At 39.4% G+C, this 72089-nt stretch overlaps 1 protein-coding gene across 1 annotated transcript; it reads left to right on the plus strand.

Moving 5' to 3' along the window:
- Nucleotides 1-13526: 13526 nt before the first annotated feature.
- On the plus strand, nucleotides 13527-31862 carry LOC149156389 (pentatricopeptide repeat-containing protein At1g15510, chloroplastic-like). The gene is made up of 5 exons (XM_089444750.1): nucleotides 13527-13611; nucleotides 30003-30219; nucleotides 30379-30537; nucleotides 31160-31609; nucleotides 31745-31862. The coding sequence occupies exons 1-5, from the start codon at nucleotides 13527-13529 to the stop codon at nucleotides 31860-31862; spliced, it is 1029 nt and encodes a 342-aa protein (XP_089300876.1).
- The last annotated feature ends 40227 nt before the right edge of the window (nucleotides 31863-72089 follow it).

Below are 72089 nucleotides of genomic sequence, written 5' to 3' on the forward strand. Positions count from 1 at the left end.
ATATGCAAAAGGAAGCTGACTTGGAAACTTGTGGACAGGTGCCCCTCTCCTACAAAAAGCAACTTGGAGCAGCTGCTACATCATCAACAGCACAGCAGCAAACTGTCAAGAAAGCACCACAGACAGCAAGTAAGGATAAAGGGAAGCAGGTGGAACAGCCACCTCCATTGACAGAAGAACAGGTGGATACATTGCTACAGCAGCAAGAAGAGATGGAGCAGCAGGAACTCGGGCAGCAACAAGAAGAGGAACAATTTAGTGAACAGCAGCCCTTGCAGCAAGAAAAAGTGATTAATGCTCCAAGCTCCACTGAGCAACAGGCTCAGACAGTGGTGCCTCCTAGAGCAGAAACTACTGTTGATACCTCGGTCCTCCAAACCCCACAAAAGGAGGACTTAACCAGGAAAAGGGATAGAGAGACTCCCCTGACTTCATCCATCAATCGGGGAGAGAAAAGACAAAGACTAAATGACTCTCAAGAGGATGACATAGCAGTGAGGCAAGCAATGGGCATGGGCCCACCCAGTGGAGAAGTTTCAGCCAGTTCATTTCAGCATGAACATGATAGAGCTATAGGAGGAGAGGTCAGCTCCTCCAGCCAGCACAGAGAAGGACAGTCAAGCATCAAACAGCAATTTATTGACATTAAGAGGAGGAGTGATCCTATTAAAGTACAGCTGTACAATCATTTGCTGAACCTGGCTCCTACCAATCAGCAAAGACTCATGTCTGCCTTTGATGTAAGTGAAGGCAAGATGATCATGAGTCACTTCATGCCCACAACGCTGCATCCTCAATCTACCTCGGATTACCTAAGAACCAACATGGAGGTTCTGGCCAAAGACATACACCCTATGGATAAGATTGAATTACATAAACAAACTGGTGAAATGGTGTATGCCTCCTTGGCAGATGAGACATTGGAGAACTACAAATTGAAGAGCAGCCTTGATAATACAGCCTCTCAGCTGGAATTGGAGAGAGCATCATCACAAGCCAAGGACAATAGGATCAAGTCCTTGGAAGATGTAATTATAGAAATAGGACATGATCCTAAAGATGTTAAAGGTATCCAAGAACTCTTGAAGATAAGGGATGCAGACATGGCGGCCTTAAGAAAGAAAATCAAGCTCCCAGCCACCATCCATCCGCAAACAGACGAGGTTGCCCAGCAAAGGCAGGAAAAGGATGCCACAGATATAATGGTATCCCTGTACAAGGAGCTAGTCCGGACGCAGGACCAACTAGGACAATCAGAAGCTGCAAAGGCAGCACTACAAACAACACTGAAGCGAAGAGAAGAGGGCCAACCCTCCCAGCCTCCTCCTGTGATAATTAATCTTGAGGAAGTCCCTCCAACAACTACTCCTCCTCCTCAGCAAACGGGAACTACAGCACCATCTACAGCAACAACTACACCAACACCAGGACAGACTCCTAGTCTGGATATGCAGAAGCTGCAAGCTGAGATCCAAGTTCTTGAATCTCAAATGAAAGAGCTTGATGAAGTCAAGAAAACTTTGGCTAAGGTAAATGAAAAGTTTGACAAGAGCAAGCAGAATGAGGCAGCAAAGGAGAGAGAGATAAAAGCTCTAAAAAAGAGAATAGCTGAACTAGAAAAAGAGCTTGCATTAGAAAAGGTAACAACAGAACTAAAAGCAGTCCTCTGGGGTAACATTGGGCGGTCCATCACCAATCAATGGCAGTATATTGAGACTATGGATGAGCAAATAGTACTCATTACCAAGGCAAACAGGGAAATACAGAGAGCCAGAGCAAGCCTTGGCCAGATGCCAGATGCTGCCAGCAGAATGATCAATATTTTGAATAACAAAACTAGCTCTCAACTAGCCACCATGGGAATTACTAACAGGACTGAAACAATCTCAGTAGCTAAAAGAGTCCTGACACTAAGAAGTCTAGTTGGAACGCTGGAGAGGAGGACACAGGATATGCAGACCGAGATCAACAAGTTCCTGGACAGATTTGTGGCATTGCAGAACAGAGGCCTCCCCAGCATATTAAGCAGTGTAGGAAGACTGCTCACCCTTGAAAATTACATCAAGAGGGTTGATGCCCATGCAGCAGCACAGATTGCAAAACAGCCCAGTACCTCAGCAGACACAGGGCCAGCATCAGGGCAGAATTTGTATGATAGGGTGGATAACCTGTTTTTTATTATGAATGAAATTGATCACCTGTTTGATACACCACCAAATTTCTTTAAGTACACAGAAGCGAATGAAACTTTGGAGGCAATCATAAGACACCAATTGCCCACACAGGAAGTATGGAGGAATTTGACACAGGTAATTTTATCAGGTCCGAACTTGTAAGGTTAGTTTTTCTCCAGTATATAAGCAGTCATGCACAGGCAGAATTTTGATGAATAAAATCTACAAGGAAGAGACAGATGCTGAGCCAACTCAGCAGACCTATTTACTCACCACAACAGCAGTCACAATCACAGGTGACAAACCCAAAATACAGCATACAAGCCATAAAGTCGGGTTCTCCAGCATTTAATCAAAGTATCTCAACCGACTCAGCAGATCCCAAAGGCCAAAATATCTTCTGACAGAACATTAAAACGCCTTTATTCTGTATTCAATGTTGTAATAAATTTCTGATCATAATATCTCAAAAGTTGGTGAGAATATTAAGTCTGAGATAACTCAGGACTCAGATATTTTGGTAAACAATCGCAAGTATATATTCACCCCTCACAGAAGCTTAAGGGGTTGTTGTTATTTTCCTTTTGGAAGTCTCACTTGCTGTAAGATTCTCAGAGAAGTAATACAAAGGGAGAATGGAATTTCCAAAGCTTGGTGTATTTGATGCGTTGTGATGAATGGTGAATGTTGCAGGATTCCAGAGTGTTTCATAAAACAATAAGTTTTCTTAAATCTCTGTATTACATGTTTTCGAGTCTTTTGTTCTCTTTTGTTGTTTAAATGTTTTACACTTAATAGCAAAGTAGAAGAATGGTTCCAGGATTTAATCTATGATTACCCTGAACTCAAACTAAGCTATTATCCATGTTTTTTTCAGATACAGTAACAGAAGTGTAATTCTTAATTGCTGCACTTTAAAACTATATCTTTTTCAGTGATAGACATTCCCAGGGATTCAAGTTTGCCCCTGAGACATCTATCCATTTCTCGTGACTAGTTGGGAGGGAATACTTAAACACTGAGTGAAAATTCTTAAATGCTTTCACTGCTTGTTTTACCTGTTCACGTTATTAATCAGAAATTTTTTCTATAAAGCATCCAAATGGCCCTATAAGTTTCACCAATTCATCTCAAAGTTTCTAGACACCTACAGCCATAGACTCCATTGCCCAATGATACTTGACTCTCTGAATACTACATCACAAAGATCTGAAAGAAATTCTTCAACCAAAACATAAACAAAACTTGTGCTTAATACCTAGCCTAAACACTATCATTACAGATACAAATCATAAAGAGAGAGCCCTCTCTGATCACTTTTTGGCCAGAAACAGTGATCAAAAGATTGGTTAGTGGTTACCCCGGCCGTATTCCCTTGGGAGTCATAGGGAACAACCTGGGAGTTAACACCCCCTTTGTTAGGGAAAGCATTTTCACATTGTGAATATGGACATGTTTGTTGCGATAGAAAATGTGTGGGAAAACTGGGCTTGAAGGTGGGATCCTATAGCAGTTATTGTTTACATAAGCAACATCTTCATCTGTTTGCATGTTTAATCTCATCCTATTTAGTACATCAATGAACAATGGGTCTTTTTGGCGCATGGTTGTGTGCAGTTGATAACATTTTATTTTCTCTGGCCAGAAGTCATATGGAATTGTGTTTTTGTTGATTTTTGGGTTTTCAAAGATCAGGGAGTCTCTGACTGGGTTTGCCTGGTAAAGATCGCTGGAGAATATCGTGTCAACATTGCCAAAGTATGAAGTTGGTGTGTGTAAGATTTGTCGCAGGCGCTTATCAATTTGATATAGTGTTGTTGCACCAACGAGCGATGCCTCATCTATGAGGAGTACACACAATTGTTGGAAATGCTTTGATAATGTGTCCAATTTTTCATTGTTTAGTGAGGGGCAATCTGCTTTGTTAAAGGGCAAATAGAATGCAGAATGCAATGTCACACCACCAGCATTGAAGGCAGCTTTGCCCATGTATGCAGCGATTATTCCTATTAGTTGTGATGGGTTATAAGGCAATGCCACATTGTGTATGCGTACTAAGGATTGGAAGATTGCCTTGGCTGTGTGTGTCTTGCCTGTTCCTACACCTCCTGTTAATAACAGGTAGATTAGCTCATCTGGTCTGTACAATTTCCTTGTTATAACATCAGTAACTATGCTTGCTTTTTCTGTGTTTAATTGTCGCATTAATTCATAGTACTCTACGTCTTCAAGTATACATGGTTGTTTCACGATTTCATATGGCCTTGTAGATGGTAGAGCAAACTTCTTGCTATCTTGCAAATGTCCCAAGTCATTTTGGAAGTCGTAGTTTTCATATTTGTCATCTATCGATTTGTTAAATGTTATAGTTTCTGTTTCATTTGATTTCAAACTATCTATGTCAAATATTTCTCCAGTTTCTGTTTCTACTATGTGCATTGCGTCATCTATGTCACCCCATGTAGTTGTTGTAGCAAATTTGAACTTCTGTTCATTTTGCTTGACTATTTTTTCGACCGCAACATATGCAGCTTGCCAACTTGTGTGATGTTGCTTAATTGCAGTTTCACTTCCTCGATAAGGATAGTATAACATTAATTGCTCTCTACAGTGATTTTCAATGTCCTTGTATTTGTTATATCTAACAGATCGAATGACACATGGTCTACTTGATTTTCTGCGTTCTTGTCCTTTCTTTGTATAGCTAGATGCAAATTCTGCTAAGCATACATGTTCAATAGCAGTAGGTCGGAGAGCATACTAGTCAGTAATTGATGGGCACATTATGTCTTCTGAGTCATCTGCTTCCTTCTGCAAATCTTTTTGTCTTTTAAGAACAAATGCACGATCATCGACAGGAGATGTGTTAATAAATACACATTTCCGTGAACTGGAGTTTAGTGGGAGCGATAACACAATATGCACTGCTTGTTGTGCAGACATTTGTTGCAAGTTGACCAAAGCTTTCCCTAAAGAACTAATGGTATCTAGGATATCAGATTTTGTTTTCACATGATTGTCGCGTATGTTTTTAAATGTTCTTGTGAGTGTTTTATCTTCTTTTGTCATATAAGAACTTTAATACATTGCAGCTGCATATGAATCAAGTACAAATTGGGAATCAGTGTTTGCAATCCAAATTCCTGGAATATGTTTTGCGAAGTTGTTTGTCCAGGTGTCAACTGGGTTCCTTTGCAATAAGAGTGTTGTTTGATTTAGTGTACATTGGATAGCATGCATGTATTCATTGTGTACTAGTCCAAGGTTGGCTAAAAAGCTATCAAATGTTTCATTCTCACTGTATCTTGTGTTGTTTATTGCTTCGAAGATTAGCTTTGCATGTGCTTTTGTTTTATCACTATCGAATTCAAGAGGCTCAAGTATTTTTGTTACTTTCATTGGTGGTATTGGGAAATTAAATCTGCAATTATAATTTGCACGCTTCCTACAACTTTTTGTGTGACAATGGTGTTGTAGAACTCTAAGTTCACTTGCAAGTAATAGTGAATTAGTTGACAAGTAATTGTCAACGAATTCTTCGACTTCAATATTTGTATTTTGACCATAGATTGGTGCAGATTTTATCCATAGTAAGCCACGTTCATGTTCACTGCCCCGGTTTTGGAATTCAGTTACATAGAAGTGGTCAGTGAGCTCTCCATAATACTTGTGATCATGAGATATCAATTGATGTAATGCATCCCTCCTAGATCTATAGTAACGTACACAAGTAACAGGGTCGTTTCTTATTAATGAGCTAGGTTCATTTTCATCAAGTTCACCTGTGTTTGGTCTTCTAGTGTTTTGTTTTATGTGTCTCAATGCATGCATTAAAGGATCCCAAAGATGCTCCGCACTGCTAAAGGAAACAAAGAAAGTGGGTGGCCCTAGTTGTCGTATCATTGCATAGAGTTTGTTCCGTATTTGCTAGTGGTAGTCAGGTGAGGTACGAATTGTTTTTAGGTCCACGTACCCAATGTCAGAATTTAAAATACGATCTAGGTTTGGTTTTGACTTAACGTCTTTTGAAACTAGTTTTCTACCTTTCAACTGCCCTTTTCTAATTCTAATCCACATTGTATTCAACACCTGATTTATGATAATGTGAATTGCTTTATAGAACAGGTTTGTAGTATGATAAGAAAAATCGTGGCTTTTATGCAGCACTTCCCAGTGGCAAATCTTTTGATATGTAATGTTTTTGGAGATGTCAGCTGGGCATTTGTTGCATAGAAAAGTGATGGGAAACTCATTTCTTCTGAGTACTTATCTTTGAAGATTCCTAATGGCATGTATCCGGCAGCAGGTGCAATGTTAATTTTTTTATTTACAAGGTCATGGATGGTGTGTGCATCAATGAATCCATGGACCAATGTTTTTGTCGTTGGTTCATCGTTGTCTTGCTTATCGTGTTCGCTATCTTCAACGTCACTTGAACTTTCATAAGCCTCTTGGTTTTGTAGGAATTCCTCTTTCCAATTGTCATTTATGGTAGCGTTCTCGAGCTTGTAAAGCATCCTTTTGCATAATTGTTTTAATGCTTTCATCACTTTGTGAACTCGAACTCGACCAAATGCATAAGCACTTTTGAATCTTAAACTCTTTTTGAGAACAACGGCAACCATGTCAGTGTCTTTTATAGTTCGAGGCAATGCAGATTGGATTCTGGAAATGTTAGTGGGGACATTGATGACTCCTCCAGTTAAGCCCAGTTGCGACTTCTTATGTCGATGGCCCATTTCTTTTATTTGCAAGAAGGGCAATCTTAATGCGACTAGTCTTTCCTCTAGTTCAGTGAGGTCTCTCAGTGTTCTAGTGCCATTGTTTCTTCTTATCTGTTCAGGGACTGCATATTTAGCAATTGTTTCATGTTCAATTGCTTTTTTGCAATGTTTACAAATGTAGCAATTTTCAACACGAGATTTAACATTCTCGAAACTAGTTGATAGTTTCCTAATCTTATTTTGTTTTTCTTGACATTCTTGTTTCACAAAGCAGATGTCTCTTTTGAAAAAAGTTGTTTCACATGATGAACAATTGAAAATAGGTGTGTCACTTACTTGTCTTTGATATATTTGATCAAACTCTGATAATTCTGGTAATTTGTTCATTGATCTTGATTGAATCGAGAGGTCGGATTTTCCTGATTTCTTTGATTGTGCTGAACGATCCTTTGATGTTGTTGCAAATCGATTGTAGTCCATGTTTTCTATGACTATTTCTTGTTTCATTGTTGTTGTGTTGAATGCAAGTCTTATTTTCTGCGTTTTCGATTTTGTCCGGATAATGCCTTTAAGCAAATGCAAAGATAAGCTTTTTGTCTCTTTGCCTAATGAACAAGGGATTACAATTCCTATTTGTGCATTGTTTCTAATATGTTTTTTCAAGTTTCTAAGTGATCGAAATCTCAGTGTCTCAAATTTTACTTGGTTCGTTGATCGCGCTGATAGATCCGTTGATCTTCCTGCAGATGGGCTGTAGTCCATGTTTTCTATGACTATTTCTTGTTTCATTATTGTTGTGTTGAAGGCAAGTCTTATTTTCTGTGTTTTCAAATTTTTCCGAATGATGCCTTTAAGCAAACGCAAAGATAGACTTTTTGATTGTTTGTCTAATCGACAAGAAGTTACAATTTCTGTTTGTCTGTTGGTTCTAATATGTTCTTTCAAGTTTCTAAGTGATCGGAACCTCCGTGTGTCACTAACATCTTTTGTGTGCGGTGTGTCACAAATATCTTTTGTGTTGTTTAGAATTACTTGTTGTTCCATTGTACTTCTGTTATATTGAATGCCTATGTTTTGCCTTTTTGGATTTTTTCTGAGCAATGTCCTTAAGCACATGCGTGTTTAAGTGACAAGGTGGTTTTAATTTAGCTTCAATTGGTTGACATTTTTTCTCAAGTTGTGGTTCAATATTGTTCTTTGAGGTATCGGCTTGTTGTTGGAAGGTACAACCAATTGTAGGCTGCCTATGAACCAAAGGCTTGAAGTGCCCATTCAAAGGATCATCGTCATGGAACAGTATGTCACGAGTATTTGTTGTAATACCTGAATTGAAGTGCAAATACAGTCTCATCTTTGTTTTGGACCAAACCCTAATTGGAATTTTCAGCCAGTTTGATAGCCAATGGATGCAGAAAATATCTCCCCATAGACCTCTAGATGCTGGGGGTGTATTGTTTGAGGCAGATTTAGCCATTTTGTCTAAATAGATTTCACGGTTGCTAATGTTATGCATTTCTTTCAGTGAGGCTTCATGCAATTCATGTTCATAAGACCAAATTGCCTCACTATCTTGTTTTTTGAGACAGTTTCTAAAATATTCTATTGTTCCTTTCCTTAGCTCCACTGATGTGTATCGGAAATCTAGAAAAAGTTCTAAACTATCGAATAAACAGTCTCCAATTAGATATGAGAAATTGTCCACATGAAATAAGTGATTCTTTTGCAATACCAAATGCAACTTGTGTTTATCAGACATAGGTGTGTCACAAACATCTTATGTGTTGTCTAGAACTACTTGTTGTTCCATTGTACTTCTGTTATACTGAATGCCTATGTTTTTCCTTTTCCGATTTTTCTGAGCAATGTCCTTAAGCACATGCTTGTTTAAGTGACAAGGTGGGTGTAATTTAGCTTCGATTGATTGACATTTTGTCTCAGGTTGTGGTTCGATATTGTTCTTTGAGGTATCGGCTTGTTGTTGGAAGGTACAACCAATTGTAGGCTGCCTATGAACCAAAGGCTTGAAGTGCCCATTCAAAGGGTCCTCGTCATGGAACAGTATGTCATGAGTATTTGTTGTAATACCTGAATTGAAGTGCAAATACACTCGCATCTTTGTTTTGGACCAAACCCTAATTGGAATTTTCAACCAGTTTGACAGCCAATGGATGCAGAAAATATCTCCCCATAGACCTCTAGATGCTAGGGGTATATTGTTTGAGGCAGATCTAGCCATTTTGTCTAAATAGACTTCACGGTTGCTAATGCTATGCATTTCTTTAAGTGAGGCTTCATGCAGTTCATGTTCATAAGACAAAATTGCCTCACTATCTTGTTTTTTGAGACAGTCTCTAAAATATTCTATTGTTCCTTTCCTTAGCTCCACTGATGTGTATTGGAAATCTAGCAAAAGTTATAAACTATCAAATAGGCAGTCTCCAATTAGATATGAGAAATTGTCCACACGAAATAAGTGATGCTTTTGCAATACTAATTGCAACTTGTGTTTATCAGACATAGAAGACATGATGACGACTAAGTGTTCGATGCAATATTATGTTTACTGATGTAATGCAGTTACAACCAGAGAATCATAATAACAAGTTGAACAATGAAAATGATTATAGAACACGAAGTGATTGTGTGCACCTTTGGGACTGCAAATGTCTGCTAAGCTACGGAGACTCCTTATGTCAGGTAGCATCCACTGCACAGGTTTGATACTGAAGTTCAAAATATGACTGCCAAGATAAAGAAGAACATAAACCCATTGATGCAATGCAATTAAAACCACAAAATCATAATAGCAAGTTGAACAATGAAAATGAGTATAGAACATGAAGTGATTGTGTGCACCTTTGGGATGAAGTTCAAAACATGACTGCCAAGATAAAAAAATAACCTGCAGTCCCTGCTGTACGTTAGGATCAGTCACTGTAAATCCATTGATCAATCTATATCAACCCAATGCCCTTGTTTTTGCTAATTATGCAAGTAAATGCAATGTCACATAACTTGGAAAGGCAAATCAAACAAACTAAACTCAATGTAATGTCAGTAGTACCATCAAATTTGACACTGGTTGGAAGCTTTTGATGCAATGGAGCAAGCCACACCAAATTGTTACAGGTATATTGTTTCTCTTTCTTATGTTGGCATTTAAGACAAAAGAAAATGAATTATTTCGCTAAGCTACTGCATCAGCAAAGTAATCCCTCTGCAAGCACAACTGACAATAATGGCTTTAAATTACAACCCAAGACATTGAAATTTTTTAGCAAAGAACTGGGAGGTGGCCACGATGAAAGTGGCATTCAGGAATATGATAACACACTGCTTGAAGAACTGCCAATGAATGAAACTTTGAATGTTTTGTCTACTGGTAATCAAAGGGGGAGTTGGATAGATTCCTATAACTATTGTTGCCTGCAATCCATTGATCAATCTATATCAACCCAATGCCCTTGTTTTTGCTAATTATGCAAGTAAATGCAATGTCACATAACTTGGAAAGGCAAATCAAACAAACTAAAAGCAATGTAATGTCAGTAGTACCATCAAATTTGACACTGGTTGGAAGCTTTTGATGCAATGGAGCAAGCCACCCTTGTTTTTGCTAATTATGCAAGTAAATGCAATGTCACATAACTTGGAAAGGCAAATCAAACAAACTAAAATCAATGTAATGTCAGTAGTACCATCAAATTTGACACTGGTTGGAAGCTTTTGATGCAATGGAGCAAGCCACACCAAATTGTTACAGGTATATTGTTTCTCTTTCTTATGCTGGCATTTAAGACAAAAGAAAATGACTTATTTCGCTAAGCTACTGCATCAGCAAAGTAATCCCTCTGCAAGCACAACTGACAATAATGGCTTTAAATTACAACCCAAGACATTGAAATTTTTTAGCAAAGAATTGGGAGGTGGCCATGATGAAAGTGGCATTCAGGAATATGATAACACACTGCTTGAAGAACTGCCAATGAATGAAACTTTGAATGTTTTGTCTACTGGTAATCAAAGAGGGAGTTGGACAGATTCCTATAACTATTGTTGCCTGCAATCCATTGATCAATCTATATCAACCCAATGCCCTTGTTTTTGCTAATTATGCAAGTAAATGCAATGTCACATAACTTGGAAAGGCAAATCAAACAAACTAAAAGCAATGTAATGTCAGTAGTACCATCAAATTTGACACTGGTTGGAAGCTTTTGATGCAATGGAGCAAGCCACACCAAATTGTTATAGGTATATTGTTTCTCTTTCTTACGCTGGCATTTAAGACAAAAGAAAATGACTTATTTCGCTAAGCTACTGCATCAACAAAGTAATCCCTCTGCAAGCACAACTGACAATAATGGCTTTAAATTACAACCCAAGACATTGAATTTTTTTAGCAAAGAACTGGGAGGTGGCCATGATGAAAGTGGCATTCAGGAATATGATAACACACTGCTTGAAGAACTACAAATGAATGAAACTTTGAATGTTTTGTCTATTGGATTCCTTATAGGTGATAGGTAGAAACAGGCAACAAGCAGCACATACCTTAATGACACATACATTATGGATTCACTTGATATAGTGGTGTAATAAATCACATAGCTATGAACAAGGAGGTATAACAAGAGATTTTCTAGTTGGAACCATATTCTATATGAATACAGTAACAACACGTATTAGTTACATTGGAGTCCACTCCATTGAATGCCGTGCAAAAATTTTGTTGTGCACCACAAAATCTTAGACGGCATACCAGTTTCAGTCTAGGTGAATATAATACCCGTCAACACTGTATGTGGAACCATAATAGCAATCTAAGCTTACTGATATGACAATGAATAACAGGTGAAGCTTACAAGCTCTTCAAATTATTTCAAATCCTTGTTCCTTTCATCCCAATCCCCAAAACTGTCACTGAAACTGTCAATTCCATATGAAATATCTGCTATATAGTCCCACTTCAACATATAAATACCAAAACTTGTCCTGAGGCTGACAGATGTGGACAGTTCTTGATCTTTCAACAGTGGTCGTGCACTACAAGCCTAAATGAAGACAATGTAGTAGTAATACAATTGAATATTGGATTCCTTATAGGTGATAGGTAGAAACAGGCAGCAAGCAGCACATACCTTAATGACACATACATTATGGATTCACTTGATATAGTAGTGTAATAAATCACATAGCTATGAACAAGGAGGTATAACAAGAGATTTTCTAGTTCGAACCATATTCTATATGAATACAGTAACAACACGTATTAGTTACATCGGAGTCCACTCCATTGAATGCCATTGATTCCATCATACCAGTGTATTCATTATGTCAAATACCACCATTGATTCACTAGTTAGTATGGTTTATGTTACCCTATTACCATTGACCTGTTGCTAGTAGTGATTTACGTATGAGAGTTGTGATCGAATACACGAAAGCCAGTAATATGCAACAACAACAATGGTCTAAGCAATGGGAATAGCACTAATCTAATGCTTATCTGACTAATCAAGTATGGATATCACATATTTCCCAAAGTAGTACCATCAAATTTGACACTGGTTGGAAGCTTTTGATGCAATGGAGCAAGCCACACCAAATTGTTACAGGTATATTGTTTCTCTTTCTTATGCTGGCATTTAAGACAAAAGAAAATGACTTATTTCGCTAAGCTACTGCATCAGCAAAGTAATCACTCTACAAGCACAACTGACAATAATGGCTTTAAATTACAACCCAAGACATTGAATTTTTTTAGCAAAGAACTGGGAGGTGGCCATGATGAAAGTGGCATTCAGGAATATGATAACACACTGCTTGAAGAACTGCCAATGAATGAAACTTTGAATGTTTTGTCTACTGGTAATCAAAGAGGGAGTTGGACAGATTCCTATAACTATTGTTTCCTATTGCAGGACTACATTTATGAGAAAAAGGTTGCAGAGGGAAAGGGATTGCATGCTTGCATGAGCCAAGATTCATTTGAACCAGACGTTTTTCTGAGCACAAAACTTATCATTTTTTATGCGAAGTCTGGCAATCTGGAGGATGCACGCCAAGTGTTTGACAAAATGCCCAAACGAAATTCCATCTCATGGAATGTTCTACTTGTAGAATATTCTCGTCGTGGATGAGCAGGTTATAAGTCTTTTTGGGCAAATGGGAGAGACAAACATGACACCGGATGAGTTTTCTCTTGGAAGTGTTCTCAAGGTGTGTGCTAGCTTAGTAGCACTAGAACTTGGGAAGCAAGTCCATGCCTATACTATCAAAAGTGGGTTTGGGTTTAATGTTGTTCTCATGACTGCTCTTATAAGGAAGCCATGGAACTCTTTTGTATTGTAAGGAAGCCATGGAACTCTTTGTAGAATGCCTTGGTTTGGCATCAAGCCCAACAAGGTCACATTTCGTACTGCCTTAAAGGCATGTGCTGGCATAGGGGACATAGAGCAAGGCAAGCAGATCCATGCCCATATGGTTTTAAATGGGTTTAAGTTGCATTTAGTTTTAGGGAATGTCCTCATTGACATGTATTCTAAGTGTGGAAGCCAGAACAATGCGCTCCTTGTATACAAGATAATGAGCGAAAGGGATGTGGTTTCTCCAACTCTTTGAAGAAATGAAGCAATCACGCTTGAAGCCTGACGATGTCACCTTCTTGGCTGTTCTGACTGCTTGCAACCATTCAGGTCTACTGAATGAAGGTTGGCATTATTTCAATACCATGACTCGAGATCAGTGTATCCCACCAAGAACAAGGCATTACACTTGTATGGTTGATCTCCTTGGCCGTGCTGGTTGTTTGGATGAGGCATATGATTTTATAAAAAAAATGCCATTTAAACCTAATGTTACTATTTGGGGAGCCTTACTTGGTGCCTGCCAAGCCCATGGCAATATGGAGATAGGAAAAGTTGCAGCAGAACACTGCAGTTGGATTGAGGTAAAGAGCAGGGTACACGTTTTCCCTGTAGCAGATAGATCACACCCTGTCACACGGAATCAGTCAAGGGTGCGGACACAGCTGACCTTCCTAGAAGTCTAAGACATTCTAATGACAAACAAAACAAACTGGCGCTATCCTTCTCTAAACATACGTTATGATATGAGAAATCAAGTGTTTCGTTCTTACCTTTGTCCAAACGTTGTTGTAGAAGTCCAATCTTTGTTGATCTGGATGAGCTCCTCCGTTTCTCCAAAACCTGTAATCACCAACAGTCAAACAATTAAATAGCACCTGATTATAACATAAAACAAATCATATTCAACACATAGACCAAGGAGTACATGAAATAACCCATTAACAACAAGTTATTGAGAAGAATGGACCAATTTGCATTAAAGGTAATCAAAAGGAACCATTACAACCTGAGCCTTGGTGTTGTGCAAGCTCCTTCCAGGGTCCACAAGAGTCTTCCTCTACTTTGACAAAGCTCACCCACTTCCAAATAGAACAAGTAAAGATGACAATCTCTCCTCACAAGCTTCTAAATGGGAGTCCTAATTCCTGCAGCATTTACCCTTAGAAATCTATAGCTTTCAACCTTCTTCCTTCTGGCTCAATGCCTCTTTTTATAGTGCTCAAGAGGAAGTTAATCAGGTCCACCATCAATGGGATAGTCCCCTCTTTGGATGGGATCACTCCCTTATTGATGGGATAAGTTCCTCTTTGATAGGAGTGCATGAACCATCTGGAGGCGCTCAATACACATCAAACAACCTTCTAGAATGCTCTAGAAATGACCACAAGTAAGTTTTTGAAGATAAAACTTGCGCATTTTAACCTTTTCAGAGGGACGCACCTGCCCCTTTAGATACAGAGCGTCCTTGGACGCAGACCTTATGAACAAAAGGTGCGTACCCGCAAGCAAGGCTTGAGAGAACCTGCGTACCCAGAGATAAACATATTTTATAAGGACTTTCTCTCTTTCTTGGAGTTTGACATGAATAGTTGAGGCATAAGACTTGCTCAAGAGGGTAGTATGACTATTGATAGAGCCATACCGACTGTAAATAGCCATGGTGACATTTTTTAGTGTAACAGATTGCCCCCTAAAGTGCGAAGCCTGGAATAGATTAGGGTTTTGTATTATCTAGGAAGGGTGAAGCGCTTTATCATTTCGAGGATTATCTCATGGAGAACCCGGTTGGAACCTGCAATTTTCAACACAAAATACATGGATAAGATTATATCATCACTGAGGTAGGCATTCCCATACTCAGATAAAAACTTTAACTAACAAACTAACTACTCTGATACAGAAATGATCTTGTAGTACATCATAATCATAGACTTTTGTAGACACAGTATGGGCGCAGCCATCTGTTTATGATTAGTCTACTTAGATAATGAATACAAAACTCCTCACAGCCTGGACGGTAAAGATTTGATCCAGGGTCTTCATTCCTACTTCTCGAATTCGTACGATTCTAGCCATGCGAATAAATGAGTCGATGTCGAACATGGTAGAAACCACTTGATTACCAGTCGATGATGTGAACTGTTAACAAGCGTGAGAGAAACCACCAGTAATGTCAATGGTTATCAAAGTACCCAGTACAATCCATGAGATGTGAATGAATGAGTTGATGTCGAACATTTCACGGAATCCTTCGATCGAAAGTCAATGATGTAAACTGACGTCAAAGGCGAGAAACCTGCCATTGATGCATGCAGACTTCAAGGCACTGATGATTTCTAAGTCATCTCTCTAGATAATGTGCTGATGTCGATAGAAAGAGACTCGTTGCAGGCAAGCCTACAACACGAAATCATTGTTCAAGTTGAAGAAATATTGTTGTAAGGACTGACTCAGGGATGGTCAAATGGATGACAAGTATTTTGCAGATGAAAGTTTTGTTTGCAGACCTCTTGGACACATAACGACACGACAGATGGTTTGGTGTTAAATAACTCAAAGTTAATCCCCGGAACCCGGTTGAAGACTTTCAAAAGTGGTTTGATTGACTGTGAGGTAAAAGATTTCCCAACCCAGGTGAATGAAAAGTGTCGTGTCCAAGAGTGGCGATAAAGTTTCTTTTGAGACAAATGGTAACAAATAGGCTCGTTCTTCTCTCTTTTCCCCCACCATTTCTGGAAAGTACCTCTTTATTTTTAACAAGCTTGAGGAGGATAACATATGCTTGATTATAAGCTCATCCTTCGGATGAGTCCAACCCAGTTTTGATTCAAACCCTAAGAAGGAGTGGTTCGTTCCTGTTTGTAATTGAACAGGTCCTTTACTGTGAAATGTTTAACGAGCCCAGTATAGGAGAAACTCGGCGTTTTTCAATTTTAGAGAGTCTGAAAAACTTAAGGAAACTCCAAGTTGAACTTTTTCGTAAATTTGTGTCCCTCAAGCCCGAAAAAGTATAAAATAATACCTGGGGGAACCGCTTGATCTTGCGAGCAAGGAGTACTTTCATAATTAGTGTCACTGACCTGAAAAGTAAAAAGCGATCAAGGACACGTCGTTTTATTTCCGTATCGAGTTTGAAACGACAAAAACACGGCTATCTTTTCCTGATTTTACGGTCAGAAAAGAGCTATAAGGGGACCGTCTTTTAATTCCGTTTTAACGAGTGTAAAAGAAACGCTCGGCAATCTTTTCATGTTTTAGGAGTCAGAAAAGGGCTTAAAAGATGACTCTGATATTTTGTTTGTGAAAAATGACAATTTTCCCTCTAAGTCCCTTTGTCCTGCACAAAAGCGACACATTACTCATACCTGTTTAAGATAGGCAAAAATTCATCGAAAAACATCTTTCCATGGTGAAAAATGAACAAATTCATCCAAAAAACCTATAAAAAGACTTTTTACCATGTCATTTTTACCGTTTGACTGTTGAGGTTGAAAAAGGAGCTTTTGACAAGAAACTTCCCGTGGTCGCTGCGGAAAATCCGACCGTTAGAATCGAATGCCGTCTCTTCCAGGTATTTCACAACATCCTCCTTGTCAATTTCATCCATTTAGAATTTTGTTTTAAGTTTCATTTTTGATTTTTAGGGGGTTTTGGGTTTTGGAAACCGCCCTGCGGGGGACGCAGGTTTCCTAAAGGCTAGCCTGCGTCCCCCGACTTTTTCCTACACAGGGAAAAGGTCGGGGGACGCAGGTTACCTTCAGGCCACCTGCGTCCTGGTGCATTGTGCGCCAAATGCGGGGTGCGTCCTCCGCATAACGCGGGTTTTGAAACCCCAAACTCCCAAACCAACCATTGAAATTTCTCAAAACTAATTTTAATGCCTGTTTATTCATGTGTAGGGCACTTATCATGCTGGATTGGAGAGAAAGAGAGCATGAGGAGGTTGATGAAGCTGCAATCAATCATCAACCTTCCCTCGATGCCCTAAGAGGATGCGGATTATACAAATACTGGTCCATTCCCGGTATGAGAGCTCAGGTAAGGTTCTTGGAGTGGCTGGTCGAGAGATGGAACGTTCAAGAACAATGCTTTTATATCGGCGGGCAACAACTCGAGATAGAGCCTGCTGACATTTACTTTCTTACTGGCTTGCCGAACAGAGGTGAGCAACTCAATCTGGCTAGGACTAGGCCGGGTGGCCAATCCCTTGATAGTCTCCGAGCAGATTGGTGCCTACCTGATCGAGAGCACAAGAAAGGCATAGAGATCAAATATGTCTCTCAACGTGAACTCATGGTCTTAGCTTTCACTGTGACCAGGATTTGTGGCTCAGCCACTTTACACATTGCTACTGGGTCTCAATTTCGGATGGCAATTGATTGTCTCCAAGGCACCATTTTCAACTGGTGTGATGCGTTGTTGGCTAACTTGAAAGCCCAACTGACCAAGGCAAAGACCGACAGACTAAAGACCTTTGGATATGGGCCTATAGTCGTGAGCTTTGCCTTAGAGAGGATACCAATGCTGATCCCTCAGCATCTCACTGTTGATATTTCGGGTCCTCAGGAGCCAAAGCTGGTACGATGGGTTGCTGTGATGGCCCGGCATCCGGACGAGGGTGCGGCAGTTGTTCGATTTACTGATAGTTATTTTCACTGGTTAGAGGACCAGGTGTTCGCGATTCAGGACTTTCCGTATGCCGGAATAGATTTTCGAGGTGATCCGGACATGGTTCTTCCACAGGGAGAACAATGGGATGACAGAGGTACTTTATTTTTCACGAGTTTTCAAATTATGTATTTTTTTTTTGTTATATATATATATATATCGTCTCAAAACTGACAGTAAAAATTTTAAAATGCAGATGTTGGTCCACAGCGTCCAGCCAACCTCCGGCCTTTCGAGAGGCGACATCCAGTTGCACCGCTACCGGCCCCACAGGATGCGGCGGCTGCAGAGGTACTGACTGAGTTGGAGCATGATCTACAACGTCTGACGGCAGATATACCAGAGACTTCTATGGATGATATTCCTATCAGACTTCAGCGCTACGTAGTCGCGGTCCCTGGACCGTTGAGGAGATTTTTGCGCAAGGTAGCCCGTGCAGTGGTGTCGTATAGGGAGCACCACCAGTGATTGGCTAGTCACTTTGTAGACACATGTGACATTTTTGTCTTTTTGTACTTATCATTTTGCCGATCATAAGGTGTTTTTCAACCTATGATCGAAGACGATGTATATTTTTTGACACACTTCTATCTATATATATATCACTATTACCGGCTTATCTTGTTTAACATGTATGATGAAATGTTTTTTAAATTTACTTGCATGATTATCGTAAATGTCTGTCCAACACTCGAGAAGCAATTGCATCTGCTAATGTATTCAAGGACCTTGGAATATGCTGATATTCAATGTAATCAAATTCACGTTCCAAGAGACGCACTCTCAAAAACAACCTTAATAACACAGGATTTCTAATGGCATAAACTCTATTAAGCTGTAATACAACAAGTTCAGAATCTAACCTCACTATCAAACGTCGAATTCCAAATGAAATAGATTCGGATAATAATTCAACCACTGCACTGTATTCTGCAATGTTATTCGTTGTTTGACCGAGGCTTACCCCATGCATAGAAACTAACTCGTCAGAGGGTGAATAGATAACCCAAGCTGCGGAAGAGATATTCCGTGTACTACGACAAGCACCATCAGCAAATCCAATGTATGTTTGGAGGGGCGTCGACATCTACAATATCAAGAGCAAAACCAAGATAAGCCAGAATAACGACGAAAAACACACTCACTAAGCTAAGCACACTGACTAACTAACAATCAAACTAGCTAGAAAGAAAACCTAACCTAACTAAAATTTCTCCATACCCACCATTTAAGCATAATACCTCTTTAGGTAAAGTCCATTTCTGGGTTTATCCAAAGAGTCCCCATCAAAATCTACTAGCTCATAAGCCCCTTTTGCTAGCTTTCGCTTTACAATATAGGGTCCATGCCACATAGGAACGAATTTTCCAGCACCTAGCTTATCGTTAGCTTGATCATATAAGAGCACTAGGTCTCCCTCCGAAAAATTTCGAGGGGTCACATTTCTATCATACTGAGCTTTCATTCGCTTCGCGTGAGTCTCGATTGCCAATGTAGCGTCACGTCGAGTCTCATCTAATTTAGCTAAGTACAATAAACGTTTCTCCTCTTCGGAAGTAGCTGGAAGTAATTCGACAGCCATTTGAAGTGATGGGATTTCACATTCAATGGGTAACACTGCTTCTAAGCCATAAACTAGCTGGAAAGGAGTGAACCCTGTTGAGGTTTTCACTGAGGTTCGGTATGCCCATAGCGCCGAAAATAACATGTTGTGCCAATTCGACCGATGAATACCAATGGTTCGTCGGATCATGATAACCAGAACTTTGTTGATAGACTCAACCAAACCGTTGGCTTGCGGATAATAAGGAGTAGAGCTATCATGGCGCAAACCAAGCTGGCTTGTAAGTTCAGTCATCATGGTGTTTCGAAAATGGCTTCCATGGTCAGTAATAATTGCTTGTGGGACACCAAACCTAGTTATTATATGATTGAATATGAAAACTGCAGCTGTTTTGCCGCTTGCGTCGAATGTAGGCATCGCCTCGGCCCATTTAGTGAAATAATCAACCGCGAGGATGATATACGCATGCCCCCCGGCCGAGTGAGGGTTACAAGTAATAAAGTCGATACCCCATTTGGCGAATGGACCAACGGCAATTATAGGGTGGAGAGGAGCAGGTGGTGCGCGCATCTTTCGATCAAACACTTGGCAGTTGTGGCACTTCCGGACTGCAATGATACAATCTTTAAACATAGATGGCCAGAAGTAACCAGCGCGCAACACCTTCTGAGCTGTGGCATACCCAGACATATGACCGCCACATGCTCCAGAGTGACAATCATTCAAAACTCTCTCAGCCTCTTCGTGAGTTAGACAACGTCGAAAAACTAAGTCTGCCCCCCGGCGATAAAGTGTATCTCCAATAATTTTGTATTGCTGGGATTGAAACCTAATTTTTCGTCGTTCCTCTTTGGAAGCTTCAGGCCGAAAGGTTTGGGTTTGGAGATAGATGATTATATCCCCGAACCACGGATCTAAAGTACTGATAAGAAACAAAGATTCGTCCGCAATGGACTCTTCTGCCACAGTCTCTGTGTCAGTACGCGGGAAATCACACATCAATTCCGCAAAAACTAAGGATTTCTTAGACTTGGACTTCTCGAACTCCAAGTCGAACTCTTGCAGGATAACGATCCATTTAGAGTACTTGCCCCCTAGCAATTGTTTTGTCAAAATGTAAATCATAGGGTTGCAATCCGAAATAACTGTAGTTTTACGGAGAAGAATGTAGTGACGAAAACGCTGGACAGCTTGAACGGCTGCCAGGGCCAATTTCTCCACATGCGAATATTTTAACTCAGTGGGATTTAAGGTTTGACTGAGATAATATATCACATGTTCTGCTCCGAATTCATCTTCTTGAACTAACACCATCCCAATGGTGGAATGTGAAGCTGCGAGGTATAAGAAGTAGTCCTGGTTGTAGTTGGGAGGATGCAACAACGGTGCATGGGTCAACGCGTGTTTAAGTGCATCAAAAGATTGTTGGGCAATCTCGTCCCAAAAGAATTGAACGTTCTGTTTCAACAACCGTGTAAAACCTTTAGTGACCTCGGCGTAGTTTGGGATGAATCGACGTAAAAAGTTCGCTTTCCCTTGCAAACTTTGGAGTTGGCGCAAACTCGAAGGAGGAGGCAATTTGATGATCGCTTCGACTTTCGAGGGATCGACGCGAATGCCGGCTTTTGAAACAACAAATCCCAGCAATCGACCTGTTTCTATACAGAAAACACACTTGTGGGGATTCAACCGAATTCGATAATGCCTACACCTCATAAAGATTGCTCGTAAGTGGTCAAGGTGATCAGCTCGATGTAAAGAATGAGCAGGCAAATCATCGAGATACGGTTGCACAATGTGCTTGATGTCGTGAAATGCGTAAGACATCGCCCGTTGAAAAGTGGCCCCGGCATTCTTAAGCCCAAAAGGTAATTTGCAATAAGCAAATGTCCCCCATGGACAAATGAATGCCGTTTTTGGTTGGTCGGCAGGTAGAATATTGATTTGATTATAGCCCGAAAAACCATCCATGAAGGAAAACATTTCACTTCCGGCACAATCATCAATAATTTGATCGATATAAGGCGTAGGATAGTTGTCTTTTGGACAAGCTCGATTGATATCCCTATAGTCGATACAGATTCTTATTGTTCCTTGTTTCTTGTTGACCGGAACAATATTCGATACCCAATCCGTTAACGGGATCGGATAAATGAAACCTGCTTTCAACAGCTTTTCGACTTCTGCTTTAATCGCAGCCGCTTTTCGAGGGTGAATCTGACGCAACCGTTGCCGAATGGGTTTAGCATCCGGGTAGGTTTTGATTTCATGAACAACAATGGCAGGATCGATTCCCGGCATTTCCTCGTAAGACCATGCAAACACATCGCGGAATTCTTGGAATAGGGCCTTGTAAGTTTGGATTTCTTCTTCTGTACATGAGGCACCTATATGAATGTTCTCCTCAATTCCGGGCTTCACTGAAATATCAATGGGAATAGTACGAGAAATATTCCCTAAATTCAACTCTGAATCAGAATGTTTCGTTGGATCCTGAGCGTCTTTGACATATTCAGCGGTAAAGATAGATGAAAAATCATTTTCAAATGCATCATCCTTAGGTAAAAACGAAGATCTGTGATGGAGATCTTCCCATGGTAGATCGTCTACACTTAGGATTTCGCGAAGTTGTTCGTCAGATGACACGACTTCGGGAAACGCTATCCGTTCTAAGGTTGAGGTGAAAAGTGATTCTTCACTGACCACATTCATTTGGTCGACTTCGGTTGAATGAAAGTCGGTAAAAGACATAAGAGCTTCATAAGCAATTTCATATGGACTCAAAGGCATAGCATTACCGAATGAGTCTATCTCAGAGTCAGATGGAACATACCAAGGATCATCATAAATAATGTTTTCTGACGTAATCATATGAATTGTTGCAAACGAAGGTTCTACGCTGAGTGGAGGGAGAGGAAAAGTTCCCAGTAAACCGGAATCCTTAACTAAACCTACACCAACGTCCCTATAAGGGATTGTCGTTTTACCGACATGCTGGATACTCTCTGAAGAGGCTGGGTCGGATGAAAAGTATGTCAGCTGATCAATAGTCACGATCTTACCGTTATGTGGAAACTTAATTACTCTGAAGACCGATGAAACGACCGCTGTCATAGCATATGACCAACTTCGACCCAAAAGAAGGTTGTAGTCTAGAGGGGCATCAACCACTTCCACATCCAGACTAACGGTTTTACCTTCTACCCCTATAGGCAATTCCTGTAGAATACCAAACGGACGGAACCCACGGCCATCAAAGGCCTTAAGGATGGTGGGGGATTGGTTCAACGAAGGAGAACCAAGGGATCTCCAACATTGAATTGACATAATACACGTAGAAGCTCCCTCATCAATCACAGTTCGATGAATAGGCCTGTTTTTGACTATCACTGGAATTTGGAAAGCCATTTGATGGGGGAGTCGTGGTGTACTATTTTCTAGATCGAAGATCATTAGATTCGGATCCTGAACGTCAACAGCTCCTATAGCCGACAAAAGCAATTTTCGTTGTGCTGGACATGATTGCAGCACTTCTAACGCCGACATTGCTGAGGGTGAAACAGCTAAGTCCTCAACAATGTTGTAATTCTGGGCCGCTCTCGCATGTGGATTGAAAGCAGACCTTCGAAGTACACCCTTGGCGGGCGGTTTAATTACTAAGTCTGGGTTAGGTTTCTCGATCTGTAGTGGATCGGAACCAGGAGCTGAGGTTGATGGGTTAGAGTGAGAAGATTCTGCTTCCTTACCATCAACAGGATTCTTACTACCATAATCTTGCGATCGAGTCGCAATCCTCACATGAGACATCATCAAAATGGGTTCTTCACTGGCATTCGAGGAAGAACCTATCATCTTATTCTCCTGCTCCGGAAATGGATTTTTTAACACAGCAGGAGTGGGAGAACCTTTGACTATTTTCACTACCTCGGCCCGATGAGGGCAATCTCTCGTAAAATGATCCTCTTCACAAATAAGACAAGGATATCGAGGTTTGCGCTTTTCGTCATTGGTTTCCGACTTTTCAGTTTTCTCCTTTGGAGCCTTGTCTGCTTTAGCCTTCTTCTTTCCTTTCTTCTTTCCACCGTTTTTTGATTTGGCCGTAGATGACTCTACAGCGTGAATATCGGCGGTAAGTTCAGGAGAAGACTCTCCTGTCGGGGAATCGGGCAAAGTGATAATAGGAGTAGTTGAAGCCTTGGAAGACTTCTTCTTGCTCTTTGTATTCACGATACCAATCATACCATCAGCGGCATGAGATCCCGAAGGAGCAGCAGCGATTTGGTTCGACTTTGGAAGATCCGGAATCTTCTCGTGTAATGTACCCGACTGCGTGTAAACTAAGTCAAGGTATTGTGCCTGAGCAATGACTTGCTCCTCAGTAACTACTCCGGCCTTAGCTACATCTTCAGTAATCCTTGGTAATAATGATTTAACAAACCATTCAGCTAAGATTTGGTCCGGGATAAAAACTTTCACTAGCCTTCTTCGACGTCTCCACTCATGAATGTGATCTGAAATATACGTGGAGGTTGATTGTTTTAGTGAAGTTAATAACTCCGTACCGTTATCGTATCTGACCGGTAACTGAAAGTGAGTTAAGAACGAGGTAGCTAACTGGCTAAAATTGTAAAAAGAGGCCCGTGGTAACTCAATGTACCACTTGGCCGCGAGACCAATGAGTGTACGCTGGAAAAGACGTAAACGGATCGAATCATCCGAGATGGAATTTGAAGCACACCAGAGGTGGTAAGTCATCACGTGATTGGACGGATCCTCTCCAGACTTACCTTCGAACTTGGGTATATCACTGGGCAACTTATTTGGCATTGGCGGCCAGAACGAAAGATATTGAATTGGATCGTTCGTTAGGCGCGTCAAGTCTGGTAAATCCAAAGTTGCGATAAACGGTAACTGCCGGTTAGGATCTCTAAAACTCTGGGTCACAATACCGGCCCCAGGAGGATAACTAGGAACAGGAGTCGCATTTGGGATATTATATCCTCCTGGAAAACCAGGATTAACCGGACCGTACTGGGGTTGCTGAGGTTGTTGATAAGTGTACCCAGGATACGGTTGATACTGGTAAACCGGTTGTTGGACAGCTTGCCCAGGTTGATACTGTCCCTGGTACGGAGGTTGAACAAATTGAGGTTGAGTAGTAACAACCGTACTTATACCAGGTTGGCCTACAGGCATCTGGACTGTGGTTTGAATCGTAGATCCAGACAACGGTACAGATGTCTGAGGAGTGGTTACAGGGACAGTAGAAACCGGAGCTGTCGATACTCCAGAAGTAAGTATGGTAGATGTGGCGGTAGTTGCTGCAGCCGTTTGAGATGGAGTACTAGGTGCAATTGGCGGCTGAGTAACTACCGAAGTTACAGAGGTCTGAACACTTGACTGGACAGGTTGCGGTTGCTGGGGTGGACCAGAAACTACAGGTTGTCCTGCTTGAGGTACCGACTGTATACTTGGCTGCAACATCTGTTGACCCTGTGACGGATCCCACACTAACATTCCAGGGTATTGACCCATAACAGGTTGAGGGTACTGAGATCCATAGCCGGATTGAGGATAGGATTGATAATTGTAAGGTGCAGTCCCATATGATTGCCCTTGAGGTGGTTGATAACCTTGACCTGAGTATTGACCTTGAGGTTGATAACCTTGAGGTAAATACGGGTACTGGGGTTGACCTTGACCTTGAGGTTGGTATCCTTGAGGTTGATACCCTTGGGGTTGATACCCTTGGGGTTGCCATCCTTGAGGTTGCCATCCTTGAGGTTGATATTGATACTGAGGTTGACCTTGGGGTACATATTGAGGCTGGGGTTGACCTTGAGGTATGTATTGCCCCATAGGAGCGTACTGACCTTGAGGTTGCCCCCCAGACACGAATGAAGTACCTTGAGGTTGCCCCCCAGGCATTAACGAAGGCTGCCCCCCAGGCGGTAATTGGCCACCTTGAGGTTGGGTAACGGGAACTGAACCTGACATCATGTAAATGTCTCCTACACTCAATGGTACATTACCACTGTTTCCAACTAATAACCCATGATCAATGGGTTGAGGAGACGCTCCCGCAAAGGTACCAGAAAGAGATTGATACCCAGTAGGAACAGAAGGACCGCCATGTAAAAAAGATTCAGGACTTTGTGTAAACACAGATGACTGACCAGACATATTTACAGGAGTATGAATACCTCCAGGTGGAAAAGGAGTACGAGGTGTAGAAAAACCTAGCCCAAAGTTGTCTAAATAATTGGTTAACGAAAGGTACCAAGTAGTACTTCTAGGAGGACTGTAAAAGATGGATTCACGCTCCCTTAGATCAAGAGTAATTTGATCTTCAGGATCAGAGACGCCTATTTCTTCCTCTGGAACAAGTTCTTCTATAGCAATCAAACCAACAGGAAGATTTTCGGTGATAATTCTTTCTATTCTCGGTGAATCAGGAACACTAGGAGTCGGAGTAACAGGTTCGGATATTTCTGGTTCTTCGCCTGTATTGCTAGCAGACGAAAAACTACCAACAAGCTCAGAAACTGTAACAGCTTCGGGATTATAACCTGTCTCTAAACTTTGGTAATCTGGATGGACTACCAAGGAAGATTCTCCTTCTTCAGGTGAACCTACTCTACTGCCACTAGGAGGAGTTACAAGGACCTTTAAACCTTCTAAATTACTGGGGTCGTCTCGAGGAGGTTCACCCCTAAGTCTACGGGATCTTCTCAAAAATTCGGCCACAGAAACAACTTCAGGAGACTGGCCCCGAAGTCTACGGGACTGTCTCGGTAATTCCGCCACAGCTAAAAACTTTTAACTACTACACACGAAAACAAAATAAAATTTCAAATCAAACCACCTAAAGCCTCTAAAGAACCAAACAAATTTGAATCACATGCCTAAAGAATCTAGGGCGTCAAACCAAACACAAACAGTATCTTCCGGACCAAAAGCGCTAGTTGGTGATTAGGTCCAACCTCGCAGGATTCAGTACAGAAATGGCGGGTGGAACAGTTACGCCGACAACCTGCTTAATGAATAGACTGGACCAAGTTCCTCCACTTTAACCGTCTCGAGTGAAGTGAACCCCCCAGAAAATCCAAGTGAGTATAGACGACGTCTGCTCCAGGTACAGTGGGACCTTCCCTCCACCGTCACCTTGGGTAGAATCCTAGAGATTATGGTCACTAAGGTTACCAACGGCCACAAGTACACCTGGGGGAACAGTCTAAACTCCGACAGCACGCAAGGGCAGAGTAGCAAGCTCAATCCCCTTACTGGCTCCTTGACAGTAATCCAAGTTTTACTGATAAGTGACCCCTGGCTCCTCGACAATGGTTAATCCGAGGTTTACCGTTTGTAATACGTACTGTCTGGCGTCGTTCCCAACAAGGGGGGAATGATCCCCTCACTGGTTCGGACACGAGTTCGTGCTTCTCCTTTAAGAGGAGCTTTCCCAGAGTGTAAATGTAACAATTGGATTTGATTCTATCACATGATCGACTACTTGTTTGGTTTTATTGTCTTGGAGAGTTAAGTACTCACCTACTCCAAGACACTAGCCTAAGCTATGTTGGTGCTTTAGAGCCCTAGAAAATAAAAGTTACTAGTTCAATTTTACTTTAAGCGTTACTTTTAAGGTTGTTCTTTAAAGTCACAAGGTGATGGAAGTGAAACCAATGGTGTGCAGACTCGACTCCAACCACTACAAAGATGCACCTAAGATGATCTATGCTACTTTTGCTTTTTCAATGAAAATCTTTAACTAAGAGAGTTGAGAGAATGCAATTTTTAAAGAAAACAACTTCCTTAGAAAAGACAATCAAAGAAACAATTCTCTTTTTCTTTTCGAGCACACAAACATAACCACTCTTTACTTGCACGAAAAACTCTTTTTCTTTCAAAAACTTTCAAAGCTACTTGAAACAAAACTTTTCAAAGGAGATATTTTTGTATTTTCTTTTTTCAATAAAGCATGTAAACCTACCTTTAACAAAAAACAATCTCAAAAGCTATAAAACTATGAAAATTTGACTCACAAGCAAACCAAAAGAGAGATTACTCTAAGTAAACCTAACAAGGCAAAAGCTCTCAAAGACGATTCTAGGATGTTTTACTTGATCAAAATCAAATCAAGGACTAGCTAATGCAGAATCAAAAGGCTAGTCAAAACAAAACTCAAATCTTTTTGTTCTTTTCGTAAAATGGAATTCAAGACTTAAACAACAAGCACTTCGAAAATGGCCCAAAAGACAACTTGATGGTAAGTTACTTCTACAGGTAGACTTTTAGAACAGGTCTGACTTCTTAGAAAGTTGACAAAACCAGAGAGATCTAAGGCTTGACAATTCCTACCGCTAAAGTCACTACAAGACCTACTCAAAATCAAACCCTAGGGCTTACACTTCGACGAAATCCACTAAAACACTCAATGCTAATGAAACCAGTTTAGGTGAAGATTCTGGACAAGGGACTGATGAATCTGGGCAGAAAAAACTAAGAAAAAACAAAATCCAAGAGCAAAAAAGGCAAAAAGTGGAATTTTCTTAAATTTTGGCAGGGGACGCAGGCAACCCGTTAGCACAGGTGCGGGCCCGCTCTGTGCACACAGCAAAAGTGCGTCCAGGGACGCACTGTGCAGCACTCAGAGGGTACGTCCTACTGAAAAACTCAAGAAAACTTAAAATAAAACTAATCCTAAGCTAACCCACCCAGAGACAAGATCACATAGCCAAAACCAGAAAAATAAACCAATTTTCTCAAAGCAAAGTTCAAACAAAAGAAAAGACTCTTCTCAACAATGGAATCTATCCCCAGCGGAGTCGCCAATTTGTCACACGGAATCAGTCAAGGGTGCGGACACAGCTGACCTTCCTAGAAGTCTAAGACATTCTAATGACAAACAAAACAAACTGGAGCTATCCTTCTCTAAACATACGTTATGATATGAGAAATCAAGTGTTTCGTTCTTACCTTTGTCCAAACGCTGTTGTAGAAGTCCAAGCTTTGTTGATCTGGATGAGCTCCTCCGTTTCTCCAAAACCTGTAATCACCAACAGTCAAACAATTAAATAGCACCTAATTATAACATAAAACAAAGCATATTCAACACATAGACCAAGGAGTACATGAAATAACCCATTAACAACAAGTTATTGAGAAGAATGGACCAATTTGCATTAAAGGTAATCAAAAGGAACCATTACAACCTGAGCCTTGGTGTTGTGCAAGCTCCTTCCAGGGTCCACAAGAGTCTTCCTCTACTTTGACAAAGCTCACCCACTTCCAAATAGAACAAGTAAAGATGACAATCTCTCCTCATAAGCTTCTAAATGGGAGTCCTAATTCCTGCAGCATTTACCCTTAGAAATCTATAGCTTTCAACCTTCTTCCTTCTGGCTCAATGCCTCTTTTTATAGTGCTCAAGAAGAAGTTAATCAGGTCCACCATCAATGGGATAGTCCCCTCTTTGGATGGGATCACTCCCTTATTGATGGGATAAGTTACTCTTTGATAGGAGTGCATGAACCATCTGGAGGCGCTCAATACACATCAAACAACCTTCTAGAATGCTCTAGAAATGACCACAAGTAAGTTTTTGAAGATAAAACTTGCGCATTTTAACCTTTTCAGAGGGACGCACCTGCCCCTTTAGATACAGAGCGTCCTTGGACGCAGACCTTATGAAAAAAAGGTGCGTACCCGCAGGCAAGGCTTGAGAGAACCTGCGTACCCAGAGATAAACATATTTTATAAGGACTTTCTCTCTTTCTTGGAGTTTGACATGAATAGTTGAGGCATAAGACTTGCTCAAGAGGGTAGTATGACTATTGATAGAGCCATACCGACTGTAAATAGCCATGGTGACATTTTTTAGTGTAACACACCCACAAATACAAGAGATCTATGCCATGTTGCAAAAGTTAGCTGAGCAGATGAAAGAAGCTGGGTATTTGCCTCAAACAAACTTTATATTAAATGATATAGAAGAACACTAGAATTACATACAATGTTACACCATTGGTAAGATGCTTGCCATGGGGGATGTGAATATCACCATACAACCTTAGACAATGGTCAAGAGCTGTAATGCTTACAGTGACATAATCAGAAACTGTTATGCAGTTATTTTGGTCATTCCAGTTTTAGACATCATTCACAGGTTGATCTGTGTTCTAGGTTTTGATCCATGCACCGTTTTCTATTAGCATTCCCTCGAGTCATTGATTCTAATAGACAAAATGCTGGCACTTTTGGAGAGTGCATTTAGCAATTGTTTGCTGTCTCCAATTGTCGGGCGAGATATTGGCATTTAATTTGATTTTATCATTTCAATGGTAAGTGCAAATTCTTTTCGAATTCATTTGTGAAATTTGGAACTATATATCATAGTTTATGTTGACTTGGTGGAAGCGATTCAGGAGTTGATATGATTCTATTGCTTCCGCGATGCTGTATTCGGCATTTACAAGCCTCTTGTGACCAATATGGTCAGAACCGGAACTGGAACTGGCTAATGGCCTCACTGACATGTATTCTAAGTGTGGAAGCCTCGACAATGCGCTCCTTGTATACAAGATAATAAGCGAAACGGATGTGGTTGGCTTGAAGCCTCACGATGTAACCTTCTTGCCTGTTTTGACTGCTTGCAGCCATTCAGGTCTAGTGAATGAAGGAGGGCATTGGTGGGCACATGGAAAGACATCAAAGGGGTGAGGCACTTTAATGAATATTGCTCTGTAACATTTTTTTCGTTGCAAAGAAATTTTCATTCATTAAAACCTGGATTATATATCAGAATCTTAGGTCAAACTTTTAATTCAAGGTTTCATTTGGCGGTAAATTTTTGGAATGGGATTAAACTATAACAGGAAAGACTACTTTCAAGAAGGAGATGAAGTGCATGAAAAATTAGATGTGCTCACAGCTTTCAGGCGGGCAATGACAACATGGGGGAAATGCATTGATGAAAATGTGAATCCTGCAAGAACCCGTGTTTTCTATCGTGGCTACTCAGCCGCCCATTTCAGGTGAGTGCTAGATTCCAATCTTTCTTTGTGTTTTCCATTACGTTCCTTATATTGTTGCCTAAATAAATGAATAAACTTCAGAAAAGATATTGTAAGACGACTATCTTAAATACAGGGGGAGGTGAATGGAACTCTGGTCCAGCAAATGCATACTCCTGTTACTATTTTAAATGTTACAAGATTGACAAATTTCCGTAAGGATGGGCACCCTTCTGTTTATGGCAAGCATTTTACAGAATTAGACCAAAAGAAATCACGGAGATATCAGGATTGCAGCCATTGGTGTCTTCCAGGGGTCCCAGATGCATGGAATGAGTTGGTCTTTGCTTCCTTGGTCATGGAAGAGAAGTGGAAGCACAGATAGTGAACTGCTGAGAAAAACGTGCATTTAGAACAAGTTTGTAGATTTTGGTTCCCCAAGTAAGGATCAAGGAGAGAGAGCAAATGAAGGGAAAATGCTGGGCACCACATTGCTGTTTGCAGCTGAAGATGGTGTAGTTTAGTGGTTGGTCACGCTTGTTTCTTAAGTGAAAATCGCATGACACCAATGCTATAAGGAGGGTACGTGTTATGCCTGCTACATTATCAAAAGTCAGCGTTTGACATTTGCAGTAAATGACAGCAATGTCTCAAAAGAGATTACATGTTATGTTTCCCTGAAGCCTGACGATGTCACCTTCTTGGCTGTTCTGACTGCTTGCAGCCATTCAGGTCTAGTGAATGAAGGTTGGCATTATTTCAATACCATGACTCGAGATCAGTGTATCCCACCAAGAACAGGGCATTACGCCTGTATGGTTGATCTCCTTGGCCGTGCCGGTTGTTTGGATGAGGCATATGATTTTATAAAAAAAATGCCATTTAAACCTAATGTTACTGTTTGGGGAGCCTTACTTGGTGCCTGCCAAGCCCATGGCAATATGGAGATAGGAAAAGTTGCAGCAGAACACTGCAGTTGGATTGAGGTAAAGAGCAGGGTACACGTTTTCCCTGTAGGAGATAGATCACACCCACAAATACAAGAGATCTATGCCATGTTGCAAAAGTTAGCTGGGCAGATGAAAGAAGTTGGGTATTTGCCTCAAACAAACTTTATATTAATGACATAATCAGAAACTGTTATGCAATTATTTTGGAAAGCTAAATTATGGATGGCTGATCCTGTTATTTGCTGCGTTGATTTTTGACTGCTCTGCTAATCTTATAGTAGAAGCATGGGAGGTAGCAAACTATGCAAAGGAGTGCTATATTGGTCAGAACCGGAACTGGAACTGGCTAATGCCCAGACTGGGACTGGACCAGAACCAGCTGGAAAACTAGCCTGATAAAAAATACATAGATATGCACATATATATATATCTATATATATATATATATATATATATATATAGATATATATATATATATATATATATATATATATATAATGTACGTCTGTGAGAGAGAGAGAGTGATCTGGACTGATAGGCAAGTTCCATCCCAAACTGGCTGGATCGACCAGTTTGGCCGTCAGTTCTGATTTGGAATTTCCCTTAGAACCAGGGTCATACTGGTGCGCTGTCATCCCTAAGTAACTGAAAATATGCAATAAAATAGCATACTGGTGCGCCGTCATCCCTAAGTAACTGAAAATATGCAATAAAATAGGAGGAAAAAGCCTTTGATGCTATATGCATATTCAAACATTGCAAAGGCCTTTCTCTCCTATTTTATTGCATATTTTCAGTTACTCAGGTAGGAGGGCGCACCAGTATGACCCTGGTTCTGAGGGAAATTCCAAATCAGAATTTGATTTGGCTGTTTTCATTAACACTGGTTGTGACAAGAAGAATTCCCTCTTGCTAACAAAATGTATCATGTCTCTGTGACTATAGACATAAATAAGCTTTAGTATTCGAACCCATGAATTTTCAATATGAGGATGCTGACTAATCTCTAACGAGAAAATGGCTAACCCTGGTAAAGATAGACGAGTTGCTGCTGCTCATGGAGAGCCACAGGCCTTGAAGGATGACTACAGATAGGGAAGTCTGTTCTAGAAGGAGCTGAGTCTGGGAAATGGCTGATCCTGTTATTTGCTCCGTTGATTTTTGACTGCTCTGCTAATTTTATAGTAGAAGCATGGGAGGCAGTAAACTATGTAAAGGAGTGCCCTAGCCTCACATAAAAGCAGCAAAAACATTCCATAATGGATTGTTAAGCAAGCTAATGCTTAAAATTAAATTCAAAGAAGAAAAGCATAAAACCTCAACTAGATAGTATAGAATGACCAGAAGTTCAAGAACTAAATCTTCCTGTGGCATGCTAGCGTATTCTATGATCACTGGATAACAGATCACTACTCTGTATTTTATGCAAATATATGAGTCTAGATATCAGCAACAATCTATTATTATAAAAATGCATACATTACATGAAGGATAATACAAAAGAGGTAATTTGAATACAAATACAATGTAGTAGAGCGAAAACATAAACAGTACCCGAAATAAACCAGTGTAGTGGACCAGAAGCGAAATAACAAGCCGACGCGAAGTAACCACGAAATCATCTATAAGCTTATTATATAACAAGAAAATTACGTTACAAGTAGCGGACACTACATGCATAATGTCAGCTGGAATGAAATGTGTACACAAGACATGTACAAATGGCCTAAATTACCTTAACCCCCATCAAATCAGCTTAGGTGATGGCGCAACAGATGTTGAGGATATCGCCTGAATCACCTTAACCCCCATCAAATCAGCTTAGGTGATGGCCCAACAGATGGTGAGGATATGGCCTGAATTACCTTAACCCCCGTCAAATCAGCTTAGCTGATGGCCCAACAGATGTTGAGGATATCGCCTGAATTACCTTAACCCCCATCAAATCATATCCACTGCTGGGAAGCCCTTGGAGCATCCTTCACCTTCCACAAGAAAAATGAAAATACCTTCCGAATTTCTTATAACGCCAAGCTAGAGCTCCTCCCACGGAAGACGAAGTCAAGCAGATCAATTTGGGCATGGATGATGAACTACGCTCGATATTCATCAATGCCCACCTTGCTCCTGAAGAAGTAATGTAGTATACCCAACTCCTCCAAGAGTTCCAATGAAGCATTGCCATTTTCAGAGGAAAGGCCTTCTATCCATCCGCTCTAAGTCTTCCTTCTCAACCCGGCCTTTAAGGATGAGCGGCCAGCACGCATAATCGAATGCTTTACTCGAAGGGCTACGCCATATAAAGAGGCTTCCTGCCACCTTGTCCACCTTCACGCCTAGGAATTCCATAAGGACCGGCTCACGACCGTCATTCTGCATTTGGTTGTTGGTCTGCCATTGAGGCTAAGCCCTATTTGAGACTAAGACAGGCTTCTTTTGACTGCATTTTTTCCTGCTTGCGCCCTTTCCAACTAGTTATATCTTTCTTTAATGCCTATAAACTGGGACCAAGCCAAGTAAGTCCATAGATTGTCTGTTAATCCTTATTTGAATCCCAGTTGTATTAGTATCCAAATCATAAGCCATCTACTGATCTAGCTTAGTAAACTAAGCGATACTAACAAGCAGGATATAAAGAAGTGGAAACTAAAAGCAGCCACCCAGCTCTCAGTCCCGGCTGCTCCCGCCCCGTCACAGAGCCGTAGTTGCAGGTCAAACAACACATTTCGCAGGTGCTCTACGGGTATAGATCCAGATCTAGTTGCAGTCGAGGATCCTGTGTATAGAGAAGACCCATTCGAATTCAGAGCGAGGGTTTTGACAGGCGAGTTTGAGATTAAATTTGAGTCCCTGTGTTTGGTTTTCCCGTGTAGGGTTGTTAATAGAATGTGCGACGAAGGCCCCAAAATTTTTCTCCATATTTTCACCGTGCAGTCATCCGACCCAGTGAAGATTAACCCGTCCCGCCCGACAGAAATGGCATTTACAACGTCATCATGAGCCTGAATCGTTTCGACGCACTTGAGGTCCGAGACTCACCATACCTTCACAGTCATATCTGAGGAGCCTGAATACAAGAAACCATTGGTGTAAGCAGACAACATATCGCGCCCACATGCTGCGGGGACTTAGGGTTTGTCGACTTAGGGTTTTCAGTACCGCCTGACCAACATCCAAAAACGTCGCGCTTCGGCTTCATCCAGCGATGTATGTAATCCAGCAGCGTGAGTATTGTGGCTATTCGCTTGTGGCCATCCCCAGAACTCGAACCAAAGCGGCCTCACACGCGGATTTCGTGGTCTGCGTAGGCGCTGAAAAGCTTGTCCTCTATAACTACTATTGCTCTCACCATTCCGCAGGGCTGAGGAAACACCACCTAGTACCTCGGAATAACAGTTGTTGAACCATGGTGCATCATGGCATGCACCAGCTGCCAACATACACAACCTTGTAACGGGGAACCAAACCTTTTTCATGGACATGAGGACAATTCGTTACTTCCTGATAGATTGATTACCGTCTTTTACTGTGTATATATTCTTAAGCAAAACATCGGTATGCCCCGGGCCGCCGCCCACCCAGGTTCACGCTGTATGAACAAAATGAGCTCTGTACTTGTTAAATCGGAAAATCTGTATTCATCCATCAAAACAGTGTATGCAGCTTGTGAGTATCAGAAGATGCCTGCCATTGCCTTCCCTGTGGGGGTTTTGCTGCTCCATATGCACATTGGTCAGAGGCGTTGATATTGGGGATCCCTACCAGCCGTAGCCTATCTATACCCCCATGCCACCCACAAGAAGCGGGTGTAGCGTGTTCAGGTCTAAAATAAGATTGATGTCCATTACCCGGAAGACACGCTTCGACCTTTCCCCCCTGACTAAATGCCTTCGATCAAACCTATCTTGCTGCTTGCCTTCTCCCTTCCTGCTTGAGAGGATATATTACCCATAGTCCCCCTGGACGGGGCTTACCCTACAGAACCTTAGTTCCTACTTCGCATTGATGCTATGTTACATACGATGCACCTGTTGATGAGGATCATGCGACAGACACTGAGTTGCAGTCAGCTAGTGCCAGGCACGCACACCTGCACAACACCTGTTAAGATCAAACCGTAGCATACCCTGCAACCTTAGCATATACCTGTTTGCAGATAATACGAATTAACGAATTAATGCTAGCATTAACACGAGACCGTTGACGGTCAGCCATAATGAACTGGGCCTAAATAGCAATTTAACCTATGTTCGGGCCTCTTCCGCCTCGGGAAGAGGCCAAATAAGATGGGAAAGCTTCAGCGGGGAATCAGACTTTGGCTATCTGGGGAGAACACCACACAGCGCATTTCCGAACTTTATACTAAGCGCCGTATAACACACTAAAAAAATTGTAAACTAATGCTAAGTCGAAAACTAACAATTACTATAGTCCCTGCCGATTGCCAGATGGCAGGGACTAAAAAAGGTTACAAGATCTTCTTACTTTTGGAAAAGAATTTCATTTCCCAATAACAATCTATGTTTAATGTTTATAACATAAATCCCTATGCTCAATATAATTATATAGAGTTAAATAACGACACACGTGAATTTTGTGAGTTTAATATATTTTTGAACTATTTTTATATTTTTATCGAGATATTTATTGCGAATATTGAAATAATAGATTTCAAAACCCTTCATATTTGTTAGTTTTCGTAAAGAAATTAATTAATTTAATTATTTTATTGAATAATTTTTAAAAATTATAAAAAATTATTATTTAAAAACAATATTAGTAAATTATTACAAAAGATAAGTTATAATTTATTAAGCTAAATAAAAGTGACAAACCAACCAAAGTTCATTTATATAAAAAAAAATATATTAAATATATAATTTTATAAAAATATATTTAATTTAATTAAAAAAATTATTTTAAAAATTTGAGATTTCATACATATATTTTTTTTAATTAAAAAATTAATAGTTTTCCAACAAACGAGGGAAGTGGAAAATCTCACTTTATCTTTAAATGTTTTAATCAAAACTTCTGAATGTCCATTCTTTCTCATCAAAGGTCTTCATGTAAAATGTAATAGTTAAAGTTATCATACTTTATCAATCACCAAATTAAAGCATAATTACCAAATTTATTAAAATAATGTAAAAATTACCAAAATTGTCCATTCTGTTTCATACTTAATACTTTAATGAAATTCAATTTGGTTTCTCTGAAATTCAATAAGTTATCTACATGGAGTTTTCCATTTGTGGGCATAGAATGTTGAGGCGAGTATTTGGCTAAACACAAGCCTGCAAGCACAAAGGAAAGGGAAGGGAAATAATGGAAAAATACCTTTTTTCCAATTTTATTCTTGTTTTACACTGGAATGCCCATAAACGAGGAAGGTAGAGATAAAGTGTATAATTTCATAGCCAATTTTATTCTTGTTTTACACTGGAATGCCCATAAACGAGGAAGGTAGAGATAAAGTGTATAATTTCATATCCAGTGATTTTTTAAATATTTTCTAATATATTTTAGATAAATAAATTTTGAATGATCCTTTTTTAAATATGATTTTTTTATTAAAAGAAAATTTAGACAAATAAGTTTTGGATGCAAAAATATTACATTTAAATTTTGAAAAGAAGAAAAGTTGAAAAAGAAAGTGAATATATAACTTTTTGGTAAATTATACATAAAGTTGTTATAATATCTAAATTTATTAAAAATTATTTAAAATTTAAAATAAATTAATAAAAAAATGAGCAAAAGAAATTATTATTAGAGGAAAGAGATTTTATATATCCCGCATCTTTATGTGATTGTGGATTCCTTATATTCTCAAAGAATCCACAATCGACTTAAATTCAGAGTTATATAGCTAATTTTTAAATATGTACTCATTATTTTTTGGAATTAAAAATTTTCATTTAATTTTTTTTATTGTATCATATTAAATTTTAATAAAAATTTTAATTTTATTTAAATACTAAATTATTAATATAAATTAAATAATTATAAAACTAATATAGATCTATTTTAAATACGTATTTAACATGAATTGAGAGATACAATTTTTCATGTGTAAATTTTTTTATCTGCTAACATTATTTAAATGTTTTGTCTAGTTATTTAATATTTTTTATTTTTAGATTTTAAAATTTATTTATTTTAACTCATATGAGCAAAATTTCAACTTTGATGATGGACTTACAACATCATACTGGGTTGTAGAATAAGCCTCTCGGCTTAATAAAATAAATCAAAACACATCATACTTGGTTGTAGAATAAACCTCTCGACTTAATAAAATAAATAAAAACTATATAGTAAGAAAAATTTAAAATTCCAAATTTCTCATTTAAATTTTTATAATATTCATTTGCATAATAAATTGTAGAATAAACCTGTCAGCTCAATAAAATAAAAAATAAACCATATAATAATAAAAATTGAAAATAAATTCCTCACATAAATTTTTATAATATTGAGTTGAATTCCATTCAAAATTTTAGTTCAAATTAAATAACTATGAATTAAGGTAATCGAAACCCACTTGCTACAAGATTATAAAGATCTATAATATATTCATCTAAAACGGCATTGTTTAATTTAAAGAAAAATGTGCGTATATTTTACAATTTAATATTTAAATTTAATGTGTTAGTAGACATTATTCCAAGTAATTGTGTCTACTAAATATTTCAAATTTGAAAGCGTGGACATTTGCAATTCATCAAAAATTTATTATTGGATAGTAATTGCCCAGGCTATAGCATTTGATATAGGTATAATAGCAATCCATTAAGAAAAAGTGGGAACCTAAAAATTTCAGTTGACTACGTGGAACAACTAATGATTGCAATTGATCTGATATTCCCATTGTCTGCGGGGCAACGAATGAAAGGGAAGGCTTGCGCATGAAGCGTGCTCAGGTCGTGGCTGATCGTGCAATGAAATGGACTCAAAACGAATATGCGCCGACATCGAACGGCCACATCATTATTGACTTTAAATGTAATAGTAATCTCCTCTTTAGGGTGCGTTGTACGTTTTCATTGGTAAAGATATCAAGCTAATTTTTTCCTTCATTTTAAGTGATTAATTTTATATATTGCTTTTACATAAATGTGACTAATGGTACCAATAGACATATTTACGTTGAATAGCGTTTTTCACTGCGGGTTTAGGGTGGGCAAACCTTGTTTATCATAGCCAATCAAAGATCTTTGTTTTCGTCGTCAGGCCCAATTATAATTTGGCATATGGAATTGCCACATGGGTTGTTGACTTTTGTGCACTCTCAATACCTTGTTGTGAGTTATCATTGACCTCCTTCATCATTACGCCAATGTAGAAGATGGTCAGATGAATGGAAGGTGCATGGTGAGCGCCAGTGAGTTGGGGAAGCTCTATGTTAAGGTTGGACCATTGTGCGTGGCAAAGGGCGAAGGAGTTTATCTTCCAAAATTTTCTGCTTACCCCTTGTCCTTTACATAGTTCGCATCCAAGACTTCGTGGTAGTATGGCTTTCTTACTTGCCTTAAATAGACCGTGGCATCCCATTCTTACGAAGAGATCAAATATTGGAGGCTACCCATTCGAGCGAAGCTGAGGTTCACGATGGACTGCTTCTTTCAGATCCTAGTACTTGCTCCATGCCTATTTATAAGCCCATGTGTAAGACCTTCGAGCCTCGGTTGCGACGGGCGCCGGGTGAGGTCGTGCACGAGGGCGCGCGGGTAGGCACGCGGGCGCGCAAGCGGGCGCACGAACGCACATGCGACGGAGCGACGGTGAAAATGCGACGATAGAAGCGACGATATAAGAAACACTTAATTTGACTAAGTGTTGGAGCGAGCTTTATATGCGATGATAAAAGGATGTAAAGCCGACTTGTTAAGTGAGCTATGGGCGTGCGTGGAGACTTTTGGGGGTCGGCCTAAAGGCTGCACACCCCTTTACAAATCAACGCATGAGATGGTATATATAAGGGAGCTCCAAGTTCATTTGGAGACAAGCAATTCGACTTGCATTCGCTCTTGGCATCTACGCAAGGGAAGTGCGCAGTTTGGGTTGAGACATGCGCATAACTCATGCGCATTAACTTGGAGAAGTGCGCAGGTGAAGTCTTGGTTGATGGTTGGAAGAGTGGGTCGTATGTTGGTCGATGAGTGTGCGGTTTTGTGCAGAACTTAAGGTGGAGTTCTAGGTGTCTCGGGTGAGCACCCTCCTACCGTGTGAGGTTGGCACAAGTATTGTAAAGGCTGTTCTATGCCTTGATTGTAAAATATTCTAAGTATAGACTTGGAGTTTTGCCAAGTATACTTGATGATTGTATTATTGAAGAAATATTGATTATAATATATTGTTGGGCAGACTTGTTTGGGAGTTGCCCCTCCCCTTTATACTTGTTTGCAATTGTTGATGTTCTTGGTTAATTGGATGATGAAAATGAATGAGTATGGGCTTCATTAAGTATAAAGCATAATTGCATTTTACTTGGTTGCGAAAAACAAACTAAGTAAGGACAAGTGAATTAGGCGTAGTCCACGAAGGTGAGTATTGGTGAAAAGAAAGCGTTCGGTGGTGCCGCACGTCGATATAAGCGGTTGAAAGACTACCGCAGGTGTAGGGGTGTGACAGGTGGTATCAGAGCAGCTGATTCAGGGTATTGAAGGTTGAAGCTGCTACACAACTTCACCGAAGTGAAGTTGGTATCAGAGCAAGTTTTGCTCATGTTCAGGTTAAGCTCGGTCTAGAGCTGGTGAGCAGGGTTGCTCGTGACAGTGAAAGGGTACTTGCAGGTGAAGGAAACCGTTTCACACGAAGTGGAACAAGGGTTGGTTCTAATTGCAGGTGACTTGGTGAAGCTGTTGGATGGTCGAAACTAGATTGCAAAGGAGAAAGAAGCTGTTAGAGATGGCAGTCGAATCTCAGGATGGGTCTAGTCACGTTATGAAGGATACTACTATTGGGTTCATTGAAAAGGTGTTGGAAAAGATGGAGAGCATGGAGACTTCTTGGGATAAGAAGATGGACTTGTTTGCTAAAGAACAAGAGGCAAAATTGAAGACAAAGAAAGAGCTCGATGAACTCCGAACACAACATGATGAACTCCGGACACAGTATGAGTACACTGATCTTATGTGTACACAACTTGAAGTAAGGGTCAAGGAGGTTGAAGAAGCAAGGGATCAGGGTCTTGCAGAGATCGTGAACTTGAAGAAAACTCTTGACGAAGCCAAGGATGAGATAGCGGTGTTGAAGAAGGTCGTGAGGCATAACTCAGGTGGAGGAGTGCCTCATGTGAAGGTCAAGGAACCAGAATCTTATGATGGTACAAGGAATGCAAAGACTCTTGGCAACTTTCTATGGGACATGGAGCAATACTTGGAACGATTGGGTCTATTTGATGATGAGACAAAGGTCAAGGTCGCTGCTCAGTTCTTAACAAAGGATGCTAAGATGTGGTGGCGAAGGAGATTAGATCAGATTGCCAATGGTAGTGCTGATGACATTACTTCGTGGGATGACATGAAGAAGGCTTTGCAGACTCATTCCAGTCCTCAAGATGAGACATGGGAAGCAAGGACGAAGATTAAGTACATAAAGCAGACCGGAAGCCTACAAGCATATCAGCGGGAGTTTGCAAGTGCAACTCTAGAACTTCCTGACATGGCGGAAAGAGACAAGGTGTTCAACTTCATTATTGGGTTGAAGCCTTGGGCACGCAATGAAGTGAAGAGGCAGAAGATTAGGACACTTGAAGAAGCTTTTGCTGCTGTTGACAGGTTGGTGGAGCATTATGATGAGACTTCTGATGATAGGAAGAAGAAGTCCGATAAACCGAAAGATAAGAAGAAGGAAGATGCTTCGAAATCGGATGATAGTTCGAAGACGAAGAAAGCCTTGAAGTGTTGGATATGTGCTGGACCACATATGGTGAAGAATTGTCCTTCTAAACCAAAGGTGGCTGCTATTGCACAATCTGATGCGAAGAATGAAGGTGCTTCTGTGGGGATGATGCAGATACTTGGTGCTTCTGCTACTACGGAGGTGGTCTCTAGGAGGGATCCTGAGAGGAACAGATTGGAGTATGTTCAGATGAAGGTTGGAGGTGCTGATATACTCACTATGGTGGATAGTGGGGCTTCTCACAACTTCATGAGCGAAGATACTGCGAGAAGAGTTGGGCTGAAGTTTGTACCGGCAAAGGCACAAATGAAGACAGTGAATTCTCCTCCTATTGAGATTCTTGGTATAGCTGAGAGGGTGGATACTACACTTGGTGAATGGATCGGGAAGGTGGACTTCACTATAGTGCGGATTGATGACTATGAGGTTGTATTGGGGATGGAATTCATGAAACAATTTGAGGCTATGGTTGTTCCACATTTGAGAAAGCTCTACATTTATGATGGAAGGGAAGATGTACCCATTGGTGTTCCAACCATTGGTGTGACAAGACCTGATTGTAAATTGGGAGTGATGCAAATGGAAGATAAGGAAAAGGTGAATAAGCGATTGTCTACTATTGAGGCAAAGCTTACCGAGCAGTCATTGGTCATTAGATCACTTTCAGATAGCATCTTGGATTTTTCAAGAAGGCTAGAGCTGGTGGAGGATGATGATGATGAGGAGGAGGTATATGTGAGGCCGGATGTCCAGAAGGAAGACTGGGTTGCTTATCTACAAAGGATGGAGATTGAGGATCCTGATAGATGGATTGAGTTGATTAGTGAGGGAGAGCCTTCAGGCTCTACTCCCTCTACATCTTCTTAGATGGATGAAGAAGATGGGGCTCATTGTTAGCTGCTCATGGCAGTGAGTCCTTAAACATGTTTGAGCAGGTATGATTGATGGTGCAGGGATGGCTTGGCATCAAGCATCATGACATGTTGCAGATGGATGGAGTTCCATGGACCTGAGCATGGATTATGGTGGTAGATTCTTGATGAGTCAAGGATGTGGTAGATGTTTGAGGAACAATTGATGATGGCATGAGGATGTTCACTCTCATGGATTGAGCATGATGGTTGGATTAGCTACCCAACTAGTTCAGACATGGGGTCGCGAAGTGTGCAGAGATGTGTTGGCATTGTGTTGGAGTATCATGACAGAGGTTCACATGATGACACATGATGGGGTCAACACAAGATGTTGCAGTGGAGATTGTGACAGAGGAGTCGATGATCATGGATCGAGATGATATCTGATGGGGAACATACCGTGAAGGTGCATACCTTGGTATGGGTATTTTGGTGGTAGTTAGTCACTAAGGTGAGACATGATGGAGATGGAGTTCTATATATGTTGTAGGGATGTTTGCCTTATGTGGAGGAGTCGACATCATGGATGATGATGATCTTGGTGGATGGCTACCGAGATGATATGTTGTCGAGGACGACAACGATTTCAGGTGGAGGAGGATGTAAGACCTTCAAGCCTCGGTTGCGACGGGCGCCGGGTGAGGTCGTGCACGAGTGCGCGCGGGTAGGCATGCGGGCGCGCAAGCGGGCGCACGAATGCACATGCGACGGAGCGACAAGGAAAATGCGACGATATAAGAAACACTTAATTTGACTAAGTGTTGGAGCGAGCTTTATATGCGATGATGAAAGGATGTAAAGCTGACTTGTTAAGTGAGCTATGGGCGTGCATGGAGACTTTTGGGGGTCGGCCTAAAGGTTGCACACCCCTTTACAAATCAACGCATGAGATGGTATATATAAGGGAGCTCCAAGTTCATTTGGAGACAAGCAATTCGACTTGCATTCGCTCTTGGCATCTACGCAAGGGAAGTGCGCAGTTTGGGTTGAGACATGCACATAACTCATGCGCATTAACTTGGAGAAGTGCGCAGGTGAAGTCTTGGTTGATGGTTGGAAGAGTGGGTCGTATGTTGGTCGATGAGTGTGCGGTTTTGTGCATAACTTAAGGTGGAGTTCTAGGTGTCTCGGGTGAGCACCCTCCTACCGTGTGAGGTTGGCACAAGTATTGTAAAGGTTGTTCTATGCCTTGATTGTAAAATACTCTAAGTATAGACTTGGAGTTTTTCCAAGTATACTTGATGATTGTATTATTGAAGAAACACTGATTATAATATATTGTTTGGCAGACTTGTTCGGGAGTTGCCCCTCCCCTTTATACTTGTTTGCAATTGTTGATGTTCTTGGTTAATTGCATGATGATAATGAATGAGTATGGGCTTCATTAAGTATTTAGGATAATTTCATTTTACTTGGTTGCGAAAAACAAACTAAGTAAGGACAAGTGAATTAGGCGTAGTCCACGAAGGTGAGTATTGGTGAAAAGAAAGCATTCGGTGGTGCCGCACCTCGCTATAAGCGGTTGAAAGACTACCGCAGGTGTAGGGGCGTGACACCATGTCTCTTGCTCCGATCCTAGTACTTATTCCATGTCCATGTCCATGCCTGAACTAGGTCATCCATTTTTCTTATGGTGGTTCCCTGTATATGAAATGACCACCCATTCCTACGCAATCTCCTACCCATGCTCATCATGCTCATTATCTTAGTTCATTTATTTGCAACCTCCAAGCCTGTCTATTCCTATATTAAATTGCCTTGAACAGGCATGGAAGCATGACCTTTTTTTAGTTTCGTCATTCAATTTTCCATGCAATGTGGTTTGCAGGTGCGAGTATATACTAAATAGGGGTGTGGTGGTGCTGTTTCAAGAAAATCATTAAAGCTGAAGAACATCTAACTTCATCGAACCTCAAAGACCCAAAGAATTTGCTTTCGAAATCAAAACGTGTCTGTGCCTATTTTCGATCCTGTTTTTCTTTGTGCCTCTACCAAAATGTGTTTTCAATCTTATCTTTAGATACATATGTAAAAAATTTCCAAAACATTCCAATTTTATAGTAAAAAATGACCACATATATCTCCTGAGATTAAGTCGACTACTGATTCCCGGAATATTCGAGAATTGGACAGACATGGGCATGGTCAAAAAATTGATCACTCTGATTCTCGAATATTTGGGAAATCAGCGATCGACATAAAAATGACCCATATATCCCACACAGGAGCCCTCACTCCCATAAAAAGTACGTGGAGCTGCAACGCCTTGAATGTAAATCTCCTACCACAAGGCACATTTCCTTTCAACTGAAACACATTTCTTGGGAACCTGGCTCGATTTAACCTCCCATTCCTCTTCGCGATGTCAAGCAATGTAAATGAATGTTATCCCTCTCAATGCCCTACAACTCTCTACCCATGACCCTGCCCCAGGAGGTGTTACAAGTTGTGACCCACCATGCCCAGTTCGACGTGAAATGTTCTTTATACACCATCCCCAATAGTTTATTAGTCCCCAGTTTCCATATCCCCATGCCTAGGTGTTGGTCGCCAATTTGAAGAATTGATTGTTTGCTTTCCTGCATTTTCACCCTGGGAGTAAGGAGCCATCATAGGTACGTCCACGAATTCTTTAATCCGCTGATCGACATAGAGTTGATGCGGTCGATCCAGGTTCGATGCATTCTTCTCGGAATCAAACCATTTGCTTTTTCCTCAACTCTATTTCACCTCCCCTTTTGTCCTTCACTCTTTCTGTTGAGAAACTTCTCTATATCCGCTGCCACGCTAACCAGCTAATGCGTGGTTCTCAACAAAAAAATTCGTTACCCAGCTACTACATGGTGCTCAACAAAGAATCTGTTAACCAATTGTTGTGTGGTCCTCAACAAAGAATCTGTTAACCAACTGTTGCGTGGTGCTCAACAAAGAATCCATTTACACATTGCCATTGTTCACGCTTCTTTTTTACACGAATTCTCTCTTCTTTCGAACTTTGAATATGAAAACACTAGCCGTTTAGCCCATGTTATTACATGTTACTCACCCTTTGTAATGCCAATTGTCAGCAAAAACCTGAATAAATGCCCGTTAAGGAAGTCTCCACGATCATTTAACCTCTGCATGTGGATAACCCGGTTGATGGTCATCTTCCTGAACTCACGATTCCGGTTGAGAAAATATCTGCAAATGTATGCTAATAGGAATCTTTGTTTGAATTTTTATAGAGGTTTCATACCAACTTTTTGCTTGTGGTGGAGATTTTATCAAATTTCAGGAGTCTTAAAAGTTTCACTTATTGAGCTCCAAGGGTTTCCACATCTTCACGTCTTCACATCGTAGGTTGGGTACACGCCACATAAGAGCAACTTCCCAGGACCTCAGCTTGTTTTTGAACTTGCAATTAAAATATGCACGCTCCCTGATACTGATGCTCAGTGCATGGATTCTCCCACATGCAATCTTGTTTTTTATAGGAAAACTTATCGGTTGAAGTAGAAACTAGGTTTTTGAGTGCATTTTTTCTTAATGATCCTTAATTTTAAAGTGGTGTATGGTTGAATCTTTTGCAAAACAACTTTAACCCCTGGTTATGCAAGTTTTGTTGTCATTGTTTTCCGCTTCAATGGAACCACTTTTCACTTTTGTAGTTTTTGTTGTGCAAATTTATTTACCTTCAACGATGCTTCACTTATTTGTGTTGCTGCAAAGACTTAGTGATGCATTTTCCATCATTCTATTACCCTCGACAGTGGATTGTTTGAAGTTCTTTGTTGAGAATAATTGTTTTTTTTGCTTATCTCCATTTCCATCCATTTCATTTTCCTTGTCGTAACATGATAGGAAACTCTTCTCTAGCCACATACACATCTATCTATCCAGCGTCTCAGCCATGCTCGAGTAACAAGTTCTTGACCAGCCTTTGTGTTCAACCGTCTCTCCTCGATTTCCTTCTTTGTCAATCCAGTCTAGTGCGTTATTTCCTCACAAATATTTTCTTATCAAAATGCACGCTTGCCGAAGGTTTTTGGATCGACTGGAACAAACCAACCTGGTTCCTGCCCCCAATCTGGTGCCTTCATATGTGTTCTAATAGGGCCTCAGTTTTAGGATTACATTAAGGGGACCCTATCTTTTTTCTTCTTCTTCTTTGGGAATCCACGTTTAGTTAAATATAGGGAAGAAAGAGGGACCTGTCTTCAGAAAGTTCTGATCAATATGCTAACGAACCTACCGAATCTTTAGGAGGAGATTATTGAACACCACACTTTTATGCGGGGTTTGGATCCTCAAAGTTCTCTATTCGATGTGGCTTTCACGCCCTTAACTCTCACCTTTGGTATTTGCGATCTATATTTGTTTTCCCTCTATTAATTTGTTCAGAAGAAAGTCTTTTCATATGATATATGCTTTCAATTATGCGTTGTGTGCAGGGATGGAATTACTGTGAGAAAGGTTTGGCATGCAATTAACACATGAAAAACCCGAACCAATTGCCACGTAAGGAGGCAGAGCATTTTCGACAGATGCAATTTTGGTTTGTATCAGAAAACGTTTTGGTTGAAGTAGAAACCGTGTTTTTTAGTGCATTAGTTTTTGAATAGTCCTTAACTTCAAAGTGTTCTTCGGGTTAATCTTTTACAAAACAACTTTATCCCCTAATTATACAATTTTAGTTGTCATTGTTTTGTTTTTCGATGGAACCGCCTTTCACTTCCGATGGAACCGCCTTTCACTTTTACAATTTTGGTTGTGAAAATTTCTTTAGCTTCAACGATGTTTCACTTATTTTTGTTGCTGCAAAGGCTCAGAAATTGTGTTCCAATCTCTTTTTTTAGCGAGGTAATATTCAATTTCTGTTTCTATTGAATGTTGAGTTGATATGTCTTGCTACCTCACCCTGCCATCAACATTACAAATTCTCGGAATCACATAAATATAATAACAGATAATCTTTTTGATCACTATCAACCTTTATGGATTGATTAATAATTTATGAGCCATTTAATTAGATGTATGTGCTAGGTAGTCATACCAACAATCGGCCATTGAAATTTTCTGTCTCCTTCCCTTTTGGTCGTAAAGATTTTGTGTATCCTTAATCACCAGTGACCACTTATTGCCTTGGCGGAGGACCTAGCCCTGTCAAATACTTTCCTTTACATATGCAAGGACAAAAATTCTGACTATCTTATACAAAGGAAACTAACCCAAAGGACCTCTTATCTCCCTTGCTTGGAATCATATCCCCCTATCTGTTTAGGTTTTCCTATTTGCAACGAGTCAATGAAGTTGCATCATAATTTACAATTACAACTGTTAACATAGGTCCATGCTCTTTAGCCACATATTTACCTTTGACATTTGTTTTTTTAACACATCATTTGATTAATATCCAATCATCAATAAAAGCAGCTCTACACTGTTGTGGTGTATAAAATCCATCTCATGATTTTCTTAGAAATAGGTTTATGCTCTACAATTGGGTTCCTCTCATGTGGTTTGGAAAATGATTGTGACTTATGGGATTGATGTTTTTCACAGTGATTTAAATTTGGTTGTCAGGGTTTTTTGCTATGGAGTCCCTTCTTAAACAACATGAGATGCAAAACCATTCATTTATCAATGCCTTTATTCACAATGGTAATAAGAGAATTGTAGTGGGAAGATGCAACTTTACATTCTCTCAATTCTTGCATGTTTTCTATTCTTCTCATATTTGTGCCTTTGAAGGGTAATCATGTGGTGTGTTGCCCCTACAATGACTTGGAGCAGATCATTAACCATCAACTCTAATAGATTGGTCATGGCTCCTTTCTCAAAATCGCTCAGCTGATTTCCAAAATGGCAGAGGAAGTACCTTATGGAGAATCAAGCATCAATCAATGTAATTGTTTTTTCTTTTGTATCTCTAGTTCCTCGTTTTATGATCCTTGCAAGTTTTCAATATGTGTGCTTCTAGTGATTAATGATTGAAAATACTTGAAATTAATGTTTAATAGAAAGTTGTTCTTATTGAATATTTTATCATTACATTTACAAATTTCCCATGAGATTGATGTGTCTATCCTTACTCTTGTGGCTAATTAGATACCTCCATCACCCATAAGACAGGTTGTAGACCAACAAATGATTTCATACAACCTCACTCACCAAATTCTCTCTCTTGTAATTAATGTCAGTCTATATGTGAGTGAAAGTGGAATTATTTCTTGAATATATTTGTTGCATCAACTTGATCAAAGCATCACAAGTTTTCTTTCATAAACTATTTTTCTCCCTTGGAATCATATCCCCATATCTATTTATGTTTTCCTATTTGTAGCCAATCGATGAAGTTGCATCATAATTTACAATTACAACTATTAACATAGGTCCATGCTCTTTATCCACCTATTTAATTTTGACACTTTTTTTAACACATCATTTGATTAATAGCCAATCATGAATAAAAGAGGCTATGCACTGTTGTGGTGTATAAAATTCATCTAATGATTTTCTTAGACATAGGCTTATGCTCTATAATTAGGCTCCTCTCATGTGGTTTAAAAAAGATTGTGACTTATGCGATTGATGTTTTTCACAATGATTTAAATTGGGTTGTCTAGGCTACCTGCTTTGTACTCCCTTCTTAAAAAACATGAGTTGTAAAACCATTCATTTATCCATGCCTCTATTCACAATGGTAATAATAAAATTGTAGTGGGAAGATGCAACTTTAAATTCTTTCATTTCTCACATGTCTGGTATTCTTCTCATATTTGTGCCTCTAAAGGGAAATCACATGGTGTGTTTCCCCTACAGTCACTTGTAGAAGATTTTTAACCATGAACTCTAATATACTGGTCATGGCTCAGCAAGTGGTCCAAGCTTGTAGTGCCCATCAACACATCCACCATACAAATATAACCAAAAAATATGGCCATCCTAAAGTCCATGGAGCCAGTCAATGTCACATGAAATCTACCAGCGTCCTATCAGGGACTCAGAAACCTTATCAGGATGACCACCTTTCCCTGGATGTGAAGTCAGATGGAAGGTCCAAGAAGAAATTAATCCTTTTATAGACTTTTTGCTACTTCCCAAACATGAAGAATGACTTACTCTCAACATTAAATAGAGCATATTATTGGTAAATTATCTTTCGATATTTTTATGTTGTCTTCAAATATTTCAACGGAGACATTTTATATACTAATTGTTGCTACATTTCATAGATCTGAAAGAAGATAATATCCTAAGAATGGATAGAAACCTTTAATTGTTCTCAAAAGAATAGAAATAATCCTTCATGTTTCTTGAACAACAATTTTTTTGCCTAAGTAACTGGAGATCATACAAAACCAATTCTGTCAAACAATTGGTAGGAAACCCACCGTGACCATTAACCTGGGGTGTTCGTTTTCCATTCTTAACACAATAACCTTAGCCTTCCCTCTCTAATAGAAACATGATGGGATTTTGGCACTGCCAAAACTAAACCACTATATCTCAAGGGAAACCTATGTAATCCAATAGAAATATGATACTCTTTGAAGTTTTATGTCATTTGCGGCGAAAGATCTGCAAAGCTAGTTCCCAAGTGTCTTTCAAGTCATGGAAGCAACTCTTGCATCACCATTTCTAAATTACATCAATGTTTTAATGAACGTGTACTTCCATATAAAACTTTGTACATTGTCAATCTAGTTAATCCGAAGATTATGGTTCCTCTGTGTAGAGGTTGAGACTAGCTCACTTTTTTCTTTCCTTTCTTCCAAAGGGAAAGACTGGACTTAAAAACAAAATATGTCCGTATGTCTTTTGAATATGTACATATTTTAGCGACATTGAGATTTGATAAAATGTTTTACTCCCTTAATTTTCACAACCTGAAACATAATTTAAATTGCTTGACTTGTTTAATTTCAACCATCCCATTTATTGTTCTGGGAGCTCTTCTAACGGCAACTTGGAACTCCTTTATTTATTTGTTGTCGTTATTGGTGCTCGATTACTACCAACTATTGCTACTAACCTCCTTGTTCTTGGACTTTGGATAGATCATGTACATGTATTATCACAATGGTATCTCCTAATATATTATGGTTTCCACTATTTTACTTTAGAGTTAATTTATCCATGAGCCAAACCATTGTGAAGGCAATACGAGATTTTCTCCAAATTGTAGCTTATTGCATGTGCTTGAAATTTTATTATTTAATCATGCTTCCTATTACAGTTTTCATCGTGCATGGAGGGAGGGATGTTTTGTAGTGACTGATGGAAAAATTGTCTCTCTTATAATGAATGTCAATCTATATGTGAGTAAAAGTGGAATTATTTCTTGAATATATTTGTGGCATCAACTTCATCAAAGTATCAAAAGTTTTCTTTTAGAAACTATTTTATAAGTTTATTCTAATTTAGTTTTGTTTCTTCTCGTCATCATAATAAAATTATTCTCTATCGTGCATGAATTGCTTTTCAAATAGTAAGTTGGGGTGCCTTCCATGAGGAAACCTCGTTTTTAATATTTTGGACACCACTTATTGGGAAATTTGAACACTAAAATTGATAAAGTAGTATCTGATACTAGTCGATCCACTAATCTCTTTGGTCCTATTAATCACTTTTCTCGTTTCAAATAGAAAAAATGATCTCTTCTTTTTCTTACATAGGTTTTAGGGTTGTTATTCATTACATAATCATAAGCTTAGCTAATGCAATTCCTTACTTTGGATTACTCCATAAAAACTTATCATTTTGACATAAGGAGGTTGTCATACTCTGGAATTAAATTGTAACCAATTGTCTATCTTCTATTATATTGATAACAATAAAAATTTCTCTTGTAGAATGATTTTTTATCCAACAATGATTTTTTTAGTCCTTCAACTTTCTGGTTGGATCGAATTCAAAATTGTTTTGGAGACATTTCATAGTTGAATTAAATGTTTGGAGACATTTTCATATCTTCCTTAATGCAAGACTTATAACGCCATCATGTAACATGTTTAATTCATTTCTTTAGCTACTCTATTGTAGCCTTGATTTGAAAATTGTTGGAGCCATGGATAGTTATGGGATAGTTGAAGGGTTTAACGCTATTAATAATTTTCATGCATACTTGAATGGTTTAACCCTATTAATAATTGTCATTGTCTTAGGTCTATCCAGAAACCTATGTTTCATGCTCAGATTACTATCATCATTATTTTTTTTTTATCTATTGAATATGGAGATTCCACTTGTAAAGAGCCATGATTATTAGCAGTGAAACATTAGAAGGCACTAATGGAACTCTAGAAAAGACATGGGCATTCCCTTTTGGAAATAAGAAAACCATTTGAAAAACAAAATACCTATAAAAAAAATGAAAGTCAATGAGAAACTGTAACACCCCCTCCTCCCAAGTCCATCCATGTAGACAACCAGTCGAAAAACATGTGATGAGAGAGGTTACTATAAGGGATTCAATATCCTTGGTGACCTTAAGGAAATTGAATCGATGGAACTCATCAAACAAACCCATCCACATCAGCAATTACACCCCCGGGAGACATGTCAGCCACTTAGACATCTTGTCCTTGGCTCCCACTGGTGAAGCCTCTTAACCCAAATTCTCTCTTATAGGCCTCTATGCCAGCGATTGTGGACTTTTCTCAGCAGCTCTGTGCCAACGACCTCAATATTTGAGCCAATTGTCTAGCCCAGAATACCGACCTCTACCCAAAACTTGCTACAACCTTCATAATCCGTCAATGGCATAATAAAAATGTCGATATATAAAAAGTAAACCTCACCACTAGGCCCGAGCATCCCCAACCGGGACTGATGTTTTTCCAAAGACTTGGCATCAATGCAACCTATAGGTCTAGGATACAAGACAAAGCATACATGACTGAAAGAACTTATGAAACATAACTAGAATATCACCTTCTTATCCATTGAATTATCATATCATCAATTAGGTCTTACATCCATCCAACTAACAATTACAACTAAATACGTTAAATAACAATGACATGAACGAGTCACATAACCATGCTTATAACTAGCATTAAACCATATAAACATCAGCTATATGAAAGCCATTAAATCCACATATAAACAAGTACAAAATTAAGAGAACTTAGCTTTTAATATTCATAGGAAAATTTGACCACGTTAGGGACTTCCAGGTACACCCCGACCATAGACATGGCTAAAAAAAATCTCTCTTTAAGACAATCACCCCCCCTACCATATTCCAAGCACGAATGTAGGATCTCATAGAAAAATCACTCCAAGAACAACTAAGGGAGTCCAGAGGTTAAACCACCTGCACCCTCACCAAACCATGATCACACCAAAACCAGTTTTTCAATCAAAACCAAACTGAACTTGTAATACCATTTGGAATACATCACTATCCTTCAAGAATTTTGCATCTCCTTCTCTCTCAAGCTTTACCACAATCTAATCCCAGATCACTTGGACCTAAACCAAGACTAGAATCTCAGGCTTTACTGCAATCCATAACCAGATCACTAGGCCCTAAAACATGACTTATCCCTCAGGCTTTACCATGTATCCCGCCAAAATTGGTCAATGGATTCATAGGCCTTTGGGAATGAACCTTGAGACCACCTCCACCTCGGATTCTGAAATACATCTAGCAAGCCAAAGCTCAAAACCAAGATAAACATCTGAACATACAATTGCATCCAGAAAAAGGTAAGGCTAGGCTAAAAACCACTATCATAACCTGGAAAAATCATGCCATAGACATCGAGAGAACCATACACCAACATGAAAATCCATGCATCTCCAAAACAAATAGGAAATCACACATGAAAAAGGTTACCTAGAAGTATTCCTGCTGAAGCTAATTGATCCTGCTCTTCTTCCCTAATCCTTGATTTCCTTCCTTTCTCTTTCCTTACTTTTCCTTCCTTGATCCAAAGCTAGAGTGCTCCAAAAACTCTAAGGGACCAAGAGTGAGAGAGAGAAAGAATAAATTTGGGCACATCAACCCCAAACTTATATGTCAAAAAACTAGGGCTCATCAACCCCTAAAAGAGTTGTTTCATACCCTAAAGGAACATAGTCATCTGAATACATCATTCCCCAAAAGTTCCATTTGAGAAACCATCCAGAAATGGCCTAAATTAAACCATACTGACTGCTCCACTGGCAAAGTGTGATACATACTGAGTGGTACAATACCAAGGTGCGATGCATATTGATTAGGACTTCTATAAGGTGTGATGGGCGAGGATGGACAAATGTCCGAGATAGTTTACTAGGTGGTTGCTCATGGAATCTTCTAGAAACTTCTCCTAGGCCACTTGCCTCTTTGAATTTGCCCAAGAATGAATAAGGGATCTAAGAAATCTCCAAATGGAACCAATTGTAACAAGTGGAATGACACTAATCAAACCCCATGGATGACTCCCACCCTTGCACACATCTATAAATGGATCTCCAATTCAAGAGATCTGGAGGCTGGAATGTTGTGAATTGCAAGGAAGTGTTGATAGTTTGTAATTAAGGAGAGAGAATTGTATTATTGGTGTGATCTTGCTATTTCATGAGGTGAAGAAGGATTGAAGCTGGGACGATGATGCCGGATCAGACAACTAGGTTGTAATTCTCCCTTCTATTAATAAAGTTCTTCAAGTTTTCTTCCATATGATTGTGCAATTGTGAATGTTATCATTTGTGAATGCTATCATTTGTTCGTTATATATTTGATTCTGTAATGTTTATGTTGTAATAGATCACGATGCATTGACAGTTCCTTGTTGTTGTACTTGTGTAGGTACTCTCCAAGCGTGTTAAGTACAGGGAGGAGTTGCAAGCTCTGTCAAAGGGGAGAGAGATCAAGCAAGGGATTAAGTGGAAGTTCCAGGTTGGTTCCATTATCTTTCTCTTATTTGTTACACATAGAAGAAATCATTGGATTGCTTTAAACTATTGTTTCTAGGGTAGCTACCAAACTTAGAGGGCTAGCATTCTATAGGAATACTAGTTTTCCTAGAAACAACTTTGCATCCCTTTCTGACACAATATTCTTTGGAACACCATACACTCTCACTATCTCTCTAATGAAAATCTGTGCTACCTCATTGGTTGAATATGTAGCCTTTATTGGAATGAAGTGAGCTACCCTGCTCAACGTGTTAACCACGACCATTATAGATTCATTATGCTTTATCGTCCCCGGAAGAGCTGTGATGAAACCAATGGAAATGACCTCCCATTTCCATTCTAAAATTGCTATATGCTATAGTAAACCACCTGGATGCTTACATTTTTCCTCGACATGCTGACAATCTAAACATGTAGCCACAAACTCTGCCACTTCCTTCCTCATATTCGGCCAATAGTAGAACTTCTTCAACATTGTCAATGTCTTCTGATATACTAGATGACCCGAGTATGGCTTGGCATGAATCTCCCTCAAGATAAGCTTCTTGATCTCATTATAATTAAACACATAGATCCTTCTCTAAATCTTACCAAACCATCTGTCGTGAGACAATAGTTTGCATCCTGATCACCAGTACTTGTACCTATACCTGGACTTGTACCTGTATTTATACATGCACCTATACCTATACATTTACTTGTACATGCACCTATACCTGTGCTCTGCTATAACCTGTGCATAATATCCATGTATTTATAATCCCATTGTCCTGCCTGCATGATCTTATCTTGTAACTATGTCCCATAAGATGTCATAGCTGCTATATGATTTACTTGTACCTTCCTGCTAAGAGCATCTGCAACCCAATTCTCCTTTTCTTTGATGTATTTGATCTTGAAGTTTAACTCACTAAGCGTAGCCAACCATCTAGCCTTCCTGGCATTTAGATTTGGCTAATAAAACAAATACCTCAACCCATTGTTATCACTCATCAATGTAAACCTCCTACCAATAATATAGTGTCTCCACATATTCAATGCATTTATAATTGTTGTTAGCTCAAGATCATGCGTTGGATAGTTTTTCTCATGCTCATTCAATTTCAGGGACTCATAGAAAACTACTTACCCTTCTTGCATGAGAAATACACTAAGTCCTCTCTTTCAAGCATGTGTACGCATAGGTGCATGTGTTAACAATTACTTAAGTTGCTCAAAACTAGCATCACATTATTCTGTCCATTCAAACTTCTTACCTTTCCGCTATAATGATGTGATAGGATATGCAATGCTTGAGAAGTTCCTGATGAACCTCCTATAGTAGCCTACCAATCCCATAAATGATCTACCTTATCTACATTCTTAGGAGATACCCACTCCATAATAGCCCTTATCTTTTCTAGATCCATTGTTATGTCATCCTTGGAGAAAACATACAACAAATAATGTACCTCTGTCTTAAAGAAGCTACACTTGCTAAGTTTAGCATACAATTGATACTGTCTTAGCAACCTCAACATTGTTGCTAAATGTTCCGCATGTTCTTCCTCATTCGTAGAATATACCAGTATGTCATCAATGAATACAATAACAAACTTGTCTAGATAAGGATGCAACACACTATTCATCAAACACATAAATGTGGGGGGAGAATTAGTCAAACTGAATGGAACAACAACAAACTCCTAATGCCCATACCTGGTCCTAAACACGGTCTCGAAGATATCCTCTTCCTTGATGTGTACCTGATGGTATCCCAATCTCAAGTCGATCTTAGAGAACACTACTTCTCCGTACAACTGATCAAACAAACCATCAATCTTCGGCAAAGGGTACCTGTTCTTGATCGTTATTTGGTTCATCTCCTTGTAGTCAATTCACAATCTAAGAGTACCAGCTTTCTTCTTCAATATCAACAATGGTGCACCCCAAGGCAATACACTTGGCCTAATGTACCCCTTGTCCAACATTTCCTTCAGCCAAAACATTAACTCAACCAACTCTGGCATGATCATCCTGTAAGGTGATTTTGATGTTGGGGCTGCCCCTGGCACCAACTCAATAGAAAAGTATAAATCCTTGTGAGGTGGAAACTTTTAATATCTTCAAGAAATACATCCTAAAACTGTTGCAATAATGGGTATCTTCTTAACACATATGCATCCTCAACCTCCTTACCCTTGTCACTAGAAAATTCTACTACAAACATCACACAACCTTTTCTGCAACTACGCTTAGCCTAGATAGTTGTAACCATCCTCACTGATGTAGGCTTCTTCTTCCCCTGCAAAGTCCTATTTTCCCTAGTATCATCCATGGACTTAATGGCCTTGTTGAAGCAATCCACTTTGGTTCTTTGAAGGTATATCCAATCCATACCCAAAAGCATATTATACCAACCCAATGGAAATACATTCAGATGTGTTGTTGTAGGCATACCATTTAACTCAAATGCACAAGCTCTTACCCAATGGTGAAATCTCTTCTTTGTACCTTTATCCAATTGTACCAACAAAGATTCAACCAATAGTGTGCATGTAGTTCTTTTCTCAAACCACACTTATCCACTATTTTGGGATTAATATAACTATAGTTAGATCCAGGATCAATCAAAATAGAAACAACTTGATCACAAAGCTTACAATCCATCTCAATGATCGATGCCTACTGATCTGCCTTTTTGTTGTCCATAGCTTCATAGATCTGAGGAATGCTATGGCCAACATCACCAACTCTATGCGCCTCCTGAGCACTGTATATCTGGGATCTACCACCACTTTGATATTGTAAACAATCCATGTTACAATGATCCTTACCACCTATCCAACACTACAATGGTTCCATACTATCACCTCTATCATGTTTCTCTCCATGTCCTTTCTCAGTTGTATTGAATCTCTTGTAAGGAATTGGACTTTATTTCTCACTTGCATCTTGAGGTCTTCCTCTCTTTGGTGTCCATTTTCTGTTATATTTCTCATTTCTTTTCAAGTCACTATTCGGCTCAAACTTGCACTTCGACTGCTTGTAAGAATGCTTCAAATTTCGAATGGCCTTCTCCAATGATCTAGGTTCATGGAACTCAATTCGGTCTCTATATGCAACTGAAAATCCACTGATGAATCTCTAAATCTTGGCCTTCTCCTCCATGAGGTAATGCACATATCTCAATAGCTCCAAAAATATTCTAGTATACTCATCATCTGTCATAGAACCCATCCACAAATCATTAACTCGTCAGCTCTATAAACTTTTTGACCAAGCCTAACATTGTAGAAAACATTCATGTCGGCAAATCTTGTTCTCCATTGGAACTAGAAAATTATGGTGCTCTTTTTCGCAAGTTTCAACATGTGTTCGCATGGTCTTATGAGGAGATGTCGGGCATCAACTCAAGATGAGATTAAAATGTACCCTAATGTCAAACCAGTATGACAACGGCTTCGACCAGTTCATCCTAAGAAAGCTGTTGCCATTAAAGCAGAGGTTGAAAAACTTTTGCATACTGGCTTCATTTTCCCTATACTTCTTACTGATTGGGTATCTAATATTGTTCCAGTGATGAAAAAACAAGGGAAAATCTGAGTGTGCATCGATTATAGGGATGTAAACCAAGCATGTCTAAAGGACAATTATCCTACACCCTTTATCGACCAGATTATTGACGAATGTGCTGGATGTGAAATCTTTTCATTTATGGATGGATTTTCTGGCTACAATCAAATCAATATCCGCCCACAGGACCAATCAAAAACTACCTTTATTTGTCCGTGGGGCACATTCACTTATCGAAAGTTACCTTTTGGTTTGAAGAATGTAGGGGCTACATTTCAGAGGGTAATGAATTATGCCTTCCATGACATCAAACACATTTTTCAACCCTATCTTGATGATTTTCCTACTCATTCGTGAAAACGGATTGATCATCCGCAACATTTGAGAGCAATATTTTTATGATGTCGACACTACAAGATAAGACTCAATCCGCACAAATGTGTGTTTTGTGTTGGCTCTGGTCGATTGCTCGGATTTTTAGTTTCGAAAGACGAAATTCGACTCGATCCAATAAAGGTTCAGGTAATTCTTGACATGCCTCCACCTTCAAATTTGTTATAGATACAAAGACTTCAAGGGAAGGCAAACTTTCTAAGGAGGTTCATTCCAAACTACGCTGAATTAGCTGAAGGTTATACACGTCTATTCAAGAAAGGGGTGCCCTTCCATTGGGACCAAGTTGCACAAGCTTCTTTTGCTGCTCTCAAATATTCCTTGATTAGAGCATCATTAATGTATGCCCAAAACTATCAAAAAGACTTTTACCTATATCTCGCTGCCGTAGATACAACCATTGGTATGGTTTTAGTTCAAGAAGAAAGTGGAACTGAACATCCTATTTATTATTTGAGTCATAATCTCAATGATACAGAAAGCAAATATTCATATGTTGAAAAGTTAGCCTTGGCAGCCATTCAAGCCGTACAGAGATTTTGTCATTACATCCTCCTTCGCAAAACTACCATTGTATCAGATTGCAACCCTATGACATACATTTTGTCACGTCAATTGTTGGGAGGCAAATATTCTAAATGGATAGTTATCTTGCAGGAGTTTGATTTGGAGTTCATCAAATCTAAATCAAAGAAATCTCTAGTCTTTGCTGAGTTACTTTGCGACCTTCCCTCGTCCTCCAATGATTTCACATCAGAAGCATCAATCTTGGATGAGTCTCTGTTTCTGATTTCGTCAAGTGATCCATGGTATGGAGATATACTGGTCTATCTCCAGACCCAAGCTTTTCGGCCTAATACCTCTCGCTTTGAACAACGATGTACTTGATACCAATCCAAAAATTATATGATCATTGGTGATACACTTTATCGTCATGGTGTCGATACAATCTTACGTAGGTGCCTTACTCATGAGGAGGCCGAAAAAGCTTTGAATGAATGTCATTCAGGTGCTTGTGGGGGGCATTTATCTGGTTACGCAACTGCACAAAAAATTCTACGAGCAGGTTACTTCTGGCCATCCATATTCAAAGATTGCATTCTTACTGTCAGAAGTTGCCATGCTTGCCAAATTTTTGATCATAAAACCAGATTACCACTTACACCACTGCATCCAGTCGTTGCTATTGGCCCATTCGAAAAATGGGGCATTGATTTTATGACATGTAACCCCACCTCAGCTGGGGGGCATGGGTATATTATAGTCGATGTTGACTATTTTACCAAATGGGCTGAGGCGATGCCTACATTGAACAACAGTGGTGAAACGGTTGCTCTCTTTTTTTTAACCATGTGGTTTCTAGGTTCGGTGTACCACAAGCTATAGTTACAGATCATGGATCGCATTTTCGCAATCACATGATGATTGAATTAACTACCAAATTAGGATTGTCACATGATAGTTCTACTCCATACTAGTCGCAAACTAACGGACCAGTTGAAGCTATCAACAAAATCCTTAAGAACATGTTGCAAAGAATGGTTGGAGTCCATAAAAGGAATTGGCATTTAATCCTGTACTCGGCTCTGTGGGCATATCGGACCTCGGTGAGAAATGCGACCGGATTTACGCCTTTTCAGTTGGTGTATGGTTTGGAAGCAATCTTACCAATCCAATGCGAAATTTCATCCCTTAAACTCGCAATTGACCTGCTACCCAATACTTCTAAAGAAGAAGCACATTTCTTGGAATTAATCCATCTAGATGAAACCTGTCGTGATGCCGCATTGGCTAATGAAGCTCATAAGAAACGCATCAAGGCACAATATGATAGAAATATCAAGCCTCGTGTCTTCTCAGAAGGTGACTTGGTCTTGCTTTATGATCAGGATTCTGATAAACTGGGAGTAGGGAAGTTTGAACCATTATGGATGGGCCCTTACATTGTTAAACGTGTGTTGTCAAAAGGGGCCTACGAGTTAATAGATTATGATGGGATTCCATTGGCACAGCCCCAAAATGGGTTGTATCTTAAACGTTACTATGCTTAATTAAGTGTAGTAAAAAACTCTGTATATATGCTTTATTCGCATTAGAGTGTGTGTTTCTCTTTAGAGTTTTAATTTGGTTAGGTAATCCGGTTCACTTTGGTTGCAGATGTCGAACTTTTCGGAACCATTTGTTGGGTATGCCGATGGAGCTAGTCGTAGTACATAGAATTTATCTTCTGCAGCTTGGGCCATTTTCACTCCAAGCGGTGAGTTATTGAGTTTCAAAGGGATATGTATTGGATGATCGACAAACAATATTTCCGAGTATAGCGCATTGATTGAACTCTTCTCTGATGCCATTTCACTTGGCATACACCGAATCATCATTAGGCTAGACTCACAACTTGTCGTACTACAGCTTACTAGCATCTATTCCGTCCAAAACACAACAATTCATTGCATGTTCCTTAGAGTTCGAATTTTGGAAAGAAATTTTGAATTTATTCAATATCAACATATTCCCAGAAATTTAAACACATTAACTGACTCTCTAGCAAACTATGTGTTAAATAGACATGTGCAACATATGTAAAGAAAGCATTTTCAAATCACATCATCATTTGAACAGGATTTCATCACTTAACCACAATAAGACTCTGAAAGTCGAATAGATAGTTGTATATAAGTTTTTACAAATAGTTTGTGTCCAAGACAAAATCGGTCATCTGACCCAAAAAACTCAAAAATGAATGCAGAAAATATCCCAATAGACTAGTGTTGCTGATGATAACAGGTCATAGCCTGTGCTATCATACGCAGGAGTCTCATCCAACGACTTGGCACGCCAATGGTATGGCGCTACAATCTCATGGGTAACTCCTCAATCCGGACATCTGGAATACCAAGGGTTAAACCCTCTATGTGATCCTGCAGCTGAGCCAAGGTCTCCGCTATGTCCAAATCTCTAAGAACTTCCCTCCCAACAACTCTCTGAACTGGTCCACCTGCCTCCCGTTGGTGTACCACAGGTTGAACGGATCCAACATCTGCATACATATACAAGTTTATTTAGTCTTGGTAACAATCAAAAAACACAAAAATGTAAAAACTTCAAAAAGAAAAAAAAACACTGTGGTCGAATCAATTTACCAATAGCGCTCCACTGCGCCCCAACTGGCAATACTAGATCTGGATCACCATGGAAGTCCATCCCAGCGTATGGATATTCCACGAAGGCCATCTCCTAATGGTCAAACCACTCGAAGAAAGCGAAGGAAAATGAGATCAATGACTGGCCAACATGCTTAGCCATAAGATCTACCCACCTTTGCATCTGTGGGTCTCTAGGTCCAGGTACTCCCAGAGAAATGTGTTGTGGCTGCATAAGCAGGATTCTATCCAAGGCAAAAGAAGCCAAGATAGACCCATATCCAAAATTTTTGGTCTTCCCGTTCTTCACCTTGGTCAGCTGGTCTTTCATCAATGAAATAACTGCCTCACACCAGTTAAATACCTTTGGTTCCAGGCATTCTAAGGCATACTGCATATAAGACCTGTTAGCCAAATGTAATAATGCACTGCCAACCAATTTGGCAAGGGTGAAGAGGATTGTTCTCAATGGAAAATCATTAACATCTCGAATCTTGATCTTTCCGTCTCTGTTGGGCTGAGATCCTGCCCGACAGAACTGTCGTACATACTCCCTCACTGATTCACCTCCTTGGGTGAATCCTGATAATGAGATGGGGGCACCCTGCCTTGATAGTCCTGTCAAAAATTAAATATCCTTGGTGGTAAAGGGGATCGTTTTTCCCCTGATGTTGAAAACCTGATCAGTAGGATCCCATGAACGAACAAGATACTGTAACAGTTCAATTTGCTGTCTCATGCTGGATAAACGAAAGTATTTCAGCAGCCCACAATTTCTTAAAGCATCAACTATGCCCTGATTATTTAGGGCAATCATGTCTTGTTCTTCATGTTCTCGTTCTCTCCACTCAATGACCATTTTGATCCGATGAATGTCTGAAACACAACCATTAGACAAATTAGGATCCAACTTTTGCAAAAAACAGTTAAAAATTTGGGAGAAAATAGCTATTTAATTTTGGTTTTTGCGCCCATCGCACCATCCCATTAGAGACAGTGCTATGCATTGCATGCTTCCTTTTAGGTGCATGAAATGCATCGCACCTTTCGACAGAGGAAGGGTGCGATGATCCAGAGAACGCAAAATGAAACCCTGGGGGCCTAAAAAACCAATAATTTTTGCTCAAAATTGAAAATGAATGGAATGAAATGAAAGAGCACTGGGATAGCTCCTACCTGGTCCTAACGACACGAGAAATGATCCACAGAATCCTTCGCAATCAGCTGGTGAAGTTTGGGGTAAAAAACTGCTCCAGAGCTCCAAATCAAACAGTAAAAATGAAATGGTTAAAATGAATTACCAAACTTGTTTTTATATTTACTTTTACATGTAAATCAAGTGAATGTTGGTTTTTATTCATTTTTATCCATGAACATGTATTTTTAATCATCTTTGGTGGAGTTTTGAGTAGGATGAACGACTGGAAGTAGAATCTGATATACTAAATGGTAAATTGAGCATCTTTGACCACAAAGAAAACTTTTTTTTCTTTTTTGAGCTTTGATAAAAATGAAAAGAAACCATAGAGTCCTCTTTAAACTCTTTTCAGACTCTCTAAATAAGAAAATATTGTCGAGCGCTTGTCTATTCCAGCTCGTTAAAGGATTGGAAATGACATCTCTCTTGTATTATTTTATGCTTTTTCGGACTTGAGGGATTATTTTACGAAAAAGAACTTATAGAGTTTTCTTTTCGTCCCTTTTCAAACTCTCTAAACATGAAAAGGACCGAGTTATCTTTGTCGTTAAACTCGTTAAAATATCAAATAGCGACAAACTTGTCCATCTAGACAAGGCCGCGTTTCGCCCGAAGGGTGAATTATAGAACAAGCATATGTTGTCCTGCTCAAGCTTGATAAAAATAAAGAGGTACTAGTCAACAATGACTGGGGAAAATGGAAAAGTCGAGAAAATTTTATGGTAGCAAGTCGCTCTTGAACATGACACTTCCACTTCATCTTCGTGACTAGTTGGGTTGGGTCATTCAATTTGATGGTAATCACACCGTTGGTCTATCACACCATCCATCACTTCTTTTTTGGGTCAACACTACCAATTCATCTTAGTGTCACCGATATGTTCAAGAGAAGTCATCCAGTTAAAACTTCATCCATTGCAATACTGTAAACCTTCATTTTCGTGGTCCTGCCATTCCTGAACCTTGTGTCGTCAGTCAATTCTCATCTCCAAAAAATCATTTACCTCATTTCATGTTGTAGATGTGGGATACATCAAGGCCCTCCTACGATGAGTTGCTTCTTGTCAACATCAGCTCATCATCCAAGAAGTTGGCTTAGAAACACCCTATATGTGCTTTGAAGCTTGCATACATCAATGGCAAGGTTCTCACTTCCGGCGACAGGTTAACATCAATGGCCTATGACCGAAAGATTTTGCATGGTGTTCGACATCAAATCATTTATTCACACCATGCGAAATGTACTGTAGTACCTTGAGGGTCATCATTATTATCGGTGATCCCTCTCGTGACTGTTAATAGCTTACATCATTGGCTGCTAATTAGATGATGTCTCTCCATGTTCGACCTCAGAACATTTATTCACATGGTTAGACTTGTACATTGAGTGAGGATTGAATGAGATTGAAGACCCGGAATCTAGTTTCATCCATCTGGGCTGCGATATATTCAGGAGTACCAAATAAAATGTACAAAGTCCTTACACAGATGGTCATCTTAATCATGGATCGTGAATCTATATCTATAGACGACTGTCTGATTTATGTACATGTAATGAAAGTTTATAAGCTGAGCATGGGAATGCATCCCTCAGCTAGTTCATGAGAAAAATCAAATTATCATGATGTGTTGTATTGTAATTGATGTAGGTCGCCTTCCATTTCGAAACTTCCTATCCTCATGATAAAGCATTTCACCCGACATAGATATTTACGACCTCATGCTTTAGGGGGAAACTGTTACAGATTCATTTGGGCATATCAACCCCAACTTACAGGATGATGTTGTTAGGGCTCATCAACCCCTAATACAGTTGTTACATGCCCTAAAGAAGTTATTCATCAGAATGCGTTACTCCCAAAGAAGTTCCATCATAGAAAACATCTAAAAAGTGCCCCTAAGGATATCAGCGCAGGAATCCTTCTATCAGGCTACAATGCATTGCAGGAGGTACACTGACTGAGTGCTATGCATCGCACTTAGTCCCTCTTTAGCCTACGATGAGTGAACTTGGGAAAATTTCCGTGAGGTTTTGAAGATTCCTTATCCATTGGAAGCCTCTAGAAGTTTCTCAACTGCCACATGCTCCTTTGAGTTTGCCTTTGGATGACAAAGGGAATTAGGAAACATCAATTCCCTATCCCTCCTTCCATGGAACTGATTTCTAAATTTAGAAAGGCATTCATTACCTCCATTGATAGCATAACCTCCTTCACTCACCTATAAATAGATCACTCATCTAAGAGATCTGGGCTAAAAAATATTGAGTTGCAAGGAGATGCTGGTTGTATGAGATTATGATTGAGTGAAAGTATTGTGATATTGTTGGAATGTCTTGCTTTTCATGAGGTGAAGAAGGATTGAATTGGAAGGATGATGCTAGATCGAACTCGCATTGGTTGTAATCTTTCCTCTTATCAATAAAGTTTTCGAGATTTTTCCCTTATGCTTGTGTTTATGTTGAATGCATTCATGTGTATATCATGTTTTCGATTCCGTGCTATTTATGAACAATAGATCATTATGATTTGACGGGTTTTTGTTTCTGTAACTTGTGCAGGTACTTCTCAAGCAATTGAAGTACGGGAAGGAGCAGCAAAATCGGTCAAGGGAGATAAGGAACAAGCAGAAGTTACAAGTAGGTTCTCTGTCTCTTATCTTATCTGTTGCTTATAGGAAAAATTAAGATTGCTTTGACTATTGTTTCTAGATCGGCTACTAGATCTAGAGGGTTAGGCGTTTGTAGAAACACTAATTATTCCTGAAACAATAGGGTTTTCCCGAAATTTGAGTGTTTATTTTATTTGCATAGCTGCTAACCCTCATCTACTCATATGTTTTCTTGAATACAAAATTCATATTAGAACCCTGGTGCTTCGCCATTACAGTACTAAAGGATGAACTGTAGTTTATATATTTCTATTGTGACTTGTAACCCTTCCAAACAGATTTAGCTTGAACCAATGGTTCTTTTACGATTTCCAGGGTGTAGGAATAATGAGTGAGCTTGGGCTTCTTATCGACAGCCATTGAGGTTGTGTTTCAAAAGTTTCTCATGCCAAGGTAAAAAAAAATTAAAGGTTCATTTTGAAAGATGGTTTTTTGATACTATTTAATTTGTTCTAGCTTCAATCAGTTTATCATATCTAACCTATAATCCCTTTTAACTTGCAATGCGAAGACTACATATCATCGAGGAACCCTAAGGTGGGTGTTTTCTCGTGTTTATATATATATATATATATATATATATATATATATATATATATATATATATATATATATATATATATATATATATATATATATATATATATATATATAAGATGATTAGTAAGCCAAAACACGAGAAAACACCCACTATTTTTCTTTCAGGTGAGGTTACAGAAACCCTCTGTTGACAAATATTGGGATTACAATTACTTTGTTACCACTCTAGGGTTTACTCACTCAAACAATTTTTTATTTTTTTTTACTGTTACTTCTCCTCCAGTTTTTTGTGTGGATTTCCCTAAATTCAAATGTTATTTTCGAACTATGACTCAAATATTTGAGGTTATAATTCATGTGGAGTCTTTTTGGATCGAAGTTGTAAATTATTTTTACACGGTTATAATATTTTTCATGTGTTTTCTCTTTCTTGGACAAGACTAATTAAGGTTTTATTCCAAATGTAAATCCCCCCTCATAGAGGGTTTCTATCTGGAATTGTAATTTTTTTTCTTAAAAAAATCCCTTCCTTCTCGTTACTGTATTTGGATGATAGGTCAAGAATTGCTTCATGATTCCCTTAACCCTTTGGCATTTTTATTCAGTATTTTAAGAATTTCTATTCATTTATACTGTGTTGTTCTTTGATCATGGAGGATTGATATTGTCCAAAGTACGAGTAGTTGTTTCATATTAAATTAGACATTACCAATTTTTAATTCTTTTTAGTTGTTTGTTAATGGTTTTTATGGTTCTGTTATCACTCAGGTTGTCCCTAAAGCTCCTTAAAGGGATACGGCCGAGGTAACCACAAACCAATCTTTGGACTGCAGGTCCTAGCCTACCTGCAGTCAGAGAGGGCTCTCTCTTTATGATTTAGCTTTGTTGAAGATGATATTAGGCTAGTTATTAAGTTCAAGGGGTTTTGTTTATGTTTGGTGGGAAGGAGGATGTTTTCAAGTAGAGAGGCAATGCATAGTGTGGTAAGTTTCCAACCATTGGGCATGGAGTCATGGAGTAGGACTGCTAGTGCGTTTTCTTGGTCACAAGAGGAATGAGGAGCAAGGTAGCTGCTCGTGAAACAACACTTAAGTTTAAAAGGATGGAATGAGGGCTAAGGAATGAGAGGCAACAAAGAATCTCTCACTCAGCTTAACAGAGGGAAGATGAATGAGCTCTATCTAGGAGCAGCTAAGAATTCTTAAACAACAGTCATTCATATGTGAAATAGATCAAACATGAGCCATAAAGGAATTCATATTTATGCCTAAATCAAGAGGAAAACATTAAGAAACCACAGAAACTGAGCATAGAGAGCAGCTGAGCAAATTCTAAACCAATCTTTTGTTCTGTGACTTGAGCATGTATGAAATTGAAATAACAGAGGTGAGAAACACTTATTGATCCATATAGCAGCACATGAATTCCATCATTCACTCTTCAACCATTAAAAACACTTCAAACAGTCCATCCTCCAAGCTTTTAGCAGTCTTTGATTAAAGAAATCATATCAGATACAGAGCGAGTCTCTAGAGGAGTCATACAACCAACCAACCTCTTCAAACAGTCGAGAGGGTGGTATATAAAGAAAAATAACTACAGACTTCCCTTGAACAGGTGTCAAGGGGGAAAATATCCAAAAAATATCTCTGAAACTGTTATGAAACCAGCTCACAAAAAGATAGAAAAGAGAGATCCACGCCTTAGAATTCAGCCTCTTCGAGGGGGCAACCTCCTTTACATTACATAAATGAACAATTCTTGGATGATACAAATGAAAATACCTCCTTTCTATATATAGGAGTCTAAGTGGTCCCAATATAATCAAAGCCTACATAACAATAATATTGTAGGCACAACAATAACAATAGTGGGCTTCTATGTGGCACAATAGTAACAATATGGGCACTACATGGGTACAACAATATAAATAAGGGGTATAACTACAATAGTAATGGGGTAATCACTAGTATTATAGGGACCCAACATGCCCCTCTCCTTCAAAAAAGTGTTGTCCTCAACGCTTGAGTAGTTCTGGATACTTCTGCATAAAATTCTCATCCTCCCATGTGGAATCTTCAGCGGATAAGTTCTTCCACTTGATAAGATACTCTGAAATTGATCGATTTCGTAGCTGTCGAGTTCTTGTTTCTATGACTGCTTCCGGTTCCAATATAATTTTTCCTTCCTCGTCAAGTTCTGGCAATATTGTTTGAACTGGGAGCTTGTCGCCTATAACCTTCTTTAAACATGAAACATGGAAAACTGGGTGCAATCGAGAAGCTGCAGGAAGCTCCAATTTGTATGCCATAGTACCAATCTTTTGCAACACCTTGTACGGACCATAATACTTTGGTGATAATTTATTATCCTTCTTAGCTTGCTTGAGGGACATTTGCTTATATGGTTGTAGCCGTAGGAATACCCAATCACCTACATCAAAACTTCTTTCACTGCGATGTTGATCTGCCTGTTGTTTCATTCTATTCTGTGCCAACACGAGGTTATCCTTTAAGAGTTGGAGGACTTGTTGTTGATGTTCGATGTGATGTTCCACTGCCTGAACCTTAGAATTTTCTCTTAAATATGATGTGATGGATGGTGGTTGATACCCATAAAGTGCCATAAATGGGGTCATTTTTGTTGCTGTATGGAAGGAAGTGTTATACCACCATTCAGCCAGAGGCAACCATTTGACCCATTGTGTCTGTTTATCAGATACAAAGCAACGAAGATATCCTTCCAAACATTTGTTTACTATCTCAGTTTGCCCATCAGATTGAGGATGATAAGATGAGCTATGAGCTAACTGAGTACCAAGACAAGAAAATAATTCTGTCCAAAAATTTCCAGTGAAAATGGGATCTCTGTCACTTACAATAATCTTTGGGTTTCCATGTAGCTTTTGAACTGTTTCCATAAATGCAGTAGAAACTGTACTGGCTTTAAATGGATGTGATAATGCACAAAAGTGTGCATACTTGGTAAGTCTGTCAACTACCACCATGATGACACTCTTTCCCTCAGACTTGGGTAAACCTGTGATAAAATCCATTGAAACCTCCTCCCAACGTTGGCTTGGAATGGATAAAGGTTGTAATAGACCCGGTGTCTTAATTGTTTCAACTTTATTTTGTTGGCAAACCAAACATTCCGCCACAAACTTTTGAATATCTGATTTAAGGCCATCCCAAAAAAATTCCTTCTTAACCCTGTGGTAAGTTTTTAAAAATCCTGAGTGCCCTCCTAAGGGAGAAGTGTGCAATTCCATAAGAATCTTTTGTTTTAGCTGGGAATTCTTACAGAGGTATAAGCGATCTTTGTACCATAACGAATCATTTTTCCAGCTAAATGTATCAGAAGTACTGGAATCTTGTTGTAGCTTTCGAATAAGTGCCCACACTTCTTCGTCATTCTTCCATTCCTCCCTTGCTTCGTTTATCCAATCTGGTTGGATAATAGAAATGGCACACAACAATGCTTCCACATCCTCATCCTTTCTTGAGAGTGCATCTGCCACCACATTTTGCTTCCCTTTTTTGTAGATGATTTCAAAGTCATAACCCAACATCTTTGTGACCCACTTTTGTTGCTCTTCAGAGGATAATCTTTGTTCTAAAAAGTATTTAAGGCTATCATGATCCGTTTTTACCTTGAAGTGTCTTCCCATTAGGTAGGGTCGCCATTTCTTAAGTGCATGGAGTATTGCCAACATTTCCTTCTCATAAATAGCTTTGCTTAAAAACTTTCCCTTGATTGGACGACTTTCAAAAGCAATGGGTCTTTCATCTTGCATTAGAACAGCACCAATTCCATTTCCTGAAGCATCACATTCCACAATAAAGGTTTTTGTGAAGTCCGGTGTAGCTAAGACCGGTGCTTGGCACATTGCCTCTTTAAGATGTTCAAAGGCCTTTGTTGCTTCCGAAGTCCATGAAAATGAATCTTTCTTCAATAATGTTGTTAGAGGTGCTGCTATTCTCCCATAATTCTTAACAAACTTGCGATAATACCCTGTCAACCCAAGAAATCCTCGCAGATGCTTTATGGATGTGGGGATTTTCCATTCCTTAATGGCTTTAATTTTGCTAGGGTCTACCTTAACTCCTTCATGAGATACAATATGACCCAAATATTCCACCTCCTGGACTCCAAAGAAACATTTGGATCTTTTTGCATATAATTGTTTCTCCTCCAATAGTTGTAGCACCCTGTCAACATGTTCAACATGATCCTTCCAAGACTTGCTGTAGATTAGTATATCATCAAAAAATACTAACACAAATTTTCTAAGGAATGGTTTGAAAATTGAATTCATCAAACCTTGAAATGTTGAAGGTGCATTGGTAAGGCCAAAAGGCATGACCAAAAATTCATAATGACCCTCATGAGTTCTAAATGCTGTTTTCGGAATGTCTTCAATCTTCATTCTGATTTGATGATATCCCGAACGAAGATCCAACTTGGTGAAGTAAATTGATCCATGCAATTCATCCAGTAATTCATCAATGACAGGAATGGGGAACTTATCTTTAATAGTGAGCTTGTTGAGCTCCCTATAATCTGGACACATGCGCCATGATCCATCCTTCTTGTGCACCAATACTACTGGAGCTGAGAAAGAACTTTGACTCGGTTGAATTATACCAGCCTCTAGCATTTCTGCAACCATACGTTCAATTTCACTTTTTTGGACATAGGGATATCTGTACGGCCTGATGTTTGGAGGAACACTTCCTGGAATCAGATGAATAGCATGATCATGATCACGCATAGGTGGGAGACCTTTGGGAGTCTCAAATACCTTGGAATGATTGTCCAGGACTTTTTGGAGATCTGGAGAAATAGATGATTCCAATGTGGAAACATCTAGCGAACATAATTGTGCAATTACACCTCTTTGCTCCTTTTTTAGAAGCTTTGTCATTCCATTAGAGCTGATTATCTTTCCTGGTTTCCCTGCAATACCCCTTAATTCAACTTCCTTTCCTTCCACAGAAAATTTCATGAAAAGTTCTTGAAAATTAAAAGCTATTGTACCCAAGGATTGTAGCCATTGGACTCCTAGTACAACATCAGCACCTCCCATTGGAATGGAAAGCATTGGGCTAGTCAATACATATTCTCCCATGGATAGCTTGATATTATGGCACTTTCCAGAACAATTTATTGTTCCTCCATTTGCAATCATCACTTGACACTCTGGTGCTGGATATAGGAAGCAATTCAATTCTTTTGCTACCCTACAATGAATAAAATTGTGGGTGCTTCCTGAATCAATCAACACTATTACCTTTTTCTTCTTGATTTGTCCTTCTATCTTGATGGTTTGAGGAGTGGTAATTCCCGCCAATGCATTACAAGATATGGTCGGATTTATTTGTTCTTCATCTAGGCTTTGTTCCTGGAATATATCCTCTTCTTTTGACCTTTCTTGCTCCTTTTCTTCTTCCTCTTCACAATCTATGTAGAATAATTTCTTCTCAGCACACTTATGACCTTTTGTGTATTTGCTATCACAATTGTAACAAAGCCCTTTTGCTCTTTTTTCTTCCAATTGTTGTGGTGTCAACCTTGTAGGTTGTGGAAGACTATGGGCAACAACACTTCCGTCTTTATAGTTGTGAATGGTATGCTTCCTAGTTGCCATAATTTTGCTTTCCATTTTTCTTGCTAACCTGAATGCCTTCTCTAATGAATCAGGTTCCCAAAGGCGCACATCATGTTGGATATTATCCTTTAAAGACCCTATGAACACATCAATCCTATGCTCCTCTGGAATATCTTTTACCCTTATGTTCAATTTTTGGAACTCCTCAATGTGCTCCATTATTGAACCCTTTTGTTTGAGACTTATCAATTGGCTAAAAAAAGTGTTGCTTTTTGTATCCTCATAATGTGCTATCAATTCTTCCGTAAAAATTGCCCAAGTGATAAATTGTTTACGAGAACAAAGCCATTGATACCATACAAACTGATTTGGTTCCAAATATAAAGTTGCCATACGTACCTTTTGTGTGTTTTGCACATTATTGAGATCGAAGAATTGCTCCATCTGTAATATCCATGTGGCGGGATCCTTGCCATCAAACTTCCTCATATCGATTTTTGGAACATGGTGAGTCTTCGATCCAACATTAGAGTCTATGGAATCATGATTAACATTTCTTTTGTTCTCATCATGAGTTTCCTTTACTACCTTTTCACCATTAGTGACCCTTTCTTGTAGCAACTTCTTCAATTCTTCCATGTTTGTATTCAAATCTATCTTCAAATTTGCCATCGAATCCTCCATCTTAGCTTCCATGCCCTTTATCTTAGATTCCACACCATTTACCTTAGATTCCACGCCACTTATCTTAGCTTCTGTTAGCTTTTGTGAGCGTGACATTTGTTGCACTTGTTCTTG

This window comes from Pinus tabuliformis, chromosome 9 (assembly GCF_031772625.1).
Source record: "Pinus tabuliformis cultivar Carrire ecotype Pingquan chromosome 9, CPIR1, whole genome shotgun sequence".
In the NCBI taxonomy this organism is placed as follows: domain Eukaryota; kingdom Viridiplantae; phylum Streptophyta; class Pinopsida; order Pinales; family Pinaceae; genus Pinus; species Pinus tabuliformis.

Excerpts from the sequence above, each read along its gene's own strand:
- LOC149156389 (XM_089444750.1), top strand. The coding sequence starts at position 13,527 with ATGAAGCAATCACGCTTGAAGCCTGACGATGTCACCTTCTTGGCTGTT. Across the intron at positions 13,612-30,002 it reads TTCAGGTCTACTGAATGAAG|AACCGGAACTGGAACTGGCT; the intron begins GTTGGCATTATT and ends CAATATGGTCAG. Across the intron at positions 30,538-31,159 it reads TACTCAGCCGCCCATTTCAG|CAATGTCTCAAAAGAGATTA; the intron begins GTGAGTGCTAGA and ends AGTAAATGACAG.